The sequence below is a fragment of the Ambystoma mexicanum genome, chromosome 5p, assembly GCF_040938575.1.
Source record: "Ambystoma mexicanum isolate Mex_15411 chromosome 5p, UKY_AmexF1_1, whole genome shotgun sequence".
NCBI lineage: Eukaryota > Metazoa > Chordata > Amphibia > Caudata > Ambystomatidae > Ambystoma > Ambystoma mexicanum.
The window spans coordinates 1,179,233,377-1,179,305,465 of NC_090930.1; positions in this window are offsets into that span (position 1 = coordinate 1,179,233,377).

The following is a 72,089-nucleotide window of genomic DNA, read 5'->3' on the forward strand; positions in this document are numbered from 1 at the left end:
TGACATGTGTTTCTAATCAATGGAGAGGAGTCATCCCATATCACTTGCCTGGTGGTGGACTTTCTGTGTTTCTCCCTAAACGTAGTCTCCTCGTCCATGCAGCTTCCTCAAATGTACCTTTATTGGAGCATTTTCATGAAAGTAAAAAAATGCATATGTGCATATAGCAACACTGTTGCCCTCATTACAACCCCGGCACTAAACCATGGCGCTATTAGCACCATGGTTGGTGCCAGTGTTGTAACGAGTCCGCCATGGTGGAATGGGGAAATACCGCCCCATTCCAAGGTTGGCGGGGCAGTATTTCCCCATTTCACCATGGCCCTTCCTCATTCCCATTTTCGCCCCATAGGGCTCAACGGGACTGGGGAAGGCGCTAAGTACGGTACTGCAAATTGCTGTACCGTAATTAGCACTGATGTCCCTTTGCGGCACCCTACTTTAACGGCTGGTAAAACCAGCCGTTAAGATCGGGTCCCGCAAAGGGACCTCGTAATCAGGCGTTAAGGGTTTAACGGCGCTGACACCTTTAACGGCACGGTTAAACCCTTAACGCCAGGGTCGTAATGACCCCCTGTGTGTAACTTTTCTTTAAGAAAAAAGGAAAAGCACATTGAAAATGTGTACACCATGTTTAAATGCCAATTGGTGTGTGCAAGTTCATTATGTTGGCCGTACATGCATACTTGCCAACATGACACATTCCAATCTATAAGTGCTTATCAAGTCTTCTTTTTTTCTTTGCATTCTTTCACTTTTAATACCACTTCTCCCATTATAAAACTCAAACTACAACTCCCAGAATCAAAGTCAAAACCAGGGCTGCATGGAAGCTTGCAAAGTATGACAAGCACATTGAATGAAACATGGAAAATATTTCTTTCCAGCAACATTTTCATCAAAGCTAACAAATCCATGAATACATTTACAACAGCACTGTGTGTATCTTTTTTGGAGAAAAAAAGGAAGCAAATGCAAAGGATGCGTGTGATGTTTTTAAGTGCCGGTGTGTGCACGTTTAATAACTTGGGAGCACATACATACTTACTAACATAACCTGTTACAATCTGTAGGTGCTTATAAAGTCCTACATTTTTCTCTGCATTCTGGGACTTGTAGTCCAACTTTTCTAATAGAAAAAGTGCAACTACAACTCCCAAAATACAAAGACAAAAAACAACACTTAATTAGCACCTACTTATTAGAATGCATCATATTGGCAATTATACATGTACTGCCAACATACTAAACCTGCACACAAGTGCCCCTTAAAAATGTTCTACGAATCTTTTTCCATCTGCTATTCTTTTCTTTTTCAAAATAGTTACAAACAGTGCTGCTATAAATTCACATATCCATTTTTTTTACTTTCATTAAAATGCTCCTAAAAAAACCTTTGTAAACACTCTTCAGTTTCAATTTTTCATTCCATATAAATGTCATACTTTCCAACCTCACTCATACATCCCTTATACTGCCATCATTCTCCACTTGCTCACACATGCATGTATACCACCTAAGTATCTATATTCAACACTTCTCCTTACATATAAAGTACTGTACTTTCCAAACCTCTACTATAACACACCAAGCACTGCTGCAACAATCCTCCATTGCATTATTACTACGCCACTGTTTTGCTATTTTTTTAAAAACAGCGCAACACATTACAAATACATTGCACTAGAAACACAGCACTTCTTTCATTACGCACAGCAGCATTAAAGTAACCTACAAATGCACCTTTTTCTTACACACATTTTTACCCTGTTCCTTCTACTCTCTCAAACAGCACTACTCATACTCTAATTGTTCTAACAACATACATAACACACTTCAGTGGACTATCCACAACACAACATTATTAACTCTTTTTCCCAAACAACTCCTCCTACATGCATAAATAGCAACCTCTTTTACTAAGAGTGCTTCACCATTACCATATATACCCACTAACTTTATTTTGCAATTACAGGAAAGAAGAACATTCCAGAAGACACCAACCAGAAGAAGACTACTGTTCACATACTACAAAATTAGCACATTACTATACTATTAGTTTCCCTATTATTGTAATAATGCAGTGTTGCTCTATATTAGCCTACGGTATTCCTTTCAAATCAACAACATTTATTTTACTCTTATGCATTATATTTCAACATGTACACTTGTTCTGTTCTCATCTAAACACCATCATTATAACATACACAGCTCTCCTCAAAACATCAGAATGTACCTACTTATACATTCACACCACTACTTTCTTACTCAGTAACCCCAACCCTTCACACCTTTATACACTCTTATAATCTTGCAACCTTCCCACCCACAACTACCATCCCACTGCACAATCACAAATCACTCTATTAAACCCTACCATCACATTCACATACTCATTCAAAATTCACCCATATACATTCCGCAACTTTCAAACCCAAACTTCCTTTTTTCCAACTGACATAACATAATGCCTACTAAAAAGCAACTCCATAGAAAACAAAGAATAAATAGAGCAGAAACAAATAAAAGCAAGCCATATAGCCATCCACCTCTAAAACTATTTATGGAAAACATTAAAAGAAAACTGCTAGTATGCTAGTAATGTCACTCAACAAAACTCAACCAGCAACCACTAAAAAATGCCCCTCTTCTAGAAATTAAAAGTAAAGGAAATGTATAAACAAAAGCAAACCTACTAATGAACCTAACACTATATCTACCAATGTTAATGTAGCCACAGTAAAGCATTCCAAAGAATTAATTTTACAAAAGATTGTCCACCTTTGAGTACTTCACAATTTTACTAAGAAAACTGAAAAGTCACAATCTACCCTTAAAAAAGACTGCATTAGTCTAATCCTCGAATGTCTAAGTAACAGTGCATTTCTAATAAAAAGAAAGTGTTTTATGTTCATTTTAAACAGAATGAAATCACTAACTAATTAATCAGTACATTACAAAAAGTACTTCTGAACATGTGCAATGTCAATATAGATACCCTTTCAAACTTCTGTGAAGTTGAATGGATTCACACAAGCAGCACAGAACCATATTTCAATGAAGAGGCTTATAAACAAGAACAACAAAAACATTTGCCATAGACAGTAATGTCTGAGGATATGAAATGGTAGGAGACACCATTATGGGCCAAGAAACCTCTATAGAAAAAATGTCCCCCACAAACTTTTAACCCACTGTTCCTTTCTCCCAAACAATCTTCCTGGTGTACAAATGGACATGCAGCTCAATGTGTAACGTACACCAACAATCCTTCAAATCTTTACAACAATTCCTCAATCACTATGTGAAACTAAAAGACAAAAGTAGAATGAAAACTTTAAAAATCATGGACTCCTGTCCAGTTCACAGCCAAACAGCACTGTAAGGACATTCATTAGCCTGCATTTAGGCAACTGCTTGCAAAAGCACATTCCAACACATCAAAATGTTAGCATCACACCATTCCACTGTATGGAATCCTGTGCATAGACTGTACTTTGCCAAAAGTCCTGTTCTAAAACTTCAAAATGTAAATAACATTCTCCTACATGGAACAACCAAACAACTCCTTCAAAAAATAGAGCACATCCAAAGTAAATATTCTGGAACTGAAGGTTACTTAGAAAATTCAGTATCTTCAGAAATACATAGCGAACAACTTACAAACACCAACCTCTTAACAAACGCAAACACAAAAGAAATAGCAAAGTTTCAAAGCACATCTGCTGAAATACCAAACCAAGTATGTGTCTGTTGTCGCAGAACCTTTTATAAAAAGAACACAAAAATAGTAGATATGGCCTACAAAATACAGGACAATGAAGAATACCAAAGGTTCCAGTTAGCTTTATGTCTAACAACAGAAAATAAATACAAAATAACTGACCCCTCAATAGTTTGCACATATTGCAATACAAAGGTTGACAATAACCAAATGCCATCAAGTGCTATCACTAATAACTAAGACATATTCCCACTTCCAAAGGCTCTCCAACAACTTAAGTTGTATTAGAGCATTATAATCCAATCGGTACACCCAATTTAAGCTATAATACACCTTCTAGTCAAAATAGCCACATTGCCTTACTAAAAGGCATTTGTGGTAAATTAGTATATTTGCCATTAGATCTTAAAGAAAATGTAGACACTCTAGGTATAAAACGGGCAATAGATCAATCTTTGTTTGTATTAGTTAATGGTGTACCAACAGAAGAAAAAACTATTTGGCAAAAACTAGTCAACTTAAACAAGGTTAGGCAAGTCCTACAATATCTTAAAGAAAACAATGAATACTACAAAGATGTAAACATAGAGGATAACTTAAGAGAAACCACCCAAATAATTCAGGATAAAACAACAACTGACCAATTTGATTGTGTAGATCCTATTACTGCAGCCAACATTTAGGAGCAGTATACAATTCACCCACTACACTCCAAATACACCATAGAAGATGCATTAGAAACATATCAAATGCCTCAAGCCAAGGGATCTCCAATGAGCACATGGGAGAAAAGTGTAGACTCTTCCTACATGAAAAGGACGAAGATAAGATGAAAGGTCCACATAAATAACAGCATCCCAATATCGCTCTTTACAAATGTATTCTGAAGACCTCAGATTCGAACAAAATGTAGAATACATTTTCCACCTCTTGTTCGAAAGTGAACTAGCAACTCTATGTTACAACGTTGCACACACATTAAGAACAGGTTCTAATTCTTTAGACATGTCCGCTACCCAACTGCTTAAAAAAATAAAAGACAAAGATGAGATTTTGTAGTCAAGTATCACACATTTCTTGCCAGTACATTACAAAAAGTGGTACAAAATAAGACATCACACTGATGTACATTGTATGCTTAGTAACCAAGGCCCACCGACTTGTTTTGTTACTTTAATTTGTGCAGAATACGCATGGGATGACTTGCACAAGTTCTAACACATAGCAAACCAAAATAAGGAAGCAATAGACATAAAAAAACACCAAGAGACCTCTGTTCTCTTGATCAAGTCAGTGTATCACAGTACTTTTGCCATTGCTTTATTGCCATAATGCACTTCATCTGCAATAAAAGTACCTCTCCACTCGGGGAAGTAGAACACTTCATTTAGAGAAATGAATTTCAATCCAGAGGACCACTACACATCCACATGGTTTTGTGGATAAAAGATGCTCCCAAAGGTGGCCATGACTGTGATTACACTGTTTTACAGTTTATTCAAAAATACATAACCTGCGACATCCCTTCAGAAACCACACTTTGGGCCTCATTATGACCCTGGCGCTAATGGGTTAACGGCGCCGTAAAAGGCTGCGGTGCCGTTAACCCATTAGCGCCTTACTACGAGGTCCCTTTGCGGGACCCGACCTGAATGGATGGTCTAGACCAGCCATTAAAGTAGGGACCCACAAAGGAACCTTGGTGCTAAGTACGGTACTGCAATTTGCGGTACCATACTTAGCGCCTTCCCCAGTCCCATTGAGCCCTATGGGGCAAAAATGGGAATGGGGAAGGGCCAATGTTCAATGGGAATTACCGCCCTGCCAACCTTGGCATGGGGTGGTAAAGCCCCATTGAACATTGGCAGACTCGTGACAATACCGGCACCAACCATGGTGCTAAGAGCACCATGGTTTAGCGCCAGTATCGTAATGAGGGCCATAATGACCTATGCACACATTTTACGCTTCCAAAACCATAATTGCGGCAAATACTGCAGACGTTGATATAAAACAAAGGTAAATACTATACCAAATGCCGCTTTGGCTTCCCTACACCAGTTTCATCAAAAGGACAAGTAAATAGCTTGGTGTCTTCTGTTAGACACAGTGTAAAAGGCAAATACTGTAAGAACACAAACAACATTAAAAGGGACTAAGCATCCAAGTACATCAATGATTGCAATGCAATCTTTGCCCTCTTGTGGAATTCAAACATAGACACACAATATTTTGCAAGCATGTCCACTGCTATTGCAATATGTGTCATAGCCTATCTTGCCAAAGCTAAGAAAACATAGTTAAAAGACCTCTAGGATGACATATCATCTGACAAAACACTGTCACAAACATTGTACAGCTTTGGTATAAAAATGAAGCTGTAGACCATTTAACAGTTAGGTACAGCCTCATTTGGCAAATCGGAACACATTGTCTGGCTAAACCTTTGTCTAACTTCATCCCGAAAAAGAGTACTGAAATCCCACCAAGAGAAAGAAACAATAGCCAGAAATGATAGCAAAAGCCAGGATATTTTAAAAACAAGTTAATAGACACATACTACCCAAACAGAAATGCTGCATTAGAAAACATGGGCCTGTACCACATAGCCCAAATCTACTCCAACAAAAATAATGTCACACCAGATCAGACAACTGGCAAATATTAAGTCTTAACTTGTGAAGGAAGCCTAGTCAAACTTACCAAACCCAGCCTAATTAATAGTATAAAATTATCATTTACATCTCCACAAGATAGGGAACTTTATTACATGGCCCTGCTGCAACGTTTTAAACCATGGTGAAAAGAAGAAGAATTAGTAGGTAACCATGACTCATTTGAAGCTGAATTCAATACAAATCAAAGCAGTATAGGAAATGTCAATTTCAAGGAATACAAAGAAATGTTGGACAATGAACAACAAAAGGAAGAAGTTGAAGTTCAACTATATAAAGAAACTCCTGAGGGCAGTCAAACCTTCCTTACAGGAAGCCAAGAACCACTTGGAGAACCACTCATTCTAAATGAATCAGAAATAGCCATGATTGAAGTAGAAAATACCATGTATCAATATAAACAATCGAACTTGTCAGTACTAAAATAACAGCTGAATGATGAACAACTCACCATTTATCTTGAAGTCACCAAAGAAATTGAACATAGTATTAAACATGAAACTATAAACCTCTGCTCCTGTATGTAAGTGGTGAAGCTGGATATGGAAAATCATTCTTAATTAAAATAATCAGACCATTTCTACAAAACTTAACAAACAACAATCTTTCAGCTGATGCAACAGCGCCCACAGGTTTGGCTGCCTACAATATAGGACATGTAACTTTAAAACGACTACTGCTCCTTCCAGTAGAACATCAAAACTAATTAGAATACTAGAAATTATCAGCAGAAACTGATTCTGAACTATGCAGAAGTCTGCAAAAATTAAAGTGCTCCTAATAGATGAAGTAAGCATGGTTTACAACCTCAGTTGGCTTTAATTCACCACAGAATGCACAAAGTCCTGAACACGGACTACAAAGAACTGTTTAGAGGAAAACACGTTATTGTTTTCAGAGACCTCCTACAAATAACACCAGTGAAATGTTAACCTATTTTCAAAACATTAGGACACAGACAATGCTGCAAAATACTCTGCAGCATAGGAAATGTAAATCTCTGGCATCAATTTCAGTACAGAGAACTAATTCAGAACATGCGTCAGTCTGCAGACCTCACCTCTGCTAACATTTTAAAAAGCATTAGAACTTGTCTGCTTACTAAAGATGCTAAATACCTTTTAAATAGTAGACTCATCCATGTGCTCTATGGGTGAAACACATCTGCTCCTGATGTAATGGAACAATTAACTCTACAAAATATAAAATGCATGTCCTTAATGCCAACCCTAGCAAGCTGTGGATAATTCAACGAGACAATGAGCCACATTCCGGGTTTGGAGCTAACCATGGAGTAATTGGCTCCATGGTTGTCTCCGAAACCGTCCCAAATCCGGCATGGTGAATGGAGTAATTACCGGTCCATTCCAGGGTTGGAGGGACCGGTAATTCCCCATTCACCTTTTGCTCTTCCCCATTCCCATTTCTGCCCCATAGGGCTCAATGTGAATGGGGAAGGAGGTAATTACGGCACCGTAAATTACGGTACCGTAATTACCTCCGAGGTACCTTTGCGGGTCCCGTACTTTACTCCTGCTAAAAGCAGGAGGTAAGGAAGGACCCGCAAAGGGACCTCAGAATACGGATGTAAGGGATTACAGGCATCAGCACCCTTACCGGTGCCGGTAATTCCTTACCTCCAACCTCAGAATGACCCTCCAATGTTAAAAAAAGAAATGCAACCCATACTCCATATCAGCTACACAAACAAACTAGAAGTGCACGGCATGACACTCCCTACGATACTCCCTATGTATCAACAAATACCAGCACAACTAAATAGCTTAGAAAAATCTATCGCCAACACAGATGGTTTGGAGACAATGTTAACGTTGTGTCCAAACTGCAGAGTCATTCTAAAACATAGCCTTGACATAGGACAAGTTTTAGTCAATGGAGTAATTGGTACAGTTGTTGGCTTCCAAACATATCCACATGACAACATTCAGTTTGTCAAAATCCACTTGGACAAACTTGCAGAAGTTAAAAAAAACTGCTGACAGAATAGCAGAATTCCTTCTTTTGAAAGACGTACAAAGGGAGCAATTATCTCTGTCTCTTGCATATGCTGTTACTATTCACAAATCCCAAAGGTCTACCCATAGATCACTCATTGATTGACATTGGTAGCACAGTGTTTAAAGAAGGTATGAGTTGTGTAACACTTTCACGTCTACGTGCACTCAAGGGTCTATTCCTAGTCAAGTTTTATAAAACAAAGCCAATGCTGACATTCCTTGCATCGTAGATTACAACAGGCTACTTGCAATGTACATGCCCATCTAGATATGTACCCTGTACCTCGAAAAGTTAAACCTTTAAAAGGAAAAGTAATACAAACAGAAACAATAGGAGATCTCCCAACAATACCACTAAAGAAACAAAAAAACAACTGCTACTCCATCAAGCAATACAACCACAAAACTGTTTAGTGCAAACACAACTGCACCTCGATCAGAAGACAGAAAGACACATATTTCTTCTCAAAAAACAAATACAGGCCCCATCAAATGAAACAGAGACACAAAATTTAGCAACACAACTGGAGTAAGTTGCTATGCAAATGTAGCACTCAATCTTCTCTTCCAATTGTCACCAATTGTTCAAAACATTTACTTGAACAACTCAGACCAGTTGTGTTTACAAATTCTCATCCTTCAAAGAAATGCCTCAAATAATCCTGACAACACTTGCAGTGTCCCAGGTATGAGGCAAGAATTGGACTATTGCGTAGGAATGGTAAAATCCACCATAAACACACAGGAAGATCCACAAGAATGTCTAATGTGTTTACTACAAGTACTAGAAACCAAAAACATACCTATAAATGAAATCTTCTAGATATTTCATACACATGGAAAAATACATGCAGTCTCGGTAACCATGTTTAACAAGAGAACATCCCTAATAAACGATTTGTGTATGTATCCATACCATATTGTGAATCTGTTCCATTTCACCAGCTTCTGGAAAATGCAAATCATGGCCATTATGCACTTTTTGTAATTCAGACAATCATTCCACCATACAAATAAAGTCACATAGCCATTATCTGATACTAATGCTTTTAAGGTACAATGCAGATGGTACCAAAAACAACTGTAAGATTACTAGATTCACACACAGGCAAGTATCTCTTGGCAAGAAAACCTCCACAACAGTAGGCATAATATACCACACAGGTGCCACAACCGCTGCAGGCCACTATACTGCATATGTAAAAAACAAAGTGGTTGGCTTGAATGCAACAACATGTCCTTTATTCTAAAACACAGGTTACTAGAACATCGAAGAAATGTCTACTTAATATTCCTTCAAACCAAATCTTGTCACTGAACTGTAGCACAATCAACAGTTAGAATATGCCAACTGGTTTCTAACCACATCCATTATACTACAATAATACATGTATAAGGCAAAATAGTTAGAATACACCAACAGGTATCTAACTACTTTGAACATTCCCTTAATTACAGCACGCTTCAAACAAACATACTGTCACACTAACACTCACATACATGTAATAGTATTTTTTAAATCTGCTATGGATTTTATTTTTCTCCCAATGACCCAATGTTATTTAACGTCAGTACAACAACTGTGTACCACACACTATTGTTAAACCAAACATAGTACATAGAATGTACAGAATATGAGGGTCTAAAAAGTACATGAAAAGTTAAATTATATGCAATTAAACATTTTAAACTATCCTGCTTAACATATTATACTTTGTTTTTTTCACAGAGAAAGAACCAGAGATTCCACCTTTTTACCGTCTGCAACTAAGTAACCCTACCAAATGTAATCCTATTTGTTATCTTTACAAAGAAACAAATACAAACTTGATACGCACTACCCTCAGTTGTACTGCAATCAGAAATGCTATTTAGTTTTCAATTGTATTATTCCACCATATTACAAATACTCTATACACCCCCTACAGTACCTATAATTACTCTACACATATTACTATAATGGTTATGGCCAGTGGTCAGATTCTTGGGATCATGGCGTATAAAGGATATGGCCAGGGGCCAGATACTTGGGAGCATGGCAAACTTTGCCAACAGCCATGCCCCAAAGAATCTGGCTACTGGCCACAACCACCACAACATAATGAAACCATGTAACAAGTACATACAATACATCTTCAAATAACAGAACTCACCCAGAACCCCCTCCCAATTCAAGTGATGTCTGCGGGCATCGAAATTGACCGCAGACTCAGCTGCATCTGCAAACCCTTGTTCTCACCTATAAAAACAGCTCCATATCATCTTTATTCGACTCCCCTACCCTTTCCAAGCCCTCTTTCACCAAATAACCCCAAATTTGTTTCCCAACTTGTCTGTTCAGAGCACTGTCCGCGGACTACCACAGTGTCTGCGGAGATAGCAGCAACTGCACCCACTTTATTCACCTTCAAATACAGCCCCATATCATCTCTATTCCACTCCCCCACCCTTTTAGGCCCTCTTTTGACCACCAAATAACCCAAATTATTTTTTTCCAGACTTTTTTCCCACTGCGCTCTCCAGGGACAGAGGCGGCTGTCCGCAGATCCAACTTGGAAAGCGTTTCCAAAAATATGACGCACCTCACACTTTTCACCATCCAATCAGCAGCCTCTACTGATATCCGTGGACCTCAAGATGACCCTGGGCCAATTGGAGGCCTGTCCACAGAGCAAATAGGAAAAGGGGTCAGAGGCCCAAACCCAGATATCACACGTTTTTTAACCTTCTTTTGGGCCGTTTAAAAAAAACAACTGGACGGATTTATGCCAAATTTAAAAAAGCACACTTTTGGGACCAAGCCGCCGCTGCTGCCGCAAATTTGGTGAAAAACCGTCCAGCAGTTGTTTCCATTGCATCTGTGAGACAAACCATACATTTTGGGACCCCCAATAACTTTTCCCCCCTCCCCTAATGAAACTTCACCAAACTTTGCAGAATCAATCCGTGGGGGGGGTCTTCTACCATCTACAGTAGTCATCTTTCCCACTGCTGCGAAATGTGCTGAAATAGCATTACTACTATTATATTTACACACAATCGTCGGCTACCAGATAATTATTGCAAAATGTTCACTGTTTGCCATAACAGTGCACCGAGCCATTATTACAGCCCATCATGAGGGCCAGTCAGCCAAAGATGGCCGCTCGCCCTTACGCAACTGCAGCTTGGATGTGATTTCCTCCCAGGTCCTGCAACCCGACTTGATTGGCCGCTAGTTCCTTTTTCAGAACCAATCGCCCGCCAGCAGGCAAAAGACGGCCCACCCACAAAGGCACACACACTAAGGCACTTCCCCTGTCCCGAGCCTGTCGGAAGCGGGGAGAGCTAGAGGTCTCCCCTATGGTCTCCGAGCACTACCTCTTTCTCGCCATCCACTAACATCTCTTCTGACCATAACCGCTGAACCATCCATGTGACCCACACATGTGATAAGACTTTGTTTATCTCTCGAGTAATCCATTGCACCACGCTGAAATTTAACATTTACATCGAACTATGACCATCCGCCACGAGTCTGGCAACTTTCCATCTTAACTGCATGACATTGCCCATTTTACTGTTTGTCGTGCATCTTGTTAGGCAGAATCACCTAAAGTACCCTTGGGGAATACTACAGGCAATTAGGACTACAAGTGTAAGCACAATGTCACCTTTAGTACAAGCCTCCACTAAACAGTAAAGTGGTAGCGATGGCTGAGCAGCCAGACTTATCTCAAGAGTTTAAGTGAGCAATAGAACAAGTTACACAAAGGACCAACAAATACAGTGATTCAAATACACACTTACACAAGGTTTCTTGGTAATAGATTATACATTTATTTGCTCAGTCAGTTAGAAAACATTACTCTAGCATAAGCAGTTCACTATCACACACTAATACACTACAAAAATCCAACCCATAAGTAAATGAACAAGTTCAGCTCCAAAATGAAGTGGGAGCAAAATGGCACTTCAGATACGTAATAAAGGAGGGAAAAGACAAGGTTATAAGGATAGACAGCCCAAATACATTCATAGGCAATGAACAAAGGGACCAAACCTGGTTTGGTGCGCAGAGACCAACAAAAGAAGGACCTTTCCTAAAAGAAATGGCAAAAAATGCCCCAATTTTTAGCTACCATTGTTAGCGGTCAGGAAAATTCACGGTAGTTGATCTTAACCACTGCCACCAGCCATTTAAAGTAGGAAAGGGTAAAATGTTACTGTTACATGAGTGTTTTGACTCGGGGAAGCTAGGCAACACCTACAGCACTCTATAGTAAGATAGGGTGTGCTGGGTCAGTAAATTTAAAGAGACTCGTAAAGTCAATTTAACTTTACAGGCTCTGGGATTCGGTAGTCAGTCTCAGAAAAGGTATTTAAACCTTGGGGAGTGTGAAAGACACCCCTGTGCCACTGCACTGAAGGTGCTATGTGATACACAGAAAAAGATGATGCCACTGGAGTTGTTTTAAAACTCCTTAGCCAAAGAACACAAAAGTAAAACACACATCAAAATGAAAAGTTCAAAGCCCCAAAATATAGCAAAAGACCTGGAGGGCTCTAAGGTAGAGGGAATTTAGCACTTGTGTGAGAAATCTCCCTAACACATCTTGCCATGCCACTGTTGTATAGTTGTTTACCGTATATAGGGCCTCATCACGAGTTGGGCGGTAATGCCAGCGCAGCGCTTGCGCTAATAGCCCTACCGCCAATCCCTCCAGCGCTATTAGCGCCGGATCACAGGTTTGGCGGAAGGGTTTTTGCCCATTCCCCATTGGGCCTATTCGGGAATTCCTCATTCACCATTGGGCCCAATGGGGAAATTTGCGCTATTACCGGCGGCGGATTTCCCGATGGCGGTAATCGCGCCGAAAAGTGACAATAGCTCATAGCTGGGGGTAATCCGCCAAAGCCATGATCTGGCGGACCCTTAAATGTTGCAGTAATAGCGCTACCATCGCATTTAAGGGTTACTGCCAGACTCGTGATGAGGCCCATAGTGTCTAATTCACTTCAACTATCCTGCAGCTCATTTTAGCGTAACTTTGCTTCATGATATTAATCTGCTCTGTATACCTGTATAACTGTCACAATGTCTTCCATGAGCTCTCCTCCTAATTTGCAGATCTGACTTCTAACCCCGACCTAAACTCTAAAATTGCTCTTTCTAATCACAATCGGCGTATAAACACTAGCATGTGTATTTCACACATGTTATCTCAAATGTCATTGTGTATGTACTGGTGAGCACTCTGCTAACATTGACTTGTTGGAAAATATGTCACTAGTTCATAATATATGGTACAGATTAATTGCACAACACACTCGGTAGTCAAAAATTGTTAGATAGCAAAATAACAAACTCCTCACGTGTGTTGCTTCTTTGTTTTACTGCCTATGCTTTTCAAATATTTAGCCAGCCCCTTACTGTTTACTTTCTTAACTGCTCTCTTTCTTTTACTGTATTACTGACTATGTGTATCAATTATCCTTAGTCTGCTAAGCCTGCCTATGCTTATCAATTATCTTTTAGCCTGCCAAACGCCTCCCATAGCACCACGTTTATAGTGTAATCGATTTGCATTTATTCCATTAGCTATCTGTATCCTAATATATAACTTGATACCATGGACTTTTCCAGGTATCCCCCATCAGCCCCCAGTAGACACTATAACCCACAGCACTGTACTCAATAGTATCTTGTTCCAAGTGCATGGCTTGTATTTGCTCTGTGATATGATATAAGGGTACACCATTGTATTGCACATCGCGCCTATACTCCACATCCTCTCATAAGAACTTGCTAAAACCACCATTTACCCTAGACCCGGGAATACTTGCCAAATGTATTTCAAACTTTGGAACCTATTAGGAGCAACGCTAGGCATATTAGCACCATTACTACTACTAATGATGCCTGTCTTACAGCAACCCCATCGTCTTAACTCGTCCACTATAACCCTGCATCACCACACACTCACCCTGCCCAACTAAATGGCCACCATCACCACAGACACCACCCTATGCTCCAGAGGAGCATTCATCTGACTAGGCATATGTCTAGTGCACTTATACTGTCCTAGACACCACCCGCTACCCTGCCCCACCCCATTCTTACCAAACATACCAGACTTCACCACTCCTACCTCAGGCATAACACGCAGAATCAGGATCTCCTCTAGAACACACAGCTCCATTGCACCTACTAAACCTATACTAGGTATTATGAGTAAAGAAAGACTCTACTCCAGAACACCCAAAATCCACATCTTCCCAAACACCTCAAACCACACAGGCATACACCAAGCCACCAGCAAACACAAAACTACTAACACTAGTATACTGACATGCCAGAAACTCCATCTCAAACAACATAAAACCTACTGCACCACGGCACCCTCTCCTCCTCTACTCAGAACTCAAAAACCACTATCCACACTACATATAGCACCCCTAAAAGGGGCACTGCTCAATGTAAGAATGCTAGGAGCACATGTCATAGACATATACGTCCTTATCCTAGAATATGAACTTGATTTCCTAGTTCTAACAGAAACCTAGCTCCATTCAGCCTCAGGCCCACTACTGACCATCGCCACACTGCCTGAGTATACACTAATGAGATCAGACCGCCAAGACATTATAGGCGGAGGAGTAGCTATCATCTCCAAATCTTCACTCCAATTTAGAGAATGCAAAATGGAAACAATACCGGGGTACAAACTTCTAGCTCAAAAATTAGCCATGGACCCCAAAACCACTATTAACTTTCTAATCGTATATAGATGCCCCAGTTCAACCAGCAACCCAGACATCGAACTACCTGTTCTCATGTACCCTCATCTCAAGGCCAATATCAAATTCATCCTTCTAAGAGACATTCATTTAGGGTACAATGATATCTCCAACCTTAAAGCCACCGCCTTCCACAATGCCTTCTCAGAAATGCAATTCTCCCAAATTGTTAACTCCCCAACCCATTTAAAAGGTTGAATCCTAGACTGGTTTCTTACACTCAGCACCACAGATCCTATGGATTTCCTGGACAGATCACTCCCTCATTATATTCAACATTATTTTAACAAAGGACCCCACTCCACCCACTACCCCCTCCACACCCATCTTAGCGAGAAATGTTCTGAAAATCACTCCCAAAAAAACTAGCCCCCTTGCTAATCAAACTACTCAATGCGCATCATCCACTGGATTCTAACCCAGACAACATCGCATTGCACTACCACACCTGTCTTAAATCAGCTATAGAGGAAATAGCCCCTCTCAGACCCAAACTCCCTAAGCTGAAATACAGCAATTCATGGTTCAATGATGACCTCATTGAACTTAGAAGGAAACAAGGGCACTAGAACACCTTTCCAGGATAAACCCTACCAGAGAGTCCAAAAAAGAACTCCAGCGAATATCCAAAGCCTACAAATTGGAAGTATTTACCCAGAAAGCTAACTCCCTTAATCTACGCATCATTAATGACACCTCAAACAGTAAAAAGTTGTTCTCCATCATCAGATAATTAGAAACACCCATCTCCCCTCCTAGTTTAGCTCAAGTGAGTAAGGAATGGTGTACCACCATCCAGGAGGCCAAACATTTACCTGTTTGGTTGTTGCAGAATTTTGGGACAGTTAGATACCTGTTGGCGTATTTTAAATATTGATAGTTTTGAAGTTGTTGAGGGTATATTTATACATAATAGGTGTTGCAGGGTTTCCTCAGTAAAACGTATGCTGCAGTATTCTGGTTGTAGTTAGATACCAGTTGGGGTATTCTAACAGTTAACAGTTTTTCACTTCTGGAATGTATGTTTTCAAGCATTTTTTCTCTTGTTGAAGGATGTACATTTTCACTATCAGATAGCAGTTGCCTTATTCTATTAGTTTGTGGATTTAAAGGTTGTTGAGGACATGTTGTATATACTCATATTCAGATTAGTGAATACATTTCAGTGGTTTAAGAATATTAAGTAAGTTTTTACAAGATTTGCTGCTAATCTCTGTTTCAGAGTAATGGAAGTATCATTACATTTGAACCACCCACATTTCTTTTTAATGTATGCAGTATAGTGACCTGCATTGGTTGTGGCTCCTGAGTGGTAGATTATGCCTACTGTTGTGAAGGTTTTCTTGCCAAGTAATACTTGTCCATGTGTGAATCCAGTTAACTGGCAGTTGATTTTTGTACCATCTGCATTGTAATGCACAAGCATTACTATTACGTATTCACTATGTGACTGTATTTGTAAGGTGGAATGATTATCGAAATTGCAAGTAGTACATAATATGCCATGGTTTGCATTTTGTACAAGCTGCTGACATGGAATGGATACACAGTTAGGTATGGATACATACATGAAGCGTTCATTATCGACTTGCTCCTGTGCCACATGGCTGCAGAGAGTGCATGCATGTTCCCACATGTATGACATCTGGAAGATTTCATTTATAGGTATGTTTTTGTTTTCCAGTACTTCGAATAAGTACATTAGAAATTCTTGAGGATCATCATGTGTGTTTATAGTGATTCTGACTATTCCAGCACAGTAGTCCAATTCCTGCCTTATTCCAAAAACACTGGAAGTGTTGTCAGGATTGTTGGTTGCATTTCTGTGAAGGACTAACATTTGCAAACATAATTGGTCTGTCCTGTTTAAGTAAATGTTTTCAACAATTGGTGGCAATTGGAATAAAATACTGATTGCTACATTTGCATAGCAATTTACACCAGTTATATTGGAAAGTTTGAATGGGCCAGCTAGTTCTGTGTCTAAGTCATTTGATGGAAGTGCACGTTGTTGCTTTGAAGTGGAAGTTGCTTTTGTTTGTGCAGTAGACCCTTCTTTGATTGTGGTAATTGATGAAGTAGGAGCTGGTTTCAATTTCTTTGGAGGTACTGGTGTGAAATCATGTATAATTTGAGTCTGAACTAGTTTTATTTTACAAAGTTCTGCTTTTTGAGGAACAGGGTAGGTTTTCAGATGGGGTGCGTAGAGGGCACGTAGTCTATTGTAGTCTACAATGCAAGGAATATCAGTGTTTACTTTACTTGCATCAAAATTGACTAGAAATAGTCCTTCAAGTGTACGTAGGCGTGACTGTGCTACATAGCTCATGCCTTCTTTAAACACTGTGCTGCCAATATCTGTTAATGCTTGATCTAGGGTTAGACCTTGTGATTTATGAATGGTGACTGCGTATTCTAGAGATAGAGAAAATTGTTCTCTGCGTACAAACATGTCTTTGAAAAGAAGGAATCGGCCTGTTGAGCGTCGTACCCTTTTAACTTCTGACAGTTTGTCAAAGTGAATATTGACAAACTCAATGTTGTTGTCACGTGGGTCTGTTTGAAAGCCAATAACTATACCAAGTGCTTCATTGACTAGTCCTTGCTCCACATCAAGATTACGTTTGAGCATTACTCGACAGTTAAAAGACAATGCAGGCCATTACGAGTTTGGAGGTAGCCATGGCGTGCATGTAGGTCACTATGTGTAGTTTGTGAAGGGATTTCACAAGTGGCATATTTCGGGATGAACTGCAAAACAGTGGCATCACTATCCTGACCAAATTTAGGAGCATCTTTAATCCACAAAAGCATGTGGATGTGTGGTGCTCCTCTGGCTTGGTATTCTTTTCTCCAAAAGAAGTGTTGCACTTCTCTGAGGGGAGGAACTGTTTTATTACAAATGAAGTGTAGCATGGCAATAAAGCGATGATGGAACTATCTTGATACATTTACAGGATCAAGAGAGCAGAGTTCTCCTGGTGTATTTATGTCTATATTTGTTTTGTTTGTGTTTGCTATTTGTAGAAAATTGTGCAAATCTTCCAATGCATACTCTGCACAACTTAATGTCAAACCATTTGGGTGGGCCAAGGTTTCTTATCATACAGCGTACTTCTGCGTGTCGTCAGAACCAGTATTCTTTTGTACCACGCATGTTTGCTAAAAGATTTGTAATGCTTGACTGAAAAACTTCATCTTTTTCTTACACTTTTTGTAGTAATTGCATAGCAGACATATTTTGAAAATTGTTACCTGGTTTCAATATGTTTGTTCAACTCCATAGCATAGAGTTGCTAGATCACTTTCAAAGAGAACGTGCAATATGTATTCAATGTTTTGTCTGAATCTGGGCTCTTCAGAATACATTTGTAAAGAGCAATATTCTGATGCTGTTATTTGTGTGGGTCTTTCATCGTGCCTTCCTTTTTTCCAGTAGGAAAGAGTAGAGCAAAGGCTTGTGCGTCTACACTTTTTTCCCATTTGCTGATTTGAGGTCCTTTGGCTTGCTGCATTTGGTAAGTTTCCAGTGCATCATTTATGGTGTTTTTAGAGTGCAGTGGGTGAATTGGATAATGGTCTGAAATATTGGATGTTGTAGTAGGATCTAGAAGTTGAAATTGGCCAGTTCCTGATGAGTCTTGAATTATTTCGGTGGTTTCCCTCAGGTTTTCTTCAATGTTTACTTCTTTTTAGTATTACTTGTTGTCTTTTAGATATTGCAGGGCTTCTCTAACTTTATGTAAGTCCACTAGTTGCTGCCAATTTCCTTTGTCTTTTGTAGGTACGTGTCATGAACTACAGAACATGCCCCTTTTGGACTTCCTGGTCCTTGTCTCAACGGGCCTTACACTCCCTTGTACTTCCAACATGGCCGCCAACTGTGAAACACCTTCCTCTCTCTGCACCTTGGACGTAGCGTGTTCTATTTATAGACCACGCCTCCCACATCTCCGCGCGTCTCAATGCTATTGCGAAGTAGCGACCAGACGTGTGCTCCGTAGCTCGCGGTATTGTTTCCCTTGCTTCTTCCAGCCTACCCCATTCCTAGTCCCTTTCCTTCCTTTCTTGATTCCTGGACTCGTGTGCTAGTAGCGCACTCTGTTAATTTCCCAGATTCCTGGATCCTTGCATCCCAGAACTTTGAACGCACGCTGGAGTTGGAAGAGACTCGTGCAGCCTTATTCAAGTCTCGATCAGTCCGCAAGAAGGCATTGATCAAGAAATCCAGCAAAGATCGAACTCAGGTGAGAAGGGGGGAACTCCTTGACAGTTTGAGACGCCAACCGACCGAACTCGATATGGACATGGAAGTGGCCGTCCAGGACCTGATGCGTGGCATGCAAGAGCTATCAACCGAGGCGCAGAATCTAAAGGCGGAAAACGCTGCTCTCAAACAATTAGTTCTATCCCGTCATTCTGCCACAAAAGAAAGTGTGTTGCTGGGCGGCATAGTGGACAAATACGATGGGTCGGCAAAAACCCTTCGCGGATTCCTGGATTCATGTTTGGTCCACTTTACTTTTAAGCCCTACTACTTTTCAACTCCCAGGGCTAAGGTGGGGTTCATAATTTCCCACCTTTCAGGAAACGCCTTAACCTGGGCTATGCCCCTCATTAATTCCGGCGATGCTCTCCTAGATGACTATGATGGCTGCATACAAGCCCTTAAAACCATGTTTGACCGTTCAGAGCAGGTCTATAGTGCCCAGGAACGCATGTTAGACTTTCAGCAAGGATCCCAGGATATGCTCACCTATGTTACCCGATTCAAGCAATTAGTCAAGGAAGCTGATTGGTCCACTGAGGCGAGTTTTACCCTTTTCAGGAGAGGACTGAATGAGGAGATTAAGGATGAGTTGGCCAGAGTGGCTCGCCCAAACTCATTCCAGGCACTAATGGACCTTGCCATGCAAATAGATTTCCATATCCAGGAAAGGAAGACAGAGAAGAAGAAATTCAGAGGTAATCCTCCGAAGCTCTCCTTTGAGAGTACCACCAAGACGGACACAAACCCAGGCTCAGTCTCTGAACCAGAACCCATGCAGATAGGAGCCTTCCGTGGACCTATATCCCCGCAAGAAAGAATGAGAAGGATTCGTACGGGGTTGTGCATGTATTGTGCCTCAGACAAACACTTGGTTAGGGAGTGTCCTCTAGCCCCTCCTCGGCGTTCGGGAAACGCCAGCTCCCGATCCTAGATGGAGCAGAGCTTCGGGAGAGAGATGTTTGCTCCACATCAATTCCATCCTTGAACTCTCCTGGACAAAACAATTTGGTGATACTACAGGCCTTCCTGTTGCCCTCCAAGAATAAGACCTATCCCATTCTGGCCTTGGTAGACTGCGGAGCTATGGGAATTTTCATTGATCAAGACTGGGTTGTTAGATTTCATATTCCGTACGAGACACAAAGCACCATGCAGCCGATGGAAGCAATCGACAGAAGACCCCTCACTTCAGGACCCATAAGCCTGCAGACAAAATAGATCCAGCTTTCCATAAACCATCACCAAGAGTGGATTGCATTTGACATCATTAAGTCAGCTCATTACCCCATGGTATTGGGTATGCCATGGTTACAGAAGCACAATCCGTACATCAATTGGACAGCAGGATCACTATTCCTAGGCTCAGAGTTTTGTATGTCCCAGTGTCTATTCCTGGATCCCTCCTCGACACCCCCTAAAGAAACACTAAGAGACCAGCAAACACCACTCATGGTTTCCAATATCATACAAGTCCCAGAGGCCTATCAGGGATATGCTGATGTATTTTCAACTGCCATAGTCCAGGCCTTACCCCCTCACAGACCTGAAGACTGTGCCATAGATACAGATCCCTCAGCAGTGATTCCCTTCGGCAGAATGTTCATCCTTTCCGAACCAGAGAAAAAGGCCCTCCGAGAATACCTGGATACCAACCTTGAAAACGGCACCATAAGACCCTCAAAATCTCCAGCGGGTGCTTCGTTGTTCTTTGTTCCCAAGAAGGACACCAAGGAACTCAGACCTTGCCTCGACTATCGTGGCTTAAATCAATGCACCCTCAAAGATCGGTACCCACTGCCCCTGATCTCGGATATCCTGGAAGCTGTGAGAGGTGCCGTAATATTCACAAAGTTGGATCTCCGGGGTGCCTATCATTTGATCCGTGTCCGGGAAGGAGACGAATGGAAAACAGCCTTTAGAACACCCTTTTGTCACTATGAAAATCTAGTCATGCCCTTTGGACTAGCTAATGCCCCCGCAGTTTTTCAACGTTTTATCGATAGGGTGTTTTCTGACATGTTATTCCTCTTCGTCATTGTCTATCTGGATGACATATTGATCTTTTCCAAGGATCCTCTAAAGCATGAACAACATGTAAAGGCAGTATTACAACGACTCCGTGAACACAAACTTTTAGCCAAACCCGAAAAATGCTTGTTTCACGTTACTTCTGTTCACTACCTAGGATTCATCCTTAGCCCAGAAGGAATTGGTATGGACCCTTCAAAGGTAAAGGCCATACTGACATGGCTCGCTCCCACGTCCGTGAAACAAGTTCAATCCTTCCTGGGGCTTGCCAACTTCTACCAGAAGTTCATTTCTACCTTTTCTGAGATCTTTCAGCCGATCGTAGCCCTCTTGAAGAAAGACACCCCCTTTATCTGGTCTACACCGCAAGATAAGGCATTCAAACGTTTAAAGACAGAGTTCACACAAGCCCCCATCTTGGCCCAACCCGACATAAATCGGCCATTCCTAGTGGAAACAGATGCCTCTAACTACTCCATAGGAGCGGTCTTGAAGCAGGAACTTGAGGATAACTGGAACACCCCATTGCTTACCTCTCACAAACCCTGACTCCCAGTGAGACACACTATTCGGTCCAGGAAAAGGAACTGTTAGCCATCGCCAAGCCTTCACTGAATGGCGACATCTACTTCTGGGTGCTAGATATCCAGTTCAGGTCCGCCCGGACCATCAGAATCTTCAAATTCTACAGTCGTTGGAGTGCAGGAACAGTCGTCAGGCGCGTTGGGCCTACTTATTTGCCCAGTACCAATGCCAAATCACTCATGTTCCCGGATCACAAAACATGATTGCTGACGCCTTATATCGACGTCCTGACTATGTAACTACTGAAGACTAGGCCTATACTAAGATGTTTCCCCACACAATCTTTGTAGCTCAAGCAGTCAACCTCTTGGAAGAAATTCGAGTGCAAACCCAATCCTCTGACCTATGGAAGGATATTTCAAGGAGAAATCTATGGAACCTAAGAGTTAAGGAAGGATATTTATTCAAGGACAATGCACTGGTCATTCCTACAAAGAAATTACAACAAAGAATAATAAACCTATGTCATGATCCCCTTCACTACGGACAACATGGCATAACCAACACCCTCCGTCTTATACAAAGACAGTTTTGGTGGCCTGGAATGAAGACCAACGTACAGCAGTACATCAAAGCTTGTACTGTCTGCAGTCAAAATAAACATGATAACAAGAGAATGGCGGGTCTTATACTGCAACCTACACTGCCAACAAGGCCATGGGAATTCATTGCTACTGACTTCATTGTGAAATTACCACCTTCCAGAGGATACACGACCATCATGGTTACCATAGGCTTGTTCACTCATATGGCTCATTTTACACCCCTGTGTAAGCTGCCATCCTCGTCCAAGCTTGCTGGAATCTTCCTGGAACACATATTCCTTTTACATGGACTTCCTTCCAAGATCATATCTGATCGAGGACCTCAATATGTCTCTCAATTCTGGAAACATCTCTGTTGCATTTTGGGAATCCAATGCGCCCTCTCGTCTGGTTATCATCCCCAAACCAACGGGGCCACAGAACGTGCTAATCAGACCCTGGAGCAGTATCTTCAATGTTTTGCCACCAAGGTTCAGGATGACTGGTCGCTCCTGATACCCGTGGCTGAATTTGCCTACAACAATTCCGATCATTCAGCACTTAAGACCAGTCCCTTTTATTGTAACCAAGGTTTCCATCCATCGTTTCTACCTTCTGTTCTCCCTCATCCTACACCAGTACCTACTGTCGACTACTGGATAGAAACCCTCATCAACGTACACCAGGAGGCCAAAGAAAACTTAGAGAGGGCCAGAACACAGACTAAGCGGTATGTGGATTTCAAAAGAAGACCATGTCCTTCTTATGCAATCGGTGATCAAGTCTGGTTGTCCTCGAAATTACTACCCCGACATCTACGGCAAAACAAGTTGGCCCCTCGGTACTATGGTCCATTTCCCATCAAGGAAATTATCAATCCAGTTTCATACTGGATCAGACTCCTGGAAGAAAATTCACCCAGTATTTCACACATCCTTATTAGAACCCTACACCCAATCCTCCCGGAAATCCTGCCGACCTCCTCCTCTGCTGGTCGACAACCAATTGGAATATGAAGTATCCCGAATATGTGACTCCAGGTATAAACGGGGTCAGCTTCAATACCTGGTTGAATGGAAAGGATATCCTCCTAGTGAAAGAACCTGGGAACCACTTTCTAATCTCAAGGCCCCTCGACTACTCAGAAGATTTCACCTTATACACCTGGGCAAACCCGGATGAGCTGGTCTTCGGAGGAGGCATGCTGTCATGAACTACAGAACACACCCCTTTTGGACTTGCTGGTCCTTGTCTCAACGGGGCTTACACACCCTTGTACTTCCAACATGGCCGTCCACTGTGAAACACCTTCCTCGCTCTACACCTTGGACGTAGCATGTTCTATTTATAGACCACGCCTCCCACGGCTCCGCGCATCTCAATGCTATTGCGAAGTAGCAACCAGACGTGGGCTCTGTAGCTCGCGGTATTGTTTCCCTTGCTTCTTTCAGCCTACCCCATTCCTAGTCCCTTTCCTTCCTTTCTTGATTCCTGGACTCATGTGCTAGTAGCGCACTCTGTTAATTTCCCGGATTCCTGGATACTTGCATCCCGGAACTTTGAACGCACGCTGGAGTCGGAAGAGACTCGTGCAGCCTTATTCAAGACTCAATCAGTCTGCAAGAAGGCATTGATCAAGAAATCCAGCAAAGATCGAACTCAGGCGAGAAGGGGGGAACTCCTTGACAGTACGCCAGTAACTAGGATAATCAAAGATTGATCTACTGGACGTTGCACTATCATAGTGTCTACAATTTCTTTGAGATCTAATGGCAAATAAACTACTTTGCCACAAATGCCTTTTAGCAATTCAGAGGGAGGTAGTTTTGCTGTTTTTGGTTGAAAGCTTATTATTTCTTGAAATGGGTGCACTGTTTGTATTATAATGCTCACATACAAGTTAAGTTGTTGCAGTGGTTTTGGCAGTGGGAATGTTTCCAAGTTATTAGTTATAGCACATGAAGGTATTTGGTTGTTGTCAAGTTTTGCAGTGCAGTATCTTAAAAGTATTGAGGGGTTAGTAATTTTGTATTTGTTTTCTGCTATAAGATAAACAGATAATTGGAACCACTTGGATTCTTCATTGTCTTCTATTTTGTACATTATGTCTACAATTTTTGTGCTATTTTCATAAAAAGTCCTGCGGCAACACACACACACATGGTTTGCTATTTCAGCAGATGTGCTTTTAAACTTTAGTATTTCTTTTTTTGTATGTGTGTAGTAGACGGTTGCCATATATAAAGTTGTTGCTACTTTGTTCTAAATATATTGAATTTTGTAAGTGGGTTTCACTTCCAAAATATTTTCTTTGCATGTCCTCTATTTCTTCGAGTAGTTCTCTGGCTGTAGAATGTAGAAGAATGTTATTTAAATTGGCCAGTGCTAAAGCAGGACTTTGGCATAATACAGTTTATGAACAAGATTTCTTACAGTTGAATGGTGTGTTCGTAACATTTTGATATGATGGAAGGTGCTTTTGCAAGTAGGTCCAGAAATGCAGGCTAATTAATGTTCTCTTAGTCCTGTGTATTTGCGCACTGGACAGGAGTCCATAGTTTGTAATAGTTTTATTTTTAATTTATCTTTGCCTTTCATAAACTGATTTAGGAACAGACGTGAAGATGTGAATGATTTTTGCGTATGTTACACATTGATGTACACAGCCATTTGTAGACTGGGCTTATTGGTTCAGTGGAATGGAGAGCTGATGCTAGGTTTGCTGGGATATTTTTGTGAGCAGCGTTTCTTGTTCCATGATGGAAATGTTAACCTTTTCGTACCCTTGTCAACTGCTTTGTATGGCAATTGGGTTTGTTTGCTTTTGTCTGTCTGCTTATTCATTGAAATATGGTTCTGTGGCGGTGGTGTGAATCCACTCACCTGCACAGATGTTTGCAAAGCTATCTTTGTTGATATTCCATTTGTTGAGAAGTCTTTGTTGTAGTTTAGTAATTAAGTTTTGTTAGTTGTTTCATTCTGTTTAAAACTAATATAAATTATTTCCTTTTGAGAAGGATTGCACTGTCTATGAGAGCTTCCAATATTTGATTTCTGTGGTAGGTTTTAACGGTTGAGCATGCTTTGTCCCCTGTTTTTATAAGGTTCTGAAGGACTCTGTGGCAGAACATTTTTTGTAAAAAATGTTTTTTTGGTATGCTTACTTGTGGCTACATCAAGATTTATAGGTGCAGTGTCAGCACTACTGGAAACTGCAGTCTTTTTAATACCTTCCTGTTTAGTTTTAAATTTTGAAAAGGAGTCAAAGTTTCTTTCCTGCACGTTGCTTTATTTTCGCTTAGTGACTGTATTAGCTGTTTTGTTAGCACTTTTTGAATAAATTCTGCAAGAGGCGGATGCTTATTTTGTACACATTTATTTTGATTTGCCATATTTCTGAATTGCTTTCTATGGAGTTGCTTTTTGGTAGGCATTCTTTGGTGTCTGTTGGATAAAAAAAGAAAGTGTGGGTTGGGACGTTGTGCAATGTATGTGTGCATTGTGCAAGAGTGTCTGAGTATGATGTTAGGCATTTATGTAGAGGTGTGTGATTGTGGAATGGGCTGTTATTTCAGGTTGGGAAGACTATTCTCGTATCCGTTTGTTACTATAATAGTGTTCAGATGACCATACAAAGTGTGCACCTGCCTAATGTTGTAGGGTTGATACAATTGTTTGTTCTACAATACAAGAATACTACAGTGTTTGAGTAACAGTTAGAAAACTACAACAGTATTGCACTTACTTTGTTGGATGCGAAGCATAGGTTTCTTGTAGGTTCTGTCTTGTACTTCAGACACTACTGGCTTTTAGGAGTGTGGTCTTCGCGCCAATTGTGAAAGAAGGAAGTTAGTACATATGTGTGTTAATAGCACAGTAATTTCACTTGAAGAATAGATTAGTTACATTTGCAGAAGGATTTCTTTCCAGGAAGAGGTACTGTATGTGTTAAATTGCATAGCTTTGTACGAATATGAATGGGGATTTTGCTTAGCATTGTTGCTAAGGGGGTTAGAAGAGTACTTATAGGTGTGTCCTATGAGGTGCACTTTTGAAAGTGTGTGTTCCTGTTGAACTGGGTTCAAGGGTGTGGCAATGGATTAGTGGAAGTTGTAGTAGGGCGAGAAAAAAAAGCGTGGAGAGATGTACAGGTTGAAAAGGAGAATGTTTTTGTGTGTGGAATTCCATACATTTTTCTGTGCATAGATACTTGCTACTTGAGTGCAGGACATATTTCAGTTATTTGACTTATTTACACATATATTTGTTTGGTTTTGCAAGAATGGCAAGTGGCAGGCACTCTGTTTAAATAAATGCATCTTGTGTACTTGCAATGGTTAGGTAAAGTACATGCTGGTTTCCTGTGTTGTGTGCATTCTACGAATTTCAAAATAGTGAGTTAAGGGGTAAGTGGTTGTGAAAATGACAGAAGGAAATAAGAGAATAACAGTTTGGACATTACAGTGAGTAATATGGGTACATTAAAACTTGGAAAGCAGACAGATTAGTAAGTGAACTTGATTATAGGAGAAGGGAGAAATAAGAGTATGCTTTTTTTGCAGATTATGCAGGGTCTGTGGCAGGTACCCTGTTCAAATGCATTTATAAAAGAGTTGCAAATGTACTGTATACAAAACATTCATACCTGTAGTTTGTATTGATGTATGTAGATGTGGATGAATCTGGAATGGGAAATCTTAGAGATGTTTACAGTAGTTTTAGCTGTAGGTGCTTTGCAATCACAGGAGACTTGTACTCAGAGTGATGCACAGTTCATCTAAAGTGCTGAATTGTGATGACACAGTTAGATGTAGAGTTCTTAGATGTGATTGGTGAATGGTTGTATAACTACTTATGGGTAGTCAATGAGAGAGTGGTGCAGCAGTGATGTGGAAAGGGAGATCTGTTTGTAAATGTTTTAGAGAGATATGCTAACTAAAGATATGGCTGCCAATTTTTGTTTTGAAGCAGTGGAGGTTTTGTGGTCAACTGTGCCTAGTTCCAATATGCAGGCAGTGGCTGGAGTTTGTAAGAGTTTCTCCGTGTGGAACAGTCCAGATGTCATGGTACAGCATTGGGGTGCTGTCCATTTGGGATACATCAGTGCTCCTAGTTTGTTGAGTGCTCTTGAAAGATTGGTTCAGGCAGTGAAGGTGGTTACCTAGGGTAGTACCTCGGGTAGTATGGCACCGTTGTAATATTTTCTGTCCCCATCAAAATGGTGCAAGGTGTTTGGTTGACAAAGGCATGTCAGTTTTCTTGTTTACAGCTGGGATGTTGTCTTGTAATAATGACAATATTGATTCAGTTAATGGTCATTATTTCAAAGCAGATGGCATTTCTTTATCCATACTGGGAAATGCCATGTTAATTGAAAATATAAGGAATGCTTTACAGAGGATAATGTGAAGACATCTGGAGGAAAATAAGTGAAAAAAAATAATAACAAAATTAAAGGTGTTTCTTTAGAAGCACCTTTAAAAAAAAGGCTTTCTTTCCCCACTCTGACAGATTTCACGATATGTCAGTGGACAACGTGGTAGTCCACGGATCGTAGGTTTTACATACGGGGATTTTTAGGCTAGCAGCCATGCAAAGCAGACTGTGCAGGTGAAGATATTGGTCAATAAGGTTTACTGGGTGTAATGTGTAAAGAGAGACTTTGGCAGAAATTATGTTTCCTGAGAGGAGAGCAGATAGATATGGCTGTGTCTTTCAGAAGGCAGAGTGTTTGGATTTTGGGCGACTCCTGGACAAATTGGTTGGTGGTGCATGCAGAGCGCTGTGGAGTGGCTGCACATCTTCGATTCCCTCATGTGCACTGGCATGGAGTGCGCAGAATGAAGTGGCTGGATTTGGTTCCTCTTTGTACCACTTCGATGCCAAACCATCATCCAGACATTATTATTATTATTATTCATTGTGGAGGGAACAGTTTAGGACATTTCTCTGGAATCTCCCTGCACTTTGCAATAAAAGAAGAACTTGGGAAAGTCATGGACATGTATCCAAACTCCTGAGTAATTTTTTCTCGTATTGCGCAGAGACAAATGTGGCCGCGTTCTTCTCCATTTGGTCCGCAAATGGAGAAATCGAGGTGCAATGTCAATAAGGCTGTTTGCGCTTTTTTGAGAGATGTTGGCATGTCCTCTTTTCACAATGAAAATATTATGTTACGTAGCACAAACATTTTTCGCAGAGATGGAGTCCATCTTACTGATTCTGGGATTCTGATTTTTCTGCGAAATATACAGAATGCATTGCGACCCTTTTTGGAAGTATAGAAATCCTTTTTCCAGTAGGCGTTGACCACTTGAATTTTTTTCAAAACACAAAAAACACTACAAAAATCTCTTTTCAGTGCCACCACTTCCTCCTGGAGAAGAGCGCAATACTCCAAAAGTGTTAATGTCCGCAGACTTCTAAAAATACCCAGAGCCCTGCAGCATTTCATTGGCTCTTCTATTTTTAAACTGTGAAAGGTGGCTCTGAAAAGAGCCTTTTTTGGGGGGGTTGTTGTTTTGTATTTTTTGTGTGTTTTTTTAACACAACACACAAGGAAAGGAAGGGAAGGGAGGGGCACCAACCACAAGGACATGAAAGGGCAGGTGGAGAGAGGAGGATGTTGGGTGGGCCTTACTTAAGTAGGTGGCAGACTTTCTCATGCTCCCGGACCCTAGCCTTGAATGCACTTTGAAGTATCTCCCCCCTGCCACATCACATCATGTACCACATCACAGTACATGCACAATATAATGACCCTCAAAAGGTAAGAGTCTACTGTGTTGCTTATGGCTTGCGAGGCTGGTTCAGGGATACGCTGCCCCACAGGAGTGTCTCTTGTGGTTGCAGGAGAAGATACAGAAGATGTTGTTGAGGAACTCAACCTACTACTTTGAGGAACATTTCCCACATGAAGAAATGTCACAAGATACTGAAACTAATGGTAAACACTTTATAATATAAACCATTTAATTATTATTATTTTGTATGCATTTAACATATATATATATATATATATATATATATATATATATATATATATATATATATATATATATATATATATAGTACAGAGCATACCAAAATAGAAAATACTTCAGAAAAACCTGTTATGGATAACACTTTTCACAGTATAGAAGAAAAAATTGATTTATTATTAATAATTTGAAAACTTTTGTGGAAGATCATTTTAAACCAAAAACCTCGTACCATTGCCCCACATGTACTTGTCCCTCCTCACCATATGCCAGTCAATTATCCCCAAACCCTCTCCATAACCCAAACGTTTTGATGAGACTTCCATCCCTTCTTCACCTAATAACAATCATGATGAAACCCCTAATTCTCCTGTTTTTGTTTCTGTTTCTGCCTCACCTTCTCTGTCATAAATGATTAATATATGTTAAATAAAGTTTAATTTTTATATTGTGTTGTAAATAGTTTCGTTTTTTTTTTTTAAAACAATGTAGGTGTCCGCGGACAGTGCAGGTGTTCTGAAATGTTCGTAAATAAACGAAAAAGAAGGTGTCCTGAAGAACAGTATACCTGTTTGTACTGTTCGCTAGCAAGATGAAACTATTCTAAGAACACACGCGGTGTCCTGAAATGTTCGTAAAAAAAAAAATTAAAGTTTCCTAAAGAACACTATATCTGTCCGTAGTGTTCGCTAGCAAGTTCAAACTGTTCTAAGAACACATGCGGTGTCCTGAATTGTTCGTAATTAAACGAAAATGGAGGTGTCTTAATGAACACTATACCTGTCCGTACTGTTCGCTAGCAAGTTGAAAATGTTCTAAGAACACAATTGGTGTCCTGAAATGTTCGTACATAAACAAAATTGAACGTGTCCTGAAGAACACTATATCTGTCCTTACTGTTCGCTAGCAAATTTAAACTGTTTTAAGAACACACACAGTGTCCTGAAATGTTCGTTTCACGTGTGACGCAATTTTAATTAGTTCAGGACCCGAACAGTGTCCGTAGAACAACAACGCGCATGCGCTAGCCAATCTCCGTGCATTTGGTGTCCTGCAGACATGCGCTTCCTTTGCGGACTTGTTCACGAACGGATCATATGACCGCACCCACGCTGATCGCGTGTTCTGAATGCGGACACTGTTCGGGTCCCCGAACAAATTAAAAGTACATTTTCAATGAATCCATAATATTTTTCAATAAAATCTCACCATGGCACCAGTCCCACATAGTAATCCTGAGTTTCTACATACCTATTGAAACTTTTCAAACTTTTTTTTGTGTTCGATCTGTCCGCTGACAGTGCGCATGTCCGCGAACCGCGCACAAGCACCCCTATAAAAGACCACGCCCTAGAGCTTATTCTCATTGTGTTTCTGGCTATTCTTCAGAGCACAGCTATTTCTCCAGCAACTTGCTAATTACACCATCGAGATGGCATCCCTGGCTGCAGAACTGCCACCTGGTGCTGCACCTGCTTCAGCACCACCCCCAATCTCTCCACCACCACCACCTCCCCAAGGGCCTGAAGAGGGGAACAGGAGTGAGGATGCGGAGGAGGAAGAAGAGGATGATGAGAATGAGGTAGAGGAAAACCCTACTACCCGCACTAGGCGTGAGTCTTGGGTGTGGCGGTTATTTACCATTCATGGTTATGTTCCTAAGGCTCGTGCGAACCTTGTTACCTGCAATGAGTGCAAAATGATACTCAGTCGCGGGAAGCACGGTAAGTACAGCTTTGGGACCACTACTATGAAGCGACACCTGAGGTAATTTCACTCTGGGGCTATTTGCAGTGTTGTACCTTGCGAAGAACGTAGCAGGTTGATTTCCTCTACTTCATCCTCTGTTTCTGATCCTGTCACCACAAGGACCACCTATGTGGGACAGCGTCTTCCTCAAGCTGCCTCACAGGCCATACAGAATGCGGATGACCCTTACCTTTCGAGGGTCACAGTTGTATGTATGTACTGTGACACAGTACTCTGCAGGGGGGAGCGACTTCGTAGTGCTTTTGAAACTATCGTCTCAGAGCACGAGAAGATCTGCTCACTAACCAAATAAAACCCATTCTACATCTTCCTCTCTCGCTTGCCCTTTCTTATCCCTGTGGTTGGTGTCACCCCCTTTACCTTCCTTTCCCCTCCTCTCCTAGTGTGTCGTGTATAAAAAACCAAAAAAAATACAAAATATCAAAAATCAAAAAAAAATAAGGCTCTTTTCAGAGCCGCCTTTCACAGTTAAAAAATAGAAGTGAAAATAAATGAAGCAGGGCCCTTTGTATTTTTTAGAAGTCCGCGGACAGTTCGCGAACATTTAAAAAATTGGGTTGCTTCCCCATCACAAACATTGCAAATTTCTCTGGGAAGAAGTGGTGGCTCTGAAAATTGGGTGGTGTTTGTAAGTCAAAAATCATAAATGCTTAACACCTACTTCAAAATGGTTGTTGTAATTCCAAAAAAGGTCGCAATGCATTTTGTACATTTCTCAGAAAAATCTGATTGCCAGCATAAATAAGATGGACTCCATCTCTGCGAAAAATGTATGTACTACGAAACATAATATTTTCATTGTGAAAAGAGGACATGCCAAAATCTCTTAGAAAGGCACAAACAGCCTTATTAACATTGCGCCTTGCTTTTTCCATTTATGGACCAAATGAAGAAGAACGAAGCCACATTTGTCTCTGTGCAATCCGTGTAAATATCACTTGAGAATTAGGAAACATGTCTATAACCTTCCCAAGTCCTTCTTTCATAGCAAATTGCAAAGAAATTCCAGTCACATGTCCTAAACTGTTCCCTCCACAATGAATTACAATTATGTCTGGATGTTGTTCTGCCTCCAAAGTAGCACAGAGAGGTAGCAAGTCCAACCACTTCATTCCACATACTCCATGCCAGTGTACTTCCACATGTGGGAATCAAAGATCTACAGCTACACCACAGCTTTCTGCATGCACCTTCAACCAATGTATCCACGAATCTCCAAAAATCCAAACAATCTGTTTTCTGAAACACACAGCCATAGCTATCTTTTGTTCTCTCAGCAAAAAGAGTATCTGAGAAACTCTCTCCTGGCACAACACACCCACTAAACTTTCCTGACCAATCCCTTTCAGTGCTTATTCTCATTTGCATGACTTCTGAACCCAAAAATCCCCGGATGTAACTCCCGATGTCCGTGAACTACCGGCATGTCTGCAGACATATCGTGACATGAACAGCCCTTCTACCATTTCCACTTCACCCTCTCTGCCATTCCCTCATTGGATGTAGCTAGAAAATCACATGACCATGCACCAATCACATTCAAGACCTAGTACAAGGGTCATATAAATGGCAAGCACCATCTACCAGAAATACTGAAGTCTCCAAGATTTCTACTTGCAGCTCCACGCATATCCATATGCATGAACACAAACTTCATGAATGCATATTTTCTGTACAGTATATGAACACATTTTCAAACAGACTTTTAGCTTGTGTAATCTTTAAAATGAATTTACTGTATTTTTTTCAATTTCCTAAAATCAACTATCACTTTTAAACCTTTATACTATTTATTTTCTTTATACACACACACTCAAATCATGTTAAACTAACATTTTTTAAATGAAATATATAGACTACATATATTCAAACAAAATTGCATGCAAGCACAATCTATGTTTAAATCTTTAAAAAAATATGTATACAATTTCATATTTTTTGTTTTTATTTATTTATTTACTTAATTACTTTAATTTAGACATGACATTGAGGCGCTGTTACCTAGAACAGCTTACTTACAGAAATAGTGGTATTCACTGGTATATTATAAATTTCACAAGACATAGTAAAGATATTTTTTTTTAATACAATTTGTTCATTAAGAACATATCATATGTACTGAACTGATGCAATGTATCTTATGTAAATAAATTAGTTTAATGGTTTTAAAGAAGGCACTGAGGATTTCAATTAAAAAAATCAATATCTAAATTAAAAACAGCGCTGTACACAAACAATGTTACTAATTTGAAGCTTTTACAATTGCAGTGAAGACCAGTCTCCTGAAAAGAAGCAGCCGAATTCGAAGAACAAAGAAGAACTAAGAAGTTACCTATTAATTTAAAAAAAAAAGTAAGTAGAATATCACCATAATATTTGTATTATTAATCAAACATACTATAATGTTAATACAAGCTATTTTGGTGCCTAAAAATAGAGATTGTGTACCATTTTGTCCAAAAATCTCCATGTCTTAAACAGCGATTTACAGCCAAAATGGCCCACACATTCCTATTTTTGGACACACAAATTACCCAACTGAACCGCTACAATTTTCATATTATAGAACAAACAAATGTTTTAATTATATACATTAGATTTACTATTTGTACTTTTCCACACCACTCGCTTACTTTTTTTTGTCATCTGAACCCCAGTTTAGTAACACATGAATTCAAGAATACCTATCCCTACTAGTTGTAGTTCCCAATGCACAATCACACACCATTACATACATCTTTATCAGCTTACTCAAACACTCATGCACACAGCACACATACATTCCAGAACACCCCAACCCATATCTTCTTTATTTTTTTCAACGGACCCTAAAGAATGCCTACCAAAACTCAAGTCCGTAGAAAGCAAAGCAAAAGTAGAGCAAATGAAAATAATAGTGTCCAACATAAGCATCCATCTCTAGCAGAATTTGTAAAAAAAGTTGAAACAAAACAGCTAATACAGTTATTTAGTGAAACACAAGAAGTTTCAAGTACAAAAACTTTGCCTCCTCTATCAAAATGTAAAACAAACCAAAAAACAATTAACAGAAAATCAGCTATCACTACAGATAAAACTACTTCTTCAAATTTTAATATAGTGCAAAGTAAGCATACCAAGAAAAGTATTTTAGCCAAAATGTACTGTCACAAAGTCCTTCAAAATCTTATAAAAACAGGAGAGAAATCAGGTTCAAAGCTTAAAACCTATCGTAGGAAATTAATCTTAGAAGCGTTGATGGACAGTGCAATTCTTCTGAAAAGAAAGTTATTTATTTTACTGTTAAACGAAATGAAACCACTAACAAAACTAATAACTAAATTACAAAAAAGACTTCTCAATAAGCGAAATGTCAACAGAAAGAACTTCTTAAGTATCTGCGGAGGTGAATGGAATAACACTACGAGCACAGAACCATATTTTAATGAAGAAGCGTACAAACAAAAGCAAACAAATACAATTGCCATACATAGCAGTGGTCGAGGTTATGAAAAAGTGAATAATACCATAATGGAACAAGAAGTACGCCTTACAAAAATATGCCCTGAAAACTTAGAATTACCCCTCCATTCACCTGAATCAGAACGTCTAGTGTACAAATGGCCATGCACGTCAATGTGTAACATTCCCAAACAATGTTTCAAATCTTTACGCCAATTCCTCAATAAATATGTAAAAAGCAAAGACAAAATCAAAATTAAATTACTGCAAAATATGGATACCTGTCCAGTGCGCAAGTACATAGGACTACAAGGACATTCATTGGCCTGCATTACAGGACCTACTTGTAAAACCACTTTCCATGATATCAAAAGGATATCAACACATCATTCAACTATAAGAAATCTAGTCTATAAACTGTACTATGCTAAAAGTCATGCTTTAGCACTAGCAAAGTTAAATAACATCCTTCTACATGGTACAGCAAAAGACCTACTTGAAGAAATTCACTATATCCAGAAAAAATATTTTGGAAGTGAAAGCCATTTACAGAATGAAATAGCTTTAAACCAATTAAGCAACAATTCTACATATGGCAACCTTTTGCTAAACACATACAAAAAAGAAATACTAAAATTTAAAAGTACATCAGCTGAAGTACCAAACCATGTATGTGTATGTTGCCATAGAACATTTTATAAAAGTAACACAAAAACTGTAGACCTATCATACAAAATAGAAGACAATGAAGATTCTAAATGGTTTGAATTAGCTCTCTACCTTGTAGCAGAAAACAAATACAAAATAACTGAGCCCTTAATACTTTGCAGTTACTGCACTACAAAACTTGACAACAACCAAACTCCTTCACGTGCTATCACAAATAATTTGGAATTATACCCAGTACTAGAACCCCTACAACAACTTAATTTATATGAGAGCATCATAATTCAAACAGTACACCCATTTCACGCAATAATACGCCTTCAACCAAAAACAGCAAAATTACCTCCCTCTGAATTGGTAAAAGGCATTTGTGGAAAAGTAGTTTATTTACCATTAGATCTAAAAGAAAATGTGCATACTCTAGGAGTGCAACGTCCAATGCAGCAATCTTTAATTATCTTAGTAAATGGAGTACCTACAAAAGACAAAAAAATATGGCCACAGCTGGTAGATTTATATAAAGTTAGACAAGCCTTCCAATATCTTAAAGAGAATAATGAATATTACAAAGAAATTAATATTGAAGAAAACTTGAAAGATACAGCTGAAATAATTCAAGAAACACAAGTAGCTGGTCAATTTGAGCTACTAGATTCTGCTACAATATCAAATACTTTAGACCATTATACAATTCATCCTTTGCACTGTAATGACACCGTAGAAGATGTACTGGTAACTTACCAAATGTGTCACACAAAAGGATCGCCAATCAGCATATGGGAAAAAGTATAGAAGCCTGTGATTTTCCTCTACTATTTCCTACTGGCAAAGGATGAAGGTATGATGATAGACCTATTCAAATATCAGAATATCAGCTTCAGAACACCGCTCATTATGGATGTATTCTGAAGATCCCAGATTTAGACAAAATGTGGAATACATATTCCACCTACTCTTTGAAAGTGAACTAGCAACTTTATACTACAGAGTTGCACACATATTAAAATCAGGATCACACTTTCAAAATATGACAGCTACACAATTAATAGAAAAAGTGCAACAAAAGGTTGAGGTTTTACAATCAAATATTACAAATCTATTAGCAAATATGCGTGGTACTAAAGAGTACTGGTTTCGACGTCATGGAGATGTACGTTATATGATCAGAAACTTTGGCCCACCCACTTGGTTTGTTACATTAAGTTGTGCAGAATATGCATGGGAAGATTTACATGATTTCCTACGCATATCAAATAAAAACAAAACAAACATAGATATACTAACACCTGGAGAACTTTGTTCTTTGGATCCTGTTAATGTTTCAAAATATTTTCACCATCGCTTCATTGCTATGCTACATTTTATTTGTAATAAAACTTCCTCCCCTTGGAGAAGTGCAACACTTCTTTTGGAAAAAAGAATACCAAGCCAGAGGAGCACCACATATCCGCTTGCTTTTATGGATTAAAGATGCTCCTAAATTTGGTCAAGACAGTGATGCCACTGTTTTACAGTTTATTGAAAAATATGTCACTTGTGAAATTCCATCATAAGCCACAAATAGTGATCTTCATGCACACATTTTACAATTTCAAAGACACAAACAAAGGGAAATACTACACCAAATGCCGATTTGGTTTCCCTAGACCAGTTACAAATACAGGTCAAGTGAACAACCTCATGTCTTCAGTTAGACATAGTGTTAAAGGTAAGTCACCTAAAAATACATATTACATAAAAAGAAAAGAAGAAGAAAAATATATCAATGATTATAATGCAATCATTGCACACTTATGGAATGCAAACAAAGATGTGCAGTACATTGCAGACAATTCTACTGCAGTTGCACAATATGTCACAGCATACTTAACTAAAGCAGAAAAGACAGAGCTCCAAGACCTCTGGAATGACCTGTCATCAGATAAAACAGTATCTCAGAAATTATACAGCTTGGGCATAAAAATGCTCACCCATAGAGAATGTGGATCATATGAAGCAGCTGATCGTTTAACTGGTACTGCATTGTATGGTAAATCTGAAAATATAGTATGGCTAATTCTTGGTCCAGCTAAATCTAGAAAAAGAGTTCTAAAATCATATGAAGATGTAGAAACAATAGCCAAACATGATCCCAACAGACAAGACATTTTAAAAAACTATTTATTGGACACATACTACCCAAACAGAAGTAATACTTTGGAAAACATGTGTCTATACCGCACAGCCCACAACTACACACACAAAAATAATATGAAACCTGATGAAAAAAGGTAAATATAGAGTGACAAACTGTGAAGGTAGCTTAGTTAAACTCACTAAACCAAATTTAATTAATCATATCAAATTGTCATTAAAGACTCCTCAACATAAAGAAGTATATTACATGTCCCTGCTACAACTCTTCAAACCATGGAGAAAAGAAGAACAATTACTAGATAACTATGACTCATATGAGGATGCTTTCAAAGCAAATGAAAGCACTATAACTGATGTAAACTTTACACAGTACAAAAAAATGTTGCACAATGAACAGCAACACGAAGAAGAACTCCAAGCCCAACTAGATAAGGGCACTCCTGACAGTAGTCAACCTTCTGTAACAGGAAGACAAGAACCACTGGGAGAACCACTAATAATAAATGGGGCAGAATTAGCTATGATAGAAGTAGAAAACACCATGTGTCAGTATGAAGAAAAGGAAGACTTAACTATACTACAATCAAAACTAAACACTGAGCAAAGGAGCATTTTTCAAGAAGTAACAAAACAAATTGCACATGGTGTAAAACATGAAAATAAAGAATGTTCCTGCCATAATTATAAACCTATACTACTGTACGTCAGTGGTGAAGCCGGTTCTGGCAAAACATTCCTAATCAAAATCATTAGTAAGTTCCTTCAACAATTGACAAACAACAAACTGTCAGCTGTTGTCAGTGCCCCCACAGGTTTAGCTGCCTACAACATAGGTGGTGTTACATTACACTGATTACTACTATTGCCAGTAGAACACCAGAACTAATTAGACTATTACAAACTTTCTGCAGAAGCTACAATGGAATTACGCAGAGTATTGAAACAATTGAAAATGCTACTAATAGATGAAATGAGCATGGTCTCCAAACTGATGTTAGCTTTGATTCACCTCAGATTACACAAAGTACTCAAAACAGACTATGAAGAGCTCTTTGCAGGAAAACACATTATTGTTTTTGGAGATCTGCTTCAATTAACACCAGTAAAAGGTGAGCCTATTTTTAAAACATTACGACACAAACTCTGCCGTAAAACTGGTGGCAGCATTGGAAATGTCAACCTTTGACAACATTTCCAATACAGAGAATTAACAGAAAACATGCGGCAATCTGCAGATCTCACTTATGCCAACATTTTAAAAAGTATCAGAGTTGGTATACTTTCTAAAGAAGCAGAAGCAATATTGAAACCCCGGCACATTAATGCACTTCATGGCGATAATGCATGTGCTACAGATGTTATGGAACAATTAGCCCACAAAAATGTCAATTGTATGGCCTTAATGCCCACTCTTGCAAGCTGTTTCAAATTCAATGAAATCATGCTAAGTAAAGAAATGCAACCAATCATGGAAATTAGCGCCACAGAGAAACTAGATGTACATGGTATGACACTACCCATGTGTGACCAAGCCACAACAAGACTAAATAGTTTAGAAAAATCAATCTCAAACACAGCAGGCTTAGAAAAGATATTAAAATTATCCTTAAATTGCTGAGTAATGCTTAAACGTAACCTTGACGTGGACCAAGGACTAGTTAATGGAGCACTGGGTACAGTTGTTGGCTTTCAAACATACCCACGCGACAACAAAATTCATTTTGTCAATATACTCTTAGACAAACTTTGAGAAGCAAAAAGGATAGGACGCTCAACAGCTAGATTCCCTCTCTTCAAAGATATGTATGTACGCAGAGAACAATTTTCTCTAACTCTTGCAAACGCAGTCACGATTCATAAATCACAAGGTCTTACCCTAGACAAACCAATGATAGATATTGGTAACACAGTCTTTAAAGAAGGCATGAGCTATGTAGCACTATCACGCTTACGTACACTTGACGGTCTATTTCTAATCAACTTTGATGCAAGTAAAACAAACGCTGATATTCCTTGCATTTTAGAATACAATAGACTTTGCTCACTATACACCCCCCACCTAAACGCATATTCTGTTCATCAAAAAGTAAAACGTTATAAAAGAAAAATAAATCAAACAGAAATGCAACAGGATGTCACTGCAAATCCCCCAAAGAGAGTAAAAGAAACTAATACTTCATCAAGTACCACAAGCAAAAAAGAATCAATTAGGGAAAGTAAACCAAATACTTCTATAAAGAAGGAAGACAAACTCCAAAAAAAGCAGTTAGATACAGAACTACCTGGACCATTTAAATTCTCAAATATAGTTGGTGTAAGTTGCTACGCAAATGTAGCAATGAATATTCTATTTCAATTACCACCAATTGTTGACAACATTTACTTAGACAGAACAGACCCATTGTGTTTGCAAATGTTAGTACTTCTCAGAAATGCTCACCCATAGAGAATGTGGATCATATGAAGCAGCTGATCGTTTAACTGGTACTGCATTGTATGGTAAATCTGAAAATATAGTATGGCTAATTCTTGGTCCAGCTAAATCTAGAAAAAGAGTTCTAAAATCATATGAAGATGTAGAAACAATAGGTAAACATGATCCCAACAGCCAAGACATTTAAAAAAAACGATTTATTGGACACATACTACCCAAACAGAAGTAATACTTTGGAAAACATGTGTCTATACCACATAGCCCAAAACTACACATACAAAAATAATATGAAACATGATGAAAAAAGGTAAATATAGAGTGACAAACTGTGAAGGCAGCTTAGTTAAACTCACTAAACCAAATTTAATTAATCATATCAAATTGTCATTAAAGACTCCTCAACATAAAGAAGTATATTACATGTCCCTGCTACAACTCTTCAAACCATGTAGAAAAGAAGAACAATTACTAGATAACTATGACTCAAATGAGGATGCTTTCAAAGCAAATGAAAGCACTATAAATGATGTAAACTTTACACAGTACAGAAAAATGTTGCACAATGAACAGCAACACAAAGAAGAACTCCAAGCCCAACTAGATAAGGGCACTCCTGACAGTAGTCAACCTTCTGTAACAGGAAGCCAAGAACCACTGGGAGAACCACTAATAATAAATGAGGCAGAATTAGCTATGATAGAAGTAGAAAACACCATGTGTCAGTATGAAGAAAAGGAATACTACAATCAAAACTAAACAATGAGCAAAGTAGCATTTTTCAAGAAGTAACAAAACAAATTGCACATGGTGTAAAACATGAAAATAAAGAATGTTCCTGCCATAATTATAAACCTATACTACTGTATGTCAGTGGTGAAGCCGGTTCTGGCAAAACATTCCTAATCAAAATCATTAGTAAGTTCCTTCAACAATTGACAAACAAAAAACTGTCAGCTGTTGTCACTGCCCCCACAGGTTTAGCTGCCTACAACATAGGTGGTGTTACATTACACTGATTACTACTATTGCCAGTAGAACACCAGAACTAATTAGACTATTACAAACTTTCTGCAGAAGCTACAATGGAATTACGCAGAGTATTGAAACAAATGAAAATGCTACTAATAGATGAAGTGAGCGTGGTCTCCAAACTGATGTTAGCTTTGATTCACCTCAGATTACACAAAGTACTCAAAACAGACTATGAAGAGCTCTTTGCAGGAAAACACATTATTGTTTTTGGAGATCTGCTTCAATTAACACCAGTAAAAGGTGAGCCTATTTTTAAAACATTACGACACAAACTCTGCCGTAAAACTGGTAGTAGCATTGGAAATGTCAACCTTTGACAACATTTCCAATACAGAGAATTAACAGAAAACATGCGGCAATCTGCAGATCTCACTTATGCCAACATTTAAAAAAGTATCAGAGTTGGTATACTTTCTAAAGAAGCAGAAGCAATATTGAAACCCCGGCACATTAATGCACTTCATGGCGATAATGCATGTGCTACAGATGTTATGGAACAATTAGCCCACAAAAATGTCAATTGTATGGCCTTAATGCCCACTCTTGCAAGCTGTTTCAAATTCAATGAAATCATGCTAAGTAAAGAAATGCAACCAATCATGGAAATTAGCGCCACAGAGAAACTAGATGTACATGGTATGACACTACCCATGTGTGACCAAGCCACAACAAGACTAAATAGTTTAGAAAAATCAATCTCAAACACAGCAGGCTTAGAAAAGATATTAAAATTATCCTTAAATTGCTGAGTAATGCTTAAACGTAACCTTGACGTGGACCAAGGACTAGTTAATGGAGCACTGGGTACAGTTGTTGGCTTTCAAACATACCCACGCGACAACAAAATTCATTTTGTCAATATACTCTTTGACAAACTTTGAGAAGCAAAAAGGATAGGACGCTCAACAGCTAGATTCCCTCTCTTCAAAGATATGTATGTACGCAGAGAACAATTTTCTCTAACTCTTGCAAACGCAGTCACGATTCATAAATCACAAGGTCTTACCCTAGACAAACCAATGATAGATATTGGTAACACAGTCTTTAAAGAAGGCATGAGCTATGTAGCACTATCACGCTTACGTACACTTGACGGTCTATTTCTAATCAAGTTTGATGCAAGTAAAACAAACGCTGATATTCCTTGCATTTTAGAATACAATAGACTTTGCTCACTATACACCCCCCACCTAAACACACATTCTGTTCCACAAAAAGTAAAACGTTATAAAAGAAAAATAAATCAAACAGAAATGCAACAGGATGTCACTGCAAATCCCCCAAAGAGAGTAAAAGAAATTAATACTTCATCAAGTACCACAAGCAAAAAAGAATCAATTAGGGAAAGTAAAAAAAATACTTCTATCAAGAAGGAAGACAAACTCCAAAAAAAGCAGTTAGATACAGAACTACCTGGACCATTTAAATTCTCAAATATAGTTGGTGTAAGTTGCTACGCAAATGTAGCAATTAATATTCTATTTCAATTACCACCAATTGTTGACAACATTTACTTACACAGTACAGACCCATTGTGTTTGCAAATGTTAGTACTTCACAGAAATGCAGCAAACAATCCTGAAAACACGTATAGTGTTTTTGGAATAAGACAGCAATTGGACTACTGTGCTGGAATGGTGAAATTCACTATAAATTCACAGGAAGATCCACAAGAATTTCTAATGTACTTACTACAAGTACTGGAAAACAAAAACATACCTATAAATGAAATCTTTCAGATTTCATACATGTGAAAACATACATGCACTCTCTGCAACAATGTGACACAAGAAGAAATCCCCAATGAACGCTTCATATATATATCAATACCAAATTGTGAATCCATTCCATTTCAGCGACTTGTACAAAATGTAAACCATGGTAGTTTATGCTCTACCTGCAATTCAGATAATCGCTCCACGTTAGTAATACAAACACATAGTAAATACATAATACTAATGCTTCTACGTTGAACTGCAGATGGTACCAAAAACAACTGCAAGCTGACTGGATTCACACATGGTCAAATATCACTTGGTAAGAAAACCTTCACAATAATAGGTATAATCTACCACGCAGGAGCCACAACCAATTCAGGGCAATACACTGCATATATAAAAAAGAAATGTGGATGGTTTGAATGTAATGATAGTACCATTACTCTAAAGCAGAGATTACCAGGAAATATTACAAACGCTTATTTGATGTTCTTAAAACCAAAATTTGATAACTAAACTGTATTTAAACCCTAAGTAAACTTGTGTTAAAATAATATAAACTGTTAGAATACTCCAAAAGCTATCTAACTGCTCAAAGATTCTACAACAACTAATCAGATAAATGAATACCACTAAATTAAACCAAATAATACACAGTTAGAATACGCCAATTGGTATCTAACTGTCCCAAAATTTAACAATAACCAAGTAGATAAATCAATACCACTAAAATATATCAAAAAAATAGACAGTTAGAATACACCAATTGGTATCTAACTGCTCCAAAATTTTATAATATCAAAACAAATAAATAATATGTTACTGCTCCAATAAAATACAACAAGCCAAAGTATAAAGCATTAGCCAGAAACAACAAGTGAACACTGAAAACAAATAAACAAATAAACTGTAGCATAACAGAAAAAGTTTTTTTTTAAAATCCAACATGGATTTTTTTTTCTTCCACAGACCCAATGATTTTAGCAACAAATACAGAAACTGAGCAAATTGCACAGTACTCTGATTTGTAATCTATTAAATATGAGGGTCCAAAAAAAATAGTATATTGATTGTACAATGTAATAAGTCATTACAAAATACTAATACTAACATGCTATTTTCTTTTATCACAGAAATGAACAAGAAAAACATGGACTCCCGTTACTAGACCAAACAGTAAGTATACAATAATAAGGAGAACCATAGAAGCATATCACATCCATAGTATCTAATACCTTTGTTCCTTACATTTGTTTTTCACCCAAAGTTGTAAGCAAATATGAATGTGATATGCTGCGGTGATTGTTGCCAGGGCAACAACCACCGTATATATATATATGGCGATAGCCGCCCCCTATAGTTAAGATGAGTCGGAGACACATAGGAACCCCTCAAACATCTATTGTTAATAATTTTTTATTCGAGTAACGGATTTGGCAGTGATTTTGAAAGTTATTAAAAGTCTGCCGGCCCCTCCAGACTGAAAAGTTTCGTAAAAATTTGTTAAAAGATAAAAAAGTTCTTAAGCGTCACTTTTCCCAAAAGTGCGGCCTACTTCCCATTCATTTTCCCATAGACAACAAAGGTAAATGTTTGCCAAAGCGCACATCCTAAACGACTGGACGAATTTGGACCAGGTCAGAAACAACTTGGGCACGAAGCATTGACTTGCGATCCATGCCTGGTTTCGGGTTATTCCGTGCCGTAGTTATTTAAAAATTTGACAGAGAAAGGGGTGCTCCCTTCCCCAAAAATTATAGTTATATCTCCCATGGTGCATTGCAGGATCACGGTTTTCAGAAATGAAACGACGCCATCTTGTTTTTCTCTCGATACGAGACATATTCGAGGCTATAGCCGAGGTTATGCGAAAATGAAATGCAGTATAAAGCTTATTTGCAGGTCAAGAAACATACAAGTGCCATCAGGGTAGAGGTGGGAGGATGGCTAGAAAGAACTGAGTGAAATTTGGCAGTTGTAGAGGATCCAGGGACCGAGTTTGCAAGACAAATCTTTCTGTAGTCTCGGCTATAGCCACCATCTGAAAACAAACTGTGTCACAGAAGCAGCGTGTGCTCTGGGCAAAAGAGAGGGGCAAGCCATTTGGGGAGTTGGCATAGATGAGGGAGGAACTTGGTGATGGAAGCAATGTGTGTATGTGTAGTTTGATACCTGCGGTTGCATTTTTTAACATTTCTTTTTATAGATATTTTTTATAACTATAGTGACATTGGGGGTGAAAATCACTGGCCATGGCCAAAAGCCATGGTCAGTGGCTCAATTGCCTTCCAGGTCACCCATTCATGCAGTAACCAGGACAGACTCTTTTATAGCTTCAAAGGGATGCAGGGGTTAGCCTCCTCAGGCCATGTTGCATGACAAATGAGCCACCCTTACAAGACCACTTAGAGGCTGCCCTTTTCTTGCTTTAAAGTTAAACAGGGTCAGCCCCACTTTCAAGCTAAGCAGGGTCAGTCCCGGTTACTGTATGGATGGGTGACCAACTAGGCATCTGACTTATTTAACTTTTTTTTAAACCATTCTACTGTCAACCCTGAAGGTTTTGCACTAAATGGTATTTTTACAGCAACAGTGGGTTTCCCATCCCTGCAGTAACCACGTTGCCTAATATAGGGCCTCTCACTTAGAACAACACTTAGAGAAACATGACCAAAGAGGGCTGGATCCTTGCTCATTTGAAACTAAGCAGGGTCTGTCCCAGGTTAATGCTTGGATGGCAGACAGTCCACAGTCCTGTATGCCATGTGTTTTCTTAGTTTTAAACATTTCATAAAAAATGCCATACGCATTTTTATAAAACAGAAAAAATGAAGCTTAAAAAAATCACATTTATGCTGAACACTGCTATGAGAGAAAGCTGACCTTAGGAGTTCGAAACACAGTAGTTGACCATTATGCTAGTATGATGTTATTGTTTGGCTTTTCACAAGTTTCATACCTAGCCTTTTATTGTTGAACATATTAAAGTATAGGCTAAGTCGAAATGTATGCCCCAGGAAGTAGCAAGCAATTGTGGCCTAGTGGTTAAATGCTGTTCCTTGACCTCTGGCAGACCACAGATCAAGGCTGTATGTTTTTTTCTCCATTTAATTAAAAGAAAAGCAAGTGGGAGGTGGTTTGCAATGCAGTCCTGTGATCTTATTTAGCATGAGGGCATTTAGACTGTGACATTGATGTGAAAAATCACTGGTGAACCAGATTTCCCATACATGCAGCAACCAGGACTGACCCTGCTTAGCTTCAACATGAGGAACAGGCTAGACCCTTCCGGGCATTGTGCCTAATATTTGAGCAAAAGTTACAAGACCACTTAGAGAAACATGGCCTGAGGGGGCAGGCCCCTCCCTCACTTTGAAGCTGAGCAGTACTGTGCGTATATTCATGATGCCAGCTATTGATTTCCGCTATGGGTGCAGAAAGTACCTGGGCATATGTTATTCTTGCAGCTGGTCATTTTTTCCAGTTTCCGTGCTGCTTAAATATGGTTAGTTGGGGTTGTGCAATGTATCACAACAGTCACCAAGAGACCAGCCCTAAAACAAGGGGCATGGAGCACGGGACAGGGCATTTCGCCATGGCCAGTTAGGTGCATGCCGTTATGGCGTGACCTTTTCGCCGCAGTTTCATTTTGGGTGCACCCAGTTAGATGCAGCCAGTTGTAGCAGGGACCTCTTGGCGCAAGGATGTTTTGGCGCAAGAGGTCGCAATTGGCATGGATCTGCAGGCACTTTGCATTTTGCAATATGGATTAAATGTGAAAAAGATGTATTTATGGCAAAATTATAAAACAGGAAGGGACATGTATTACACTGTCTTTGCAGAATTGAACACGTATTAAACATAAAACATTTATTTACTGCAACATTATAAACTGCATGCAACTATCCCTCACAAACAACTTCAGACCATGTGCACACAAACATGCTAACATCAAACGCACGCACATTGTATGCACACCCTCTCAGATGACATGCACACCCTCACACCACACAGTTCCCCTTACACTGCACATATATTCAAAAAGAGGACTACGCCGTCTCTGGGCAATACTATATAACAGAAAAAAGAAATAAGACAAATCACATTGATGCTGGACGCTGCTATTAGAGAACCCTGGCCTTAAGGTGTTTGTGACATTGCACTTAAACATTATGCTACAATTATGTTATTGTTTGAAGATTCACAAGTTTCATACCTAGCCTTTTATCGTTGAACATATAAAATTATAGGCTAAGTATGAAATGTATGCCCCATGAGGAACCAAGCCATTGTGGCCTAGTGTTTAAATGCTGGTACTTGATCTCTGACAAGCCAGGGTTCAAGGCTGAATGTTTTCTTTTTAATTAATTTAATTTAATTAAAAGAAAAGAAATGCAAGTGGGAGGTGGTGGGACTTGTTGCAGTGCAGTCCTGTGATCTATGATATCTCATCAATGATGTCATGAATGAGATTTATGATGGCATCTTTGATGACATGGGTGGTAGTCCTTGCAGTGCACACTGGTGGTGCAAGTTAAGGTTGCTTAGCTTACCACAACTTGCGAATTTCGTGTTTTTTTCTCAGTTTTACCTGTAACCATAACTTCCCTGTAACAACTTTGTCCATTGAATTGCATAGGTTTTTGCCTGTGCCACTTAACCATAATGTTCCTTTAACAACATTTTTTGCCAGTGAATTTCAATGGTTTTTAGCAGGATATCCTTAGTTTGTAAAGAAGAATTCTCCAACATAGTTAAAGTACTGGCAGCGTGGTAACGCAGACAGCAGTTGCGGACTATGCGTCTGGTTTCACACATTGGGTGCCATCCAACCTGCTCAGGAAGGCACCTGCTCTCGTACATAGAGGTGGCAATCTCCAAACGCAAAAAACTATGTTTTTTTATTGTTTGTATTTATACATTGCTTTGGCTGGAATACATTCAAACCTTTAAAAATTAAATTACAAAATAAGCACACAAATACTTTAAAAATGTATACATCTTCTGTTACTTCCTTTTACATGAATATAAAACAATTTTTTTATAAAAATAAAAAGTGAAACTAAGGCATAAAACAGAACTAAATAATACTAATTCACATAACCTTGCACCTACATTATCCATTGATTTACATGATATACAATTCATTCATTAATATAAAAAAATAAAAAAGGGTGAAGGAAAAAAGATACAACTAAGTTACAGTTTTGCCCACATGATTGTGATAATGGCTAGTAATATTGCATTTTCACAAAGATATATGAAAACAGCAGCATGGCAAAGAACGACAAGTGAAAATGACGTAGGTGTAGAAATTGTGTACGTACAAAGCAAACAGGAAAAAACTAATTTGGAGGACACCATAAGGGAATGCATCAACAAAAGAATTAACTTCTGCCTTCACCAATCGTACCGCAGTGCTACTGTACATGGGAACAAAGAAGTAACGGGCAGAGTAACGAATGGCAAGAGCTTAGAGCAAAATGTTGGTAGAATGTAGTGAGGAAGCAGGACACTCTCTAATGATTACACAGGTGTTACAGTATGCAAGTGTACATATGTATATCGTTTTTTTTTGTAACACAGCAATGCCAAGCACCTACGAGTTGCAGGAAAGAAATGTCCCTCATAACAGAATGACTTTCTACAGTAACCTCATTGGTACGCACTGTAGTGTGAAGCGTACATTATGTGTTATATATTTCTGCATGTACAGCAAACACATTCTGTTTTCTGTAAGAAAACATATTGCAAAGGAAAGCAAGTCAACAGAAACCGCAATCGTTGCACAACACCATTTGCGCATAGTAAAGGAAAGAAACTGTGCAAATAGCAAAAAGGAGAAGCTGGAAGGCAAAGTGAAAAAAAATGTGGAACAATTGTGCCCCCTTACAAGTTGCAAACAAACAAATGTTTTGGATAAAATGAAATGGCTGTAGCACACCTGCACGTATACTCCTTCCCAATGTCGCAGGCTGCCATCCCCTCAAAAATCGTGTCATGGGAGACGACACAGCAATCTCTTCCTTCCCTAACAACCAGGTTCTGCAAATCCCCACAGTAAGTATGGAATTGTGCTACCCCTTCCTTCCCTAATGGGAAGTAGGAATGTGCAATAGTGAACATTAATAATGATAGTGTTGCTAAGTGTTTGGGCGAGTTGCTTTTTTTCCTGAAATGGCATTCAGACTCAGCGGCACACAGTCCTCCTTGCAATGCTTACAATTAAGCAAAGAGAAGTGTCCTATGGAATACCCTCAATCACAATGTACGCATCTGTACACCAGCAGCAGGCTCCACATGGCTGCATGTTGTCCACCACCTAGCAAGGCATGTGAGAACGGACGTTTGTGCATACTGAAAGTACATGCATATGTATATTTGCCTCTGTGTCCTGATAACATCAGGACTCTGCAGCATATACGAAGGAACGTTAATGTGGTTGAGGCGTGCACCCACGTCCTACAGATATGTATGCAAATAAGCATCCCATCAGGTGCACCCTATAAGTAACCAGCAACTTCCCAAAATAGTTGGCACATGTGTTGCACACTATAAGTCAATAGAAAATTGGAAACAGTGTGCATAGTACACGCATGCACATGCGCACAATGCAGTGCGCCCAAAACGCGTCCAGTGGACAGTCGTCGAAAAGCATAAAAGCCAACATTCTGTGCCCAAAAATGTGTAGGCATGTTAAGGTTTCAAAAATCATACCTACCATACTGATGACATAACGGGAAATGATGCCACATCAACTTCACCCAATGAAATGACAGGACAGAACATCACACACATTTATTTCACATTAACTTTGACCTTATGACATCACAGGAAATGACCTCAGTTGGCATATGGCCTTCAAGAGATCACAGGAGTGGAGTGCCTGGTGTGCTCCATCCCATATCCTCTCACCCATCATGATAAAAGAGAAGTACCAAGCCAGTGACGTGTACATAGTGTCACCAGTTTCTTCCTCAGCAGAACACAATTATGTAATTCACCATTCACTTTGGATTTTTACAACTGGATTAAACCTAGTGAACAATGTATGAGATCACGACACATGTATTACTTCTGAAGGAATGAACCATTTTAATAGGTCTTGGTAAAACAACCGACATGTCAGTGAGTAAAGACAAGCAAGTAAAGAAAGTGACAATATTGTACTCAGTAGTTCAGTAGTTAAACGCAGTATCTGTTTAAATAGCAAAGAGTATGTTGACATCAAATAGATGTTGTTTTGTAGAGGCCTAACAAAGTCTATACTTTTTAACAAAAAACAAGTGTATTTGGTGTTATGAACCGTAATGTTAAATTAAAATTAGTAAGCATTAGAAAAATCGGGCCAAAATATGAGCAAGCATATAATACAGGGTTCCAAAATCAGGGCAGCTGGGAGCAATATAGATGCTACTTGTAGCAGAGAAGGGTCTGCCTAGCATAACACTCAACAGTTAGCAGGAGCTACATGTGACGCCAACACCAACTACTGCCAAACAAGCACAACTATGTCAATTTGGGACAATCTGTAATGAAAAGTTATGACACATCTACATCAAAATCATTCCAGAAAAGACTGCTTAGTTATTCAATAAGAAGTCATCTACCCGTGTTTTACCACAAAGTGTGGATCTTCAGGAGGTGAAAAGTAGTCTTATGTTGATGTATCCTATTTATAATTTGCCAGTTTGTTTTATAATTTCACCAGACAATTTGTCAATGCTTTTTGTACTGGTTGAATGGAATGGGTTTCATAATCCAATGTTTCTTTGATGGAGATGAAGAAGGAGATACTTCTTTCATTGGTGGCCATGAGCAAAAGTTTCTTTGTTAGGACAGGTTATGCTTTAAATTAGCTTTTCTTTTGTTTCATTGGATTGTGTATAAGGTCTTTATAAAATTATATCACTGTAACCAAGACCCACATATCCCTATGTAACTAAGACAAGTTCATGTAAATAAAACAATGTCATGCAAGAGTGCCTCGATGCCCTTGGACTGCTAGTGCCCTTTACAAATCCAAATAAATAAATAAAAAAGTAAATAAAACATAACATATCAATGAGTTTCCTACACAGGCAATGTGATCTCACAAAGAACAGATACAGTATTCGGGGTTTGTGAAACGTGCATAGAAACGCAAAGAACACATCACTGACTTTCCTACACAGTCACTAACAGCTCACAAGGTACACATATACTGGTGGGGGTCTGTGCAAAGTGCATTATCGACCTTCTTAAGATATCACTCAGTTTCCTACACAATCAGTCAGACCGCTCATGGTAAGCAAACACTGCGGGAGGCCTCTGAATGTTCTTGAGCAGTATGTCACAAATGCATGTGACAGGCCTGGGTAGGCTGGGGTAAAATAGTGTCTCTTGAAACCATTTCTATAAGAAAATGGGGTTTATTTCACTTTTTGCAATGGTGGAATGGGTAAATGTGGCGTCCTACAGTGTGTCTGCAACTACCAGCAACCATTTCACTCTGAATGAATACGCGCAGTAGTGGAGAGACTTATGAACGTCCCTTCCTATCACCCACACCTGCAGCAGCGACAGACCCCATTGTCCCAATGTCATAGGCAGCTTACAGAGAAAGGGAGTATATGCATGTGCATTTATCCAAGTACTGTGATGGCCATGTCCGGATGAAGCTGAAACATTACTTCTTCCCTTTGCAGTGTCTTCTTTGCAGCACAGTGACATTGCGTATGCGTAAAGGTCGTACACACTTCCACCAATAACATTCAAGAGCTCTCCATGTCACAGTATTTATTGTTTACAACAGCCCTCTGTGTACACACTGTGGCCACAAACGTTGTTGCCCAATCCCTGTGGCTGTACAGTCCCATTTCCATAGCCGCCATCCTCAAAGTCCTCGGATGTACCTTTCAAGCTGAATGACGACAACAGTGTCAACTTGACGAGCCGACCACACCAACGGTGTGCATGTACCCTTATTTCGGGGACAGGAGGTGGACTCTCCAACAGCATCTTAGCATAGGGTTGAACAATGTACGCAGTATTTTCTAGAAAGGAAAGGCTTACAAACACATCGCTATGTCCCATTGCACATGCATGTGTGTTTGCAAACAATGTACGGCTGCTTTCGGGTCAAAAATGTCCACAACAATCCACCCAAAAGGCACACCGTTGAAGTGCTGTGTAATGTGTTTGCGCCTTTTCTGAGCAGAGGAGTACGGCACATAGGTTTGCCCTGCAAGTAATGGTGCAACACATCTCCTCACCTACAGTGCGTCTGCAACTAGTACCAGCCATGTCACTGTGCCTAGGTACACACACTAGTGGCGAAACTTATGAACGGGTCTTGGTGGCACCCAAGCCCGCAGCAGCGATAGTCCCCATTGTCGCAATGTCATTGGTATCTTTCAGAAATAGGGAGCATTTGCACGTGCGTGTACCCAAGGACAGCGACGGCCTTGTCCAAATGAAGCACAAACATTCCTTTTTCCATTTCCAGTTTGCTCTTTGCAGCACGCCGTCATGGCATGCTGTTGAAAAGTTCTACACGCTTCCACAAATGACATTAAAAAGCTCTCCATGTAACAGTATCAGTTCTGTACATCAGCCTTCTGTGTACATAGCCCACCCAGAAATGTTATTGCGCAATCCCTGTGGCACCATAGTCCCATTTCCATTGCTGTCATCCTGAAAATCCCCGGATGTGGCTTTTGTGCGACGTGCGAGCGTGGGGGCATAACGTGCAACCATGATAGGGCAGTTTGTTATAAGGGGCGGCTCTTAAAAGACCTTTGTTATTTTTTGTATTTTAGATGCTTCTAGAGCAGGGGTGCAGAACTGATTTTGACAGAGGGCCAAAAGTATCTTACATGAGGGCTATAGTGGGCCGAAATGTAAAAGAGGGCGGGGCGGTAGGCGGGACATGTCAGGAGGCTTTTTCAACCCCCAATTTGTATTAAGCACATGGAAAAAGAATATGTTTTTGAGAGGTAACGATTTTTATTGCATTTCAAACTTACATTTTTTACTACACATATTCCATTGTTATCATTTATTTTCGATTTAGTTATTGTATATTGTCTGTTTAATTAAATGATATATATATTTTATTCACCCTTGATTGGACATTCCGTTATTTTGCACTGCTAGAGTTTGCTGTTTGGGTTGCCCAAAAGGAGTATGGCCTTCGTTGAGTCAGGTTTCCTCAAAAAAGCAAAGGATGTACATCTCCTAACTGTGCCTATTTTAGCTTTATTATTGAGTTCACTCTTGGAGTGCAACACTATGCCCCATAGCTTCCACCCCCAACCAAACACTATGCCCCATGGCGCCCTCACCCCAACCAAACACTATGCCCCATGGCCCCCTCACCCCCAACCAAACACTATGCCCCATGGCTCCCACCCCCAACCAAACACTATGCCCCCTGTCCCTCACCCTCCAAGCAAACACTATGCCCCCTTTCCCTCAACCCCAACCAAACACTATGCCCCATGGCCCCCTCACCCCCAACCAAACCCTATGCCCCATGGCTCCCACCCTCAACCAAACACTATGCCCCATGGCCCCCTCACCCCCAACCAAACACTATGCCCCAAGCATACTCAAGCATGCACCAATACAGACCCGAACCCCCCAAATCAGCACACTCTCAAACATGCACCCATACAGACCCAAACCCCCAGCTCAGCACAAAAACTCTGAAGCATGCACCCATACATGCATCTCAACATACATAACACAAACATACAAAAACAAACATTCATGCACACCGGAACCCCCCAGGTTCCCAACTCAGCACACACACTCTTGTTAGGCGGGAACCTGTGCAGTTCCCTCTGGGACCACTGCAAAAGATTTAGGACTACAGGTGTTTGGCAGTAAACCCACTTGGTAGCAGTCTGTACCACACAGATTCACTTGGTAGCTGTGGCTGAGCAGTCAGACCTCTCTCAAGAAAAGTTAGGCAGTATGTGGAGTATACAACATAGGGCAATTTACACAGCAGAACAAGCAAACACGGAACAGAGCTTCGGTGTAAAGATATATAGGTATTTATTTATAACAACAAATCTATGAAAAACACACTGGCACAAATACGGCAAACAACTTCAATCACAATTACTATAAGTATCTCAATCCTCTAACAATAGTTCGACAAGTCTAGGTTCAACGGCACCACTTATTTGCAGACAGAGGTGAATGCTTTAACCTAGATGGCACTCTAGTATTCGTTAGAACGGGAGACAAAAGGCGAAGTATGAAATCAACCCGGTACCAACACTTTTACGAAACAAATGCACGGCAAGTAAGGCAGGGTCTATTGTAGATCGCAAAGTTCAGAGGCCAGGCCCACTCGGAGAGAGGCAAGGCGATATGTCCCAAAAAGTATCACAGTGGAAATGCACTTCGAGTCTTTGTCGCAAATTGTCACAGAAAGATTGGACCAGTTCAGAACAGAAAGTTTAAGAAGGCTTGGAGGCGACCCAATGGAGAGGCAAGGATTAAGACACCTCACGCTAACCGTCACAAGGGAATCCAGGCGGACACGGTACCTTGTATGTGGAGAGACAGCTCCGGCAGGGGCAGTTGTTCCTGGTGGTGGATGCAAGTCGGGGCTTTGCCACGAGAAGAGATGATCTCGTCGTCAAAGGAAAGTTGAAGATCGTTGCACCACCAGGGAAGAGACCAGCCGCGGAGTGCTCTGTCACAAGGCACCACCTTTTGGTCGTGGTATGGGCTAGTGGCTATCCGGTTGCCGGGGTGCTCAGCACAGGCAATTCGACCACTACGCCCTGGAAGCGAAGAAAAAGCAAAGGGTACTGGTTGTGCCCACCAGTCAGGGGAAGAAGACAGTCCGGCGGGGAGATCTCCTCTGTCGTTGGGAAGTGCAGGTCGGCTCAGATTTACCCTCGTCGGATTCTTAGGTCCTGTGGTGACTTCTGAAGATCCAGTCCCAAAAGCCCTGCTTTTATGCAGAAAACCCCCCATTCATTCAGCCTAGCTGTCAATCAAAACACGCTAAGTGGGGAGCGGGGTGGCTCACCACTTGGGCCAATTACACAATAGTGCGACTTGAGTTGGCAAGGCAACTCAGTCCAGGGTGCCTAAACCCCCTCCCGCACCCCCTGTGGTACCCAGACAGAATGGCACCACTTTGGAGGGCTTCTGTGTAGAAGCCCGCCAAAAAGTGGAACAAAGGGTTCAACCTTTGGTTCGGAGTTACAGAGACGAACACAGACGCCATTTTAAAAAACGAGTTCTGGCAGAAAATACCAACCGATAAATTTATTTAAGACAAATAAACCGGTGGTATGTTAGAGACTAACAGGAAAAAGTATTAACCTCCAACAATGGGAAGAATCCCATACAGTTATATTCGGGATCGATATATAACAAGTAGTTTCCACTGCCACCAGCCTAAACTCGACGAGGGGGGACGGGACAGTGCCCCCTTGAATAACAGACCCACGGGCAATCGAACTACCCCTACTAGGACATCCACAATAGGATGGTTTGTACTAGTTCTGTTAGTAAATTTACGTCTAGTAAAGCCAATGGTGACTTTACATGCCCTGGGAGACAGTAGTCAGTCCCAGGGTATGGAGTCTATGGTGGGGATCCTCTAGGACGCCCCAGTGTTACGGCACGAAGGGTGCGGTGTAACACACATAGTAAAACATATGAGACCGTATGGAGTAAAAGACCCCATGGCCCATAGAAAACATTGACATTTAAAGGAATCAACCACATTCATGTCCAAGAGTGGGAGAAAAAGAGTCTCACTCTTGGCAGGATGGAAAAAAAACAAACTCCAGATATCCAGCAAGGCTGCTGGAGGACTCACTAGGTTAGGAAATTCAGCCTAAACAGAGAATTCTCCCTAACACTCGCCCTCCCCAGACTAAGGGACAGGAGGATTTAATCCACTCCTGGATGAATCTCATACCTCTAGTCGATGACATACATCCTAGAGAGACCATCAGCATTTTGGTGGTGACACCCTGACCTGTGCTCAATGGTAAAATCAAACCCTTGCAGGCAGATCGACCATCTCAGTAGTTTTGGGTTTTCCCCTTTCATTTGCATTAACCATCTCAAGGGTTGGTGGTCAGTCTGAATGACAAAAGTAGAACCATACAAGTATGGCCTAGACTTCTTCAGAGTCCACACGATAGCAAAGCACTCTCTTTCGATTGTTGCCCATCTTGTTTCAGGATCCTTCAGCTTGTAGCTGATGAAGCAAACAGGGTGCTCCCTACCTTTCCTATCCAGTTGACTGAGTACGGCACCTATTCCTACATTCGAAGTGCCTGTCTGCACAATTAAAGTTTGGTGGTAATCAGGAGCTCTGAGTACTCGGGCTTGGCAAAGAGCCTTTTTCAGGTTTTCAAAAGCCTGATTGCACTCCTCGTTCCATCTAACCTTTTTAGGAAATTTGGGAGAGGAGATGACATTCAGAGGAGAAGCTATTGCCCCATAGTTCTCAATGAAATTCCTGTGATACCCAGTGAGGCCTAAGAAGACTCTCACTTGGGTCTGAGTAGTAGGTGTTGTCCAATTTTGCACAGCTTCAATCTTACTGAGCAAAGGCCTTATTTCTCCACCTCCTACCTCACGTCCAAGATAGACTACCTTACTCTGTCCAATTGGGCATTTACTCGCCTTTATGGTCAGATTGACTCGTCCAAGAGCCTGCAAAACATCTCTTAGGTGGTTTACATGTTCTTCCCAGGAATTGCTGAACACTGCTATGTCATCCAAGTATGCCATGCAGAAGTCCTCCATCCCATTCAGAACCTGGTTTACCATCCGTTGAAATGTAGCAGGTGCATTTTTCAATCTGAAAGGCATTACCTTAAATGGGTATAAGCCAACGGGGGTAGAAAATGCAGTTTTCTCCTTGGCATGGTCTGTCAGGGCTATTTGCCAATAGCCTGACGTCAAGTCAAATGTGCTGAGGAACTTGGCTGCACCAAGTTTATCCACCAACTCATCTGTCCTTGGCAAAGGGTGGGCATCAGTCTTGGTGACTGCATTAAGAGCTCTATAATCCATGCAGAATCTAAGTTCTTTAGATCCGGCATTTGGTACTAAGACAACTGGGCTAGACCATGGACTAGTAGAGGGCTCTATTACCCCCAGATCGAGCATCTTGCTGACCTCACCTTTGATGTGGGTTTGTACGTTCTCTGACATTTGACAACCGCTGCTTTTGACTGGCAGACAGTCACCAGTGAGTATGTCATGCTGGTCCCAGGGGGTCAAGCCTGTTGAAAGTGAGAACAGAGAGGCAAACTGATTTAACATAGATTTGCACTCTTCTTGTTGTTCAGGTGTCAGATTTGAAGAGAGATTGACTCCTTCAATTGTTTCGTCTAAAGGTTAGCCTCTGAGGAGATCAGCAAGAGCTTCACTCTCTTCTTCTTCCGCTGATGATGCTAGAACCAATGCTCCTACATCAGGTCTCGAGACATACGTTTGAGTCGGTTGGTGTGGAAGACTGTCGGAGCCTCCTTGGGATTGCCCAAGTCCACCAGATAGTTGACCTCTCCAAGTTTACCCACAACTTTGAAGGGTCCCATCCATTTGTCTGGCAAGGCCCGCTGCCTTGTTGGGATCATAACAAGAACTAGCTGGTCTTGAGCGAACTCAACCATGTTAGCCTTTTGATCATGCCAGTGCTTGACCAATGCTTGTCCAGCTTTCAAGTTATCGCTTGCTTCCGTCATCATGTGCGACATTCTCCTCCGGAGACCTATCACGTAGTCAGTCATTCTGACTGGCTTGAGGGAAGGAGTACTCTCCAACCCCTCCTTAATCAGGGCCAATGGACCTCTGAGGGGATGACCATAGAGAAGCTCAAAGGGAGAATAACCTACTCCCTCCTGAGGGACTTCTCTATAAGCAAAGAGAAGGCATGGCAGTAGAAGGTCCCACTTTCGTTTAAGGGGTTCTTCTAAAGCACCTATCATGCTCTTCATGGTTCGGTTGAACCATTCTACCAACCCATTGGTTTGTGGGTGGTAAGCTGTTGAGAACTTGTAAGTAACTCCACAGGTTTTCCACATGGCTTTCATGTGGTGGGACATAAAGTTTGACCCCCTGTCAGAGATTACTTCCTTAGGAAACCCGACCCTGGTAAAAATACCAAGGAGGGCCTTAGCCACAGCCGGAGCTGTAACAGTCCTCATAGGAATTGCCTCAGGATACCTAGTAGCATGGTCTACTACAACAAGTATAAACCTGTTGCCTGAGGAAGTTGGAGGATCAAGGGGACCAACAATGTCAATCCTTACTCTCCCAAATGGGACTCCCACAACTGGGAGAGGCACTAAAGGTGCCACATTCTTGTCGCCAACCTTACCAGAGGTCTGGCAGGTGTGGCAGCTCCTGCAGTGTTTTTCTACTTCGGCCCCCATCTTTGGCCAATAAAAGTAGAGAGAGAGCCTTTCCTTAGTCTTCTTGAAACTCAAGTGAACAGCCAAAGGAATCTCGTGGGCTAACTGCAAGAACTGTGGTCTGTTCTCTTGGGGTACTACAAGTCCTTTGTAGTCTCCAGGTGCAGACTCGGTCGGTTCACTGTAGAAGAGGCCATCTTCCCAGTGTAACCTGTATTTCCCAGGCTTTTGCCCTTCAGCCTGAGCTTCTGCCTGGTGGCGAAGACCTTCCAGAGTTGGACATTCTCTCTGTCCCTTACTGCAGTCTGCCCTGCTGGGTCCACCTTCTGCCAGTAAAGACTGCAGCTCAGGATGGTCAACAGGATCCAGATCTCCAATGAGTTCCTGGCCTTCCATTAGCTCTTCTTCAGAGTCTAATTCTACCACACAAGGTTGTACCTCCCTCTCAGCCTCAGCTAGAGGGGGAGTTACGGGTTTAACTTTGGACAACCGCGGGGAAGTCCGTTTCGGCTGCACTGAAGTCCTGGCTGCTGGTTTCGGTATAGAAGTCTTTGGTTTCCCTTTCGCATCTGATTTCTTTGAGACCGCAGCTGAAAATTCCAGTGTAGCAGGAGTGATATCTTTCTTCATCATCTCCTGGAGAGTACCTCTCATGCCTCTCTCCCTTGCAGCTCTGGTTAGCTCCTGTAACGTTTACTAGGAGGTCTGGGGGTGTGCGACACAACTCAGAGAGTTTTCAAATCGTTACCCAACAGAACACGTCCTGGTACCTCACTCTGTATGCTGACAGGTATCTTCACAGTCATGTTGTTACACTGGATGAGAACTGGTAATTGGGGAAGCATCTGCACAGGCCCTCCAGCTAACTTGGTGAGGCATTTGGGTGCCTTAGCAACATCCTCAGCCTGAAAAAAAGATTTATCCACCACAGTTATGCTGGCCCAGTGTCCCTAATGGCAGGAGTCTCCTGACCATTCACCTGGACACTGTCCTTATAATACTCTTTAGTATTAGTGGGGATGGAGTTATAGAAATCTAAATTCTGTTGTTCCCACAAACCCAGAGACACTAAAAAAACACTGGCTGAGACTCCAATGGGTTCATCAGCCAGCAGTAGAAAGTTTCCACTTGCCATTTGGACTTCCTCCTCTGGAGCGAAGGCTAAGGAGACAAGTTGGACCCCTGAAGGTTTACCCTTGCATCTGGGATCTCCTTTCACGTGGTCAGTCGAGCCACAAACAAAGCATTTTCCGAATGCTTTCTGGAATGGTGGCTTGTTCTGGCCTCCTTCCGGTTTGTCACCAGAAGGTACACTATTCTGCTGCGGTTTTCCTTGTGGCTTACCTTTATGTTTTTGTTTGGGGCCCTCTTTGGAATTTGAGTTATTAGAATTCTCTTTTGAGACTTTTTTAGGCTGTTTTCCCTCATCCTTTTTCGGAGTTGCCCCAGAATCCTTATGAGTAGCCCTGTTGGCAACCCACAAGTCAGCAGCCTTAGTTAGCTTCCTGGAATCCAATTCCTCCGAATCAGCCAAGTGCTGTCTGAGCTCAGGAGAACAGGCATCATAAATAGACTCCAACATAAAAAGATTCTTCATACCCTCATAAGTGTTCACTTTGTAACCCTTAATCCATCCCTCTAAGTTTTTCAACCCTTCACTCACCCAGGTAGCCCAAGGGGTACCATCATGCTTTTTGAGGGTTCTAAATCTCTTAAGATACTGGGAAGGGGTCTTCCCGAATCTAGCTATCAAAGCTAGTTTCACACTTTCGTACTCTTTCCTATCCTCCTCCCCCAACTCCATTACCACTTCAGTTGCAACAGGGGGAAGCCTAGAGAACAACCAGGTAAGCAAACCATTACCTGTGATGTTCTGGAGCCCATGATTGTACTCAAACAAACTCAGCCAATCCAACACATCCAACTTTGGTTCATACATCCCAATTAATTCCTTCGGCATCCGGGAGCTTTTGGGACTGGAACTTCTAGAGGAGCCAGAGACAGAAGCAGATTAGACAGACAACTTTTTCATTTCTAACTCATGCTTGAGCTCCATTTCTCTGAGCCTAAGAATTTGTTGCATTTCTTCGTGTTTCTGTTCAGTTTGAGCAGTAATCCTTCTGAATTCCAAGTCTATTTTCATTTTTTCTAGTTCAAGGACTTGAGGACTTAGTGTGGGACCTGTTATAGGCCCTGTAAGTACAGCTGGTAAGGCAGACAGAGGAGTAGGGGAGACAGTTTTGTTAGCCTCTCCTTCCTCTTCAGCCTCTTCATCGCTATCATTAGAACTTTGATATAGATCAACACCATTACTGTTATCTACATTTGCTGGAGAAGTTGGTTCCTCTGAACCAGTACCCATTCTTTGGATTTCCAGCAATCTCGCTATCAGTTCTACTTTCTTGCCTCTTACAGAAAGATTCTCTTGTCTACAGAGAGCTCTCAAACTCTCAGTATTTTCACCTGACAAGAATTCTTGACTGTAAACTTCCATAGTAGACATGTTTTTGAAAGTTGCTTTTTAGTGCTAATCTTTGTGGTTAGTTATCCTACAGTGTTGAAAAGCACTCTAAACTGTATACTAGATACAAATCCCACCGCTGTACAACAGTGTTAGGCGGGAACCTGTGCAGTTCCCTCTGGGACCACTGCAAAAGATTTAGGACTACAGGTGTTTGGCAGTAAACCCACTTGGTAGCAGTCTATACCACACAGATTCACTTGGTAGCTGCGGCTGAGCAGTCAGACCTCTCTCAAGAAAAGTTAGGCAGTATGTGGAGTATACAACATAGGGCAATTTACACAGCAGAACAAGCAAACACGGAACAGAGCTTCAGTGTAAAGATATATAGGTATTTATCTATAACAACACATCTATGAAAAACACACTGGCACTAATACAGCAAACAACTTCAATCACAATTACTATAAGTATCTCAATCCTCTAACAATAGTTCGACAAGTCTAGGTTCAACGGCACCACTTATTTGCAGACAGAGGTGAATGCTTTAACCTAGATGGCACTCTAGTATTCGTTAGAACAGGAGAGAAAAGGCGGGGTATGACATCAACTCGGTACCAGCACTTTTACGAAACAAATGCAAGGCAAGTAAGGCAGGGTCTACTGTAGATCGCAAAGTTCAGAGGCCAGGCCCACTCGGAGAGAGGCAAGGCGATATGTCTCAAAAAGTATCACAGTGGAAATGCACTTCGAGTCTTTGTTGCAAATTGTCACAGAAAGATTGGACCAGTTCAGAACAGAAAGTTTAAGAAGGCTTGGAGGCGACCCAATGGAGAGGCAAGGATTAAGACACCTCACGCTAACCGTCACAAGGGAATCCAGGCGGACACGGTACCTTGTATGTGGAGAGACAGCTCCGGCGGGGGCAGTTGTTCCTGGTGGTGGATGCAAGTCGGGGCTTTGCCACGAGAAGAGATGATCTCATCGTCGAAGGAAAGTGGAAGATCGTTGCACCACCAGTGAAGAGACCAGCCGCGGAGTGCTCCGTCACAAGGCACCACCTTTTGGTCACGGTATGGGCTAGTGGCTATCCGGTTGGCGGGGTGCTCAGCACGGGCAATTCGACCACTACGCCCTGGAAGCGAAGAAAAAGCAAAGGGGACTGGTTGTGCCCACCAGTCAGGGGAAGAAGACTCTCCGGCGGGGAGATCTCCTCTGTCGTTGGGAAGTGGTGAGTCGGTTCAGCAGGGCTCCACCGGAGGTGTCGTCGTTGCAGGTCGGCTCAGCTTTACCCTCGTCGGATTCTTAGGTCCTGTGGCGACTTCTGAAGATTCAGTCCCAAAAGCCCTGCTTTTATGCAGAAAAACCCCCATTCATTCAGCCTAGCTGTCAATCAAAACACGCTAAGTGGGGAGCGGGGTGGCTCACCACTTGGGCCAATCACACCAGAGTGCGACTTGAGTTGGCAAGGCTACTCAGTCCAGGGTGCCTAAACCCACTCCCACACCCCCTGTGGTATCCAGACAGAATGGCACCACTTTGGAGGGCTTCTGTGTAGAAGCCCGCCAAAAAGTGGAACAAAGGGCTCAAACTTTGGTTCGGAGTTACAGAGACGAACACAAGCGCCATTTTAAAAACCGAGTTCTGGCAAAAAATACCAACCGATAAATTTATTTAAGACAAATAAACCGGTGGTATGTTAGAGACTAACAGGAAAAAGTATTAACCTCCAACAATGGGAAGAATCCCATAGAGTTATATTTGGGGTTGAATATAACAAGTAGTTTCCACTGCCACCAGCCAAAACTCGACGAGGGGGGATGGGACAGTGCCCCCTCGAATAACAGACGCAGGGGCAATCGAACAACCCATACTAGTACGTCCACAATAGGATGGTTTGTACTAGTTCTGTTAGTAAATTTAGGTCTAGTAAAGCCAATGGTGACTTTACATGCCCTGAGAGACAGTAGTCAGTCCCAGGGTATGGAGTCTATGGTGGGGATCCTCTAGGATGCCCCAGTGTTATGGCACGGAGGGTGCGGTGTAACACACATAGTAAAACATATGAGACCCTATGGAGTAAAAGACCCCATAGCCCATAGAACACATTGACATTTAAAGGAATTAACCACATTCATGTCCAAGAGTGGGAGAAAAAGAGTCTCACTCTTGGCAGGATGGAAAAAAACAAACTCCAGAAATCCAGCAAAGCTGCTGGGCGACTCACTAGGTTAGGAAATTCAGCCTAAACAGAGAATTCTCCCTAACAACTCCTAAGCATACACCATGCACCCATACAGACCCGAACCCCGACCCCCCAACTCAGCACACACACTCTCAAACATGCACCCATACAGACCCAAACCCCCACCTCCCAAATCAGCATACTCTCAAACATGCACCCATACAGACACGAACCCCTCACCCCCCAACTCAGCACACACACTCTCAAACATGCACCCATACAGACCCGAACCCCCATCCCCCAACTCAGCACACACTCTCAAGCATACACCATGCACCCATACAGACCCGAACCCCCTACCCCCCAACTCAGCACACACACTCTCAAACATGCACCCATACAGATCAGAACCCCCACCCCCCAACTCCCCAACTCAGCACACACTCTCAAGCATACACCATGAACCCATACAGACCCGAACCCCTCACCCCCCCAACTCAGCACAGACACTCTCAAGCATGCACCCATACAGACCCAAACCCCCCAACTCAGCACACAAACTCTGAAGCATGCACCCATACATGCATCTCAACATACACAACACAAACATTCAAAAACTTTCATGCACATCCGACACCCCCTCACCCCCCATCTCAACATACACAACACAAACACTCAAAAACAAACATTCATACACATCCGACACATCCCCCCACCCCCCATTTCAACATACACAACACAAACACTCAAAAACAAACATTCATACACATCCGACACCCCCCCAGCCCCCATCTCAACATACACAACACAAACACTCAAAAACAAACATTCATACACATCCGACACGCCCCCCACCTCAACATACACAACAAAAACACTGAAAAACAAACATTCATACACATCCGACATACCCCCCCACCCCCATCTCAACATACACAACACAAACACTCAAAAACAAACATTCATACAAATCCGACATGCCCCCCACCACCCAATCTCAACATACACAACACAAAAACTCAAAAACAAACATTCATACACATCCGACACACACCCCACTCCCCCCATCTCAACATACACAACACAAACATACAGCAGAACAGACCCAACACTCAAACACACAGACCACTTACCAGAGACGTGCTGGAAGGCAGGTAAGCTGGAATGCTGGCGAGGTAAGTGGAATTGTACTACGGCTGGCGTGGCAAGCAATGCTGAAATGCCTTCCGGCATCAAGCCTTACTGGCCAAGCCAGCCGTAGTGCTGGCAGTCCATTGGTGCAGCACACAAGCACTACGTGGCTCGTAGGAGTGACGTGGTGCATGTGTGCTGAGCCAATGACGGCCAGTGTGTTGTCCGTCCCGGAAGACAACAAAGACTTCCCTAATGGAGGGCGGTCGATGCTGCTTGCGGGCCGCCCTCCATTAGGAAAGTCTTTGTGCCTCGCGGCCCGGAAAAAACAGCATGGCGGGCCGCAACTGGCCCTCGGGCCTTATGTTGTGCACCCATGTTCTAGAGGAACACCTTCTTTTCATTTTTTTTTTATTTCTGTTTTCTTGTGTGGACATTGTTACAGTAAACTCTTCACCAAATCTTGTAGATGGGCAAACAAAACAGCATTACCAATGGGCGACAAAGAAATGCCATCTGGTTGAAAAAATTCTGCATTTCCACAACTAATGAGGTCATTGTTGCGGAAGAACATCCAAGCAGCGGACAGAAAAGTAGACATACTTCTATTGATGAGACCCCTTCCTGAGTCTGGCTCTGAACAACATCCATGAGCAGTGGGCCACACTCTTCATGGTTTTATTGATGTGAACAGCACCTTGGCAGTGGGAACAAAAATCTTCACTAGCTTTAGCAACCTCTTTAGTCGACGGAACAATCCTAAACAAGACATGCAACCCATGTGCAAGCCGCCGTAGTGCATAACGATAACCTTGCCTATACCGAAACTTGCCAGGTCTTTTCAAAGTGCATTCATGCCGGCGAAACTGCGCTTGTAGACACTGTTCCACAACGCTACCACTCCTTCCAACCCGAAATCAATCAAAGTTTCTTTGCTGGGCCTACTTGTGCAGATCTAGTAGAAAGGCATCACCTAGAGGCAACACAATGTGTTTCACTGTGTCAGGCAGCCTCACTACGCAGAGAATAATGTACAGTATTTTCAATGTCTCTTCCGCTGAACCACACCCGCAGTACCTGATTGGATAATCCCGAAAATCCCATGTTCATTGGACAACCACGTAGAAAGCACAGATTGTGGCATGCGCGGTTCCCAAAGTAAGGAGAGGGCCACACCCCAGGAAAGCATTAGCAGTCCTTCTTCCCTTTCCACTACCTTTTGTCCAGCACCACCTCATTGGTTACGGGAAATGGGCACACACGATTCCACCAATGCCATCCAAGATGTCACCATCTGAAACTGTCTGTGCTGCACAACACCTCATAGGTACCGTTAGAAAATCAGGCTGCTACTTTACTGTCACTTGCCAGCACATTCACTACAAATTTCGGTAATAGATTGCAAAATGTGTGCATCCACATTCATCCACTTGTGCACCCACTATCACAAATTTAAGGTACGAGAAATGTTTCTGCATCTGCATATTACTTTGCTATAAGTGAGTGGCCATTACGGTCTTTAAAAGCATATTGTTTTTTTCCCCTCCACTACCATGAAGTGGCACGTTAGTGATATGTGCTTGCAATGTTCTCATTGACCCACATCATACAGTGTAATATCGCCACAGGAACTCCCTGCTTTGCTTCTGACAATGCTACAAAATGTTTTCCCCACTAACCCACCTCCTACATAAATTGCACAAAAATGGCATCAATAGCAGCATTCAATAAATCGTACCCAGGGAAAGCAACTTTCCCAAAGATCATTGTCTGCACAGCTGTACTTCTAGGTAGGCTGAACATTTACAGCAGGCTCTATTTAAGTCTGCACCCTTCTACTCTCCGCCCTCTGCAACGCATCCAGAAGAGGAGTTTGCAACTTGGGATGGTATCTTTCCTGCACTGAAATATCACCAATAGCTCCCAGTGGCTTTGAGGAATGAAGTGAGAAGACTCTGCATGATGCAGAACGCCTTCTGGGCCTTGGCACCAAAATTCCTTCAAATGTAACTCCCTAAACAGCTGCGTGCGCAAGCTCTTCCCTCATCCGTCCCCAACTCCCTCAGGGTCACGTACTTCTGCAAAAGAAGGTTGGGTAGGTAGATGTGCTTTTTCCTCTGGGGCCCTCCCTCCGCAACATGCTCCTTTCCTCCTTGACACTTGAAGGTAACCATCGCCGGTTCCGGAAGCACCTCAAAGTCTTTCTCTTTGTGTCTACTGTTTGCGTAAATGTAAAAAAGCATAAGGAGTTGGTTCTGTAGTACTGTCTCGGAAAATAAACGTTGTTTTTTGGGGGGGGTTGTCCTATTTTTGTTATGAACATGCTTGCTTATACATTTGTTTGTTTTTTATCTCTTTCAATGCATGTCTGTTCCCTTCTCCTCCTCACACTTGTACATACTGAGCATCAACCCTTCTCTTACAGTTCTACAGAATTGTATGCAATGCTGCGTGCAGAGTGGCAAACAAAACAGCATTGCAAATGGAGGGCAAAATAATTCAATTTCCTTGGACCCACTACAACTCTTGCTCCTTAATGCTGGCATAGTTGGTGCTGAACATCCCAGCACTGCACATAAAAACACACATGCTTCTGTTTATTAAACACCTCCTGACCTAGCTGTGGGCAAATTACAGCATATTGTACAACACATACAATTACCTGTGCCCTTGGCCATGCACCCAATACTGTAGGCCTTACCTACACCCAACACAACATAATGACCTCCTGAAAGAGAACATTTCCCACATACCACAATCCAGAAATGTAACATATGATGGGTGGTGCAAAGGGCAACTCAATTCAACCTCAAGTAGCGCCATTTGTGGCTTCCTAATGTCCAAGGTGGTGGCATAATGGGTACCATACGGTACCGGACGCATATCATCTCACTTGTGCTGTTCAACCACATCTACAAGGTACTGCAGAACCATTTTTTCAACGTCACCACCATCGGAGACCTGCATACTTAAAGCTGCATGTCCGCATTGTAGTGGTGTGCTATTGAGCAGGCCTAGCCGCTTCAGTGACTGGCCTACGGGCTACAGGCTTTTTGCCATACATCCAACAGTGTAGCCCTTTGCCACACCCAGCTCAACATAACAAACTTATGCAGGTGAAGAAGTGGCTACGTACATGCAGGTCACCCCTAGCCACTTCTAAGCATCCACTACTTCAGCTCTTCTCCCACAGGAAACACTGGAGGAGTCGTCACTCCATTAGGTCCAGGTATATACTACAAAGAGTAAGAATTGCAAGAAATCCCTACAACCATACAAGCAACATTTTATGCAATAATCACAAACTGCACATCCAAGGTAACATTGTAAAACCTACTGCACCCCACAGCAAACACAACACACCATACTGCAGTGTATGTTGCAAGTTTCATCTGTTCTCCATTGTTCTCAGCTTCTGCCATTCCTCTACCATTACTGACCGCTGGTCCTTACCACAGACTGCACACCCTAGTGCAACCTATGTTTTACTTCTCATGTCATGTGTAATGTAGGCCCCATCTGCAAATACGCCTGCCAACTTTCACACAGGCCACATCTGTGCATACATCGCTCAATTACATTGCATTGCATGTGCATTCCAGTATGTGAGTCGCTGTGTACATTGTGCATATTGTAACTTTCAGTTCCTGATGACTTCCTTTCATGGAGCAATGTTGTAAAACACTTCCTCAAAAAAGGTTCTTATAAATGCCTACCCATAGGAAACGCAGATGGTGACATCTGGCTCCCTGTTGTACAATAAGGGCAATGATGTACACCATATGGTAATGTGCACATAGCAGCTCACTTCTGCTGTTCCACCAAGTGCACACTTTCCTCCCCAACCATTGTGTGCTACTCACCAACTACAAATGCATGCACAGTAGCAACTGCATTGCTGCATTATATTGTGGAGGCTGTGATGAAGGCCTAGGCTTCGGCCATGCACCCAACAGTCCAGGCCTACGCCACATTCACCACAACATAACAGAACCATGCAGGCATCCAGGTATGCATGTGCCATAAATCACAAAGGCAACATACGCACCAGTACTTCCAGCCAACCGCCACACCACAAAACAGGGACGCATGGGCACCTGTTCCACTTACCGTAATGCAGAAACATACCACTGTGTTTGGGACCGCTATCCACTTCCAATCAGAAAGCATTATAAGCCTTGAAACCAAACAAGATAATCTTCGCAACATTCAGCCTGCTCCCACCACTCTAAAATGTGCACAGAACCAATGTTGCATACTGCACAGCAACACTTACTAATCTGCGCAATGGACACTACGCAAGCCCATACAAAAAACATTTGCACCGGGACCTTTTCCATATGTACACTATTCAGTTAATACACCCAGTGGACACACTGCACAGCTAGTCACTGCACCATCTTCACCCATACACCAACAACTGTTGGTTGTTCTACCAATCACCACACACATGCAACCAACATTGTGTGCACCGCAGCCAAATCAGACACAATAAGCAACAATGTGCCAGCTACTTCAACCAGTGGACATATCTTTTCAACCAGTGGACATACGTTTCTGTGCTAGGGCTGCAGCCATGCATGCAAGGGGCTAAAGACTTACCTCACACAACACACCATAGTACATGCTGTGTTGACATCCTCATGTGTCGTGCATGTACTCCCCTTCTGCAAATGTGCCTGTCACCACTCAAGAAAGAAATACATCATCGCTGTAGCTCTCATGCCATAACTAAGGCTGCCTACAAAGACCACACAAGATAGTTGCCTGTTGAGGTGTCTGCACATTGGCAGAGTATGCACGGATAGCGCTATCACACCACCGTCTTCTTGTACAATGATATTGTCCTCCGATAAAACATACCACTGGCATGAAACGCTTTTCACACATCCCATTACTGCACACTGCAGCGCAATCGAGGTTTGACAGCTCTGCAAACAGGGAAATGGGATGCCGGAGCTGAGCCAGATATGACTAATTTTAGTCTGCATGCTGCTACGTACAAAGGGCCCAGTCATGCACACAGTAGCGTAGATCTTTGCCACACACACTGCAACACTGTCCTCTGATACTCTATGGCACTGTTTCCCAAAACATTTCACGCACCGCACGCTTACTTCCAGCCAACCACCAGCTGAGTCCACTGTTCACCAACAGCATGCCGTACCGCAGGCCAATGAGACTTCGGTCCGTGGAGCGAACAGGGAAATGAGTCCACGGAGCGGACCTAGATATCACACATTTTTTGGGATGTACATTTCAGTATTTTTCAACAAAATTACCAGTCCGATTTCCACCAGACACACAAAAGCATGCTTTCTGGCCCAAGCCCCACTCCTGCCGCAAATTTGGTGAGAATCCATACAGCCGTTCGGGATGCAGCCGTGCACAAAGTTTTCCCTTTCAGTCTATGGAAAAAATAAATTGGGACCCCCCCCCTATAATTCCTCCCCCTGTATGAAACCTCACCCAACTTGGCTTAAAAATTCAGAGCCGGCAATATACTTTTTTTGCAAAGTTTAGTGATGATTCCTCCAGGGGGAGCGAAGTTATAAGCCTCCCAAAAGGTGCTCTTCCTATGAGTTTAGCAACTTAACCAGACTTTTCAAAAAAGTATATGGTCCACTATGAATGTTTTTGCAAAGTTTGGTGAGGTTTGGCCTTGGGGGGGCAAAATTATAGGGGGGTCCTAAAATGTCTTTTTTTCCCATGGACTGAATGGGGGAAAAACTTTGCTCATGCCCACAGCCCAAACCGCTGGATGGATTTTCATCAAATTTGCGTCAGGAGCAGCGGCTTCGTTCCAAAAGCGTGCTTTTGTAAATTTGGTGAAAATCCATCCAGTAGTTTTTTAAAAATGACCTTCCCTGTTGGCTCCGCGGACAGTGTCCTGATTGGCTAATCGGCTTGCGTCAGGTCTGCGGACATGCAACGTGTTCGCTGATTTTTGGAAACGACCGCCATCTTGGATTCACGGACAGCGGCCGATGTCCGTGGACATTGTGGTAAAAACATGAAAAAACACGGTGTCTAGTCAAAGGATCGAATCCAAAGGGTCGACAGATCAAAGGATCGACACCAAAGGGTCGACAGGTCAAAGGATCTAATTTTTTTTAAATTATATATATTTTTTTAGATTTTCGTTTAGGGAAAAAAGTGGCTCTTGGCAAAAAAAAGGGGGTTGTGGGGACCCCCCCCCCCCAAAAAAAGTGATTTTTTTTTGATTTTTTTAAATTGATCCTTTTACCTGTCGACCCTTTGGTGTCGATCCTTTGACCTGTCGACCCTTTCACTGTCGATCCTTTGACCTACAACCAAAAAACACAGCATTCCACTTGTCAAACTTATCAAATAATCTCTGGGGAGGTGAGGGGTGATGAGGACGGGATGGGATATGGCTGCAAGAAGCAAAAAAACTGGTGTTTTTTGCCGAGAAAGTCTGCGAACAGTTCGGATGTTCGCGAACAGTCCTGTGAAAGTTTGCGGACACCTCAGCATTACAGGGTTGGTGAAATGCAGTTCTTGGATGGTTTATAACTTTGGCACCACTTAATGGAACTGCATGTATTTTGCATGTATATTCCTGGGCTGATTTTGAGTGAGTATGTAAAGTTTATAAATGAGGTGCCGTTTGATGAATATATACTTCATTTGGCAAACTGATAATAGATCAAGATATACATGTTTTTGCGGAGTTTGGTGGGATTCTGTCACGAGGGAGCAAAATTAGAGTGGGGGGTCCCAAAATATTGTAAAGGCTTATAAATGTGGTGCCATTTGACAAATCTACACAAAGGTTTGCAAAAGGATTAGACATCTAGATTTAGATCTTTTCGTAAAGTCTGAATGGATTTTGTCAAGTGGGGGCTAGGTTATATAACGATTGTATATGCATACCTTTGACACTTTTGGAAAAATAAAACAAGGGTGGATTTCCAGCAAACTTGCGTAAGGAGCATTGGCAAGGACCTACAAGCATGGTTTTGCAAATGTGCCAGTGTTTTATTATTTGACAAGTGTCTTAATGTAGCTACAAAAAATAGCGGTAAACCTTTAGTGACTGAGGGGTAGCCTGTGGCCATGGGCAGTGGCTAGATTGTCCGGGTCATGGAATAAGGTCATGATCTGGACAATCTGGCTACTGGACATGACCACAACGGACAAAATATAGGATTAAAGTGGCCATGTCCACCTGGGACTGGCTTTGTGGTAAAGTTATTCGAAATTAGGATAGATTTGAAAGGGAAGAAAAATTTGTTTGTGGTACAATGGTCATAGGGTTCTCTTGTTGCCTTCTGCAGGCTGCTATGGAAAACGAAAAGGAGCCCCGTATGGAACCCTCACCTTCCCTTTCCATGGTGGCCATCCTGGAAAAGTATTTTCCTTCCTAAACCGGGACGCCGCAGGCATCCCTGTTTTATAAGAAAAATCCTATTTTGTAGCACCCTGGGTTCCCGCTTTGGGAACCTAGGGTGCTCATGGCCTTCATCCCCCATTTCAGGGGCTGGAATGGGGGGATAATGGTCCAGAGACCTCGTTATCCAACCTCGCTTTGCTTGGGCTGATAACTTGGGCTGCTGGGCCGGTATCCACTGTTGAAGTCCCTGAAACAGAGGATGAACGCCACAATATTCCCATTAGCATAAGACAAAATGCAAATGGAAATGTTAGAAAATCTTATTAAGTCTATGTACTTTACTGAGAAATATAAAGTAGATGGAGTCTATTCATTTTTTTTTTAGTTCTTTTTTTAACTGTGAAAGGTGGTTCCTAAAGGAATATGTCATTTGTTGTTTTTGGATGGTTTTTTTTTTGGCAGGAGAGCTGAGAACGAAAGGTGGGGAGGGAAATGAGGGAAGAGCAACCAAACACTAATATGGAAGGGTAGGTGGACAAGGGAAAGTGTTGCGCGTGTGTTATTTCTAGGTTAGGGGGCACAGTTTCTCATGCTCCTTGATTGCAGCAATGGTGGTGGCTCTTGGGGAGGAGGGATGGCATTAGCCGATGCCATTTTAAGATAAATAGCAGTTTTGCTAAAAGTATGTACTGTGTACTAGATTGTTAATGGATAATGAGTAGGAATAGGTGTTGGAGCTGTGCAATGGAAATTTTGAAGTTGGAAGTTCCTAGATCAGTAGAAAA